The sequence below is a fragment of the Coffea arabica genome, chromosome 2c (assembly GCF_036785885.1).
Source record: "Coffea arabica cultivar ET-39 chromosome 2c, Coffea Arabica ET-39 HiFi, whole genome shotgun sequence".
NCBI lineage: Eukaryota > Viridiplantae > Streptophyta > Magnoliopsida > Gentianales > Rubiaceae > Coffea > Coffea arabica.
In genome coordinates, this window is record NC_092312.1 from 68,436,429 (window position 1) to 68,508,517 (window position 72,089).

General features: G+C 33.2%; 3 protein-coding genes and 1 non-coding gene across 7 annotated transcripts; all 4 read left to right on the forward strand.

Annotated features, from left to right (window-relative positions):
* The first annotated feature begins 5,221 nt into the window (after positions 1-5,221).
* LOC140035402 (uncharacterized) lies at positions 5,222-11,907 on the forward strand. Of its 3 annotated transcripts, XR_011839581.1 has the most exons (4): positions 5,222-7,455; positions 10,635-10,810; positions 10,895-11,204; positions 11,292-11,907. XR_011839581.1 is itself a non-coding variant. In XM_072076216.1 (3 exons), the coding sequence occupies exons 1-3, from the start codon at positions 5,688-5,690 to the stop codon at positions 11,117-11,119; spliced, it is 2,169 nt and encodes a 722-aa protein (XP_071932317.1). In that variant the 5' UTR covers positions 5,222-5,687; the 3' UTR covers positions 11,120-11,907. The 3 variants fall into 3 exon arrangements, 2 of the variants coding, with proteins under 2 accessions (XP_071932317.1, XP_071932318.1); XM_072076216.1 differs by having other exon boundaries at positions 10,895-11,907; XM_072076217.1 differs by lacking the exons at positions 10,635-10,810; positions 10,895-11,204; positions 11,292-11,907 and adding an exon at positions 8,349-8,590.
* A 13,773-nt stretch (positions 11,908-25,680) lies between these two features.
* On the forward strand, positions 25,681-33,735 carry LOC113727541 (bifunctional 3-dehydroquinate dehydratase/shikimate dehydrogenase, chloroplastic). The gene is made up of 10 exons (XM_027251764.2): positions 25,681-26,574; positions 28,068-28,173; positions 30,002-30,220; positions 30,690-31,030; positions 31,358-31,421; positions 31,935-32,043; positions 32,190-32,336; positions 32,611-32,762; positions 32,836-32,998; positions 33,369-33,735. The coding sequence occupies exons 1-10, from the start codon at positions 26,360-26,362 to the stop codon at positions 33,410-33,412; spliced, it is 1,560 nt and encodes a 519-aa protein (XP_027107565.1). The 5' UTR covers positions 25,681-26,359; the 3' UTR covers positions 33,413-33,735.
* An 8,516-nt stretch (positions 33,736-42,251) lies between these two features.
* On the forward strand, positions 42,252-42,358 carry LOC113728363 (small nucleolar RNA R71). The gene has a single exon (XR_003458086.1). It is a non-coding gene; the product is annotated as a small nucleolar RNA R71 (small nucleolar RNA).
* A 24,506-nt stretch (positions 42,359-66,864) lies between these two features.
* On the forward strand, positions 66,865-71,178 carry LOC113727542 (uncharacterized). 2 transcript variants are annotated; one of them, XM_027251766.2, is made up of 2 exons: positions 66,865-68,870; positions 70,682-71,178. In XM_027251766.2, exon 1 carries the CDS (start codon positions 67,139-67,141, stop codon positions 68,849-68,851), a length of 1,713 nt encoding a protein of 570 aa, XP_027107567.1. In that variant the 5' UTR covers positions 66,865-67,138; the 3' UTR covers positions 68,852-68,870; positions 70,682-71,178. The 2 variants fall into 2 exon arrangements, with proteins under 2 accessions (XP_027107567.1, XP_027107568.1); XM_027251767.2 differs by lacking the exon at positions 70,682-71,178 and adding an exon at positions 69,784-70,568.
* Positions 71,179-72,089: the final 911 nt, after the last annotated feature.

The following is a 72,089-nucleotide window of genomic DNA, read 5'->3' on the forward strand; positions in this document are numbered from 1 at the left end:
CCTACCTTGACTCCCTCATTCCTGCAACAACTCAACCTCTATAAGAGAGAATTCAAATTTCTGCTAGCATTAAGGAGCACCTAATGAAGGCTTAGCAGAGAATCAAATACTTTACTAACAAAAATATATTAGAAAGGATTTTTGAAGTAGGCGACTGGGTGTTCATCAAACTACTACCTTACAGACAACAAACTATAGCAGTGAGAAAGAATCTTAAGCTAGCAGCAAAGTTCTAGGGCCCCTTTGAAGTGGAAGGAAAAATAGGAGCTGTAGCTTATAAGCTCAAACTACCCCCTAATGCCAAAACACACCATGTATTCCATGTTTCCCTGCTCAAGAAAAGAATAGGATCATCTCAGTAGGTGACCTCAACTCTTCCTGAGATTGACTTACAAGATCGGTGTCCATTATTACCACAGATGATTCTGAAAAGGAGTGCTATTCTGAGCAAAGGGTTTCCAGTTGTTTAATATCTCATCAAATGGCAACATTTGACTTTTGATGAAGCTTCATGGGAAGACAAGGACTTTATTTTGTTGTTCCTTTAGAACTTGATATGACCGATCAACCTGCAAAACAAAAGTCAAAGAAAGAGAAGTAAAGTAATTTTGGCTAGGTGAGGCGCGGACTAGGTCGCTCTCTTAAGACGATTCGCGCCCCTCTCGGGATTATGCCCGGTGTAGAAGGTTGATGGCACGTCGCCTCTGGGATACAACAGCCCAGCCTATGTTGTTACTTCTACTAAATTTACACAATTTAGAGAAGTTAAAGCTCTTCTCAACACCTAACTAATGCCCAATAGAAGTGAGAGGAAGATAGTTTTTTTTTTTGAGATGGCAAGAAAAGTGTGTCAAACTTGGTTGATAGATGCCTCTATTTATAGGCTAAAATTTTAGGAGTATTAGAATACCACCATTAAATGGAATAAATGTGTCATATTTTTCAGTTACAAATTTTGAAAAGGTCTAGGTCATTGTATAATAGTCAAAATTTAATAAATCAATTCTTAAAACCTAATCATTACATAGGTTCCAAAAACAAGATATAAATCTCATAAGTTACATTTTTAATGGTGATCTTGTAACTGAAAATTCATTTCAAAATTTGTAACTCATTGCATTTGAATTCAAAATAAGCATGTGAATGAATTCAAAATAATAATGATATTTTTTATTAAAATATCCAACATATTTAACAGCAGTTTCCCGAGTTTAAAACTTGAGGACAAGTCTACTGTAAGAGGGAGGGGATGTCAAGAATCAATAGTCACGGATCAAAATGGCACAGTTTAGACTAGTTTAGACTAGTGTACAAGTTGAATGGAATGGTGTCGTTGTAGTTATAGAAAAACAGTTATTCTATTCGGATAATTTCAGAAACCTCCCTTCAGGTTTCGTGAAATATCACTAAGCTTCTCCCATGTTTCGAAATCACTCTTACCACCCTTCAAGTGATTGTGGTGTCACATGTCACTATCAAAATGGATGAATTGTTAACAATAACCTCATTTCTTCTAGTAATTATTCAGCATATGAAAAGCAAAAGACAAAAAAAAAGACAAAAAAAAGAAAGAAAGCATATAATAGCCTACAGCTAGGGAAAAAATTGGCCGACTTACAAAAAAAAATATTTTGATTTCTAGTTCAATTTTTTCCTTTAACATTGGACTTTATAATTTGACTTGAATTTGAGGCCAATACATAATAGTTTTGACTTTTCATGTGCACTTAGTATAAACCATTATTGATATTGTGCAAACGTCTTGATAATTTTTTAATATAACCAAATTTTTTTTTGAAAAAATAAAGTTCCCATGGCCACCTTTGTTTTTAGTTTCATTACCCTAGTTCACTAGTTATTTCTTAATCTATTATCCTTAGTTAGGGTAAAGAAATCAGCACCATGTCTTTTGACATCCAACACTGGTAGCCAATATAGAAACGAGAATAGGATTCTTATTATTACCCTTTCGATATCTTTTTTAATATGTTTTGGTTTATTTTTATTTTTCTTTCAATTTTCTTCCTTACACTGTTATAATCAAGACATGTGGCTATGATAATGTTCTCTGAAATATCAAAATTTTTTATGCACACGTCCAATAATAATACCCTTATAACAAGGATGACTTGAAAGGAATCTAACTTTGTGTATATTGAAAATAACTGGGGTGGTTTTGAATGGTTGTTCTTGGGAGTTTTTATAAAAAAAAATTATACATATATTTTTTTCTATTTACATTACTGATTACAAAGTTTTAAAGTTCCAAGAAGGTGTACAAATAATATAGCACAAACAAATAAACAAGAGTAAAATGTCATACTTTTTAATAGTTAGCCATTTTCTTCTACCAATTTCCTCTCAATCTGCTCATTTTCTAAAGCTATTTCTGCCTTTTAATACTGCTGCTAGGAAGCCAAAACTAGTCGCTACCTTCCTAACGGTCATTCACCTTTCTCACTTGCAGTCCAATTTCCATGCATTTCACACTTTGACCCCCTCACTTTCTACATAGATTTTTTTTGGTCAGCTTAAGGGTATTAAGGGAACTAAAACACTCTCTCTCCTCCAAAATGCATTTTCTATTAATACTTTTGGTTAAAGGGGCTGACATTGTTAACAAAACGTCAATTCAAAGGGTGTTAAGAGAGATTTTAAAAACGTGTAGAGAGCTTAGTGATATATTAGCAGAGATTGATTTAAATGTAATAAAAATAATTATTTTATTTTTTAAAAAATAAATAAAATAATATTTTTTCTTAATAAATAATAAATATTAATGATATATATGTAATTTTACTATTAAAATAAGAAAATAAATATATATATACACTTAAAATAAAAAATATATATACTTAAAAAAATAAAAAATATTATATATATATACTCGAGCTCTTGAGCCGGGGTTAATATTTTGAGCTCGATTTCGACTCGAACCAACTCGAGCTTGACGCAAGCGGCTCGATTCGTTTGCAGCCATCAACAGGAGAAAAAATTTCCCAGATAGAAGCTGAGAGCTCCGTCCTTGAAACGGTAACATGAGTAAATGACTCCTATGTGAAATTTAAGAAGCGGAGGAAAAAGAGGATTGGAACCCAGGACCTCTAATTCTTAAAGTTTCAACTTTAACCACTAGATAACTAAGATAATGCAAGCATGTTAGCATTGCTATTAAAACACAAATTTTGAGAGCCCGTTTTGATCTTCTCCACAAGAGTAATTCTAATGCATCAGTTATCAGCCAACAATTCTTGTCACCAGCTCCAAAATTTAGAAGTTGCAAGCTCTAGTTGTCGCTCTGTTTGTCCAGAATAATTATCTAGTGGACAGAAATCATGTAAAGTCGATGAAGGTTCCCCTATGTTGATGTTATCATATAAATGTTACTATCATTTAAATCAGCCTTCTTAATAGTTAATTATTATTATAGTATGATGTACAATGCTGTTATTAAGGGTTAAGTATGTCGATCAAGACAAGTATACATACATAGCATGAGGGATTATGGGGTTGGGCGGGCCATTTTGTGATCTCTCTGTTTTTAGTACTCTTATAATAAAATGGTCCAACTTTATTAAAAAAAACTTTTAGTTTTAGAATTTTAAATTAAGTTGATAACTACCCAAATGACTAATCATCTTTACATTTTAATTTTCAATTAATTCCCTAATAAATTAACTTCCATAGTCTTAAACCAATATCTATGAAAAAGTTTTTATAAATAAGTTCCCACTAACATTGCGAGAAGATTTTTCCAGCAAATTCATTTTGAGACGAGGTTCTAATCATTTTTTCATCTCACAAAAAATGCTTATCTAAGGAATGTTACATTTTCTCTAATCATAAATATGTACTGTTAGTTTACTTTACAAAATGAACTCAGTCTCATTTGCCTCACTTTCCTGCCAAGTTTCCAGTCAAAATGGATTTAAATGGACATCAAAACCTGAACGTACAAAAACTAAATTTACATTGATAATATCCTTCAAAAAAAAAAAAAAAAAGTGGACTAATGTAAATTGACCTCTAATGTGGCAAAGAATCTCAATCAATCCGTTTTACTTATTTTTTCTCTTTGATTAAGGATTGGAGACCCTAAACTTTGCAAGAGAACAATGGAGAGTTTAACAGTTGAAGGAGAGAGTTCGCAATCATCTAACTAATATTTTTCGTCATCAATACCCTCAATATAAAACATGCGGCATCTTTTATTTATGGTAAGCTTATGATGCAGGACCAAATTTTTTTTCATTAGCTTTAAGATAATTACATGGCTAAAATTATTTTCATTAGCTTTTACAACTAGTACATGATTTTTTAACAAATAAATCCTCCATTACAATTTGAAAAAGTCTTTAATGGGACTAACATAGACAAAGTTGAATATCTCTACAATAATAAAGCAGCAACAGAGCTGAATATCTCTATAATAATAAAGCGAGAAAATGTAATAATTCAAGGAGTGCAACAAATGTGAATGTGTGTATTTACATGACAATTAAGATGTAATTTAGGTGTCTTGACAAGTGTTCATTATGTAATTTTAGAAAAATCATATATATATATATATATTGGTGGATGAGGATATGAAAGTTGAACAAAAAGAAAAAAAAAAAGGTTTAATAGGTGCTCAATTACATTGATTAGTGATTTAGTGTCAATAATGGTTCAGGTCTTATAAGATGCGAGTTTAATCCAACTTTTTGTTAGTATTTATTCTTCTAAGTGTGCGCTTAAGTCATAATTCGAATGGATTGTAAATGTAATCCTACAAATAGAGAAAAATATAATTAATGTAGTCTTTCTTTTGTTAAAAGTTAAAGGCAAAAAGATTGATATACAAATACAAATTGAAATTCATCTTTTCTTTTTCCTTTTACTTTTTTAGGAAAAAAAAGGCATACAAGAAAATTACAAAGTGAAAATATATAAAATAATTAAATATTGTGGATGCTTATCACTTTTATCTCATTCTCTAGATGGTAACAAGTCTTTCATATTCTTCGAGTTGATAAAAGTTGTTACGATTTTTAAAGCGATACAGATGACACGACTTTCAATAAAACTATTACGACTTTTCAATAAAGCTGTAGGACTATCAATAAACTTCTCACGTTTTATAAGAAGATTGTATCGTCATCTTGAAGAAGTTCGTTGTTGTACTTTCTCCTATAAATAGAGGTTACCCTCTTGTATCAAAGTGATAAAACTGAAGTTTCATTTGAATGAATGAAAAAATAGTTCTTTTTTTACTTTTATCTTCTTCTCAACTCTTTAATTTTCCTATATTTTTTAACATATTATCCACCACACAAGTAACTCAAAACCTATGTCACATTAGAATTAGTTTTATAACAAAAAGGATAAATATGGCACCACCACATAAATAAATCAAAACCTGTACCACATTAGCATTAGTTTTAAAACAAAAAGGATAAACATGGCACAAAACAAAACGGTTATCTTTCAAGGTTTCCTTACACAATAATGCAAAGAATAATGGTGCCTAATCTAATAAGGAAAAGTAGTTTTTTATTTTTTTAAATTTTTTTATTTCCCCGCCCTTCGGAAACTGGCTTTTATGTATAGGGTTCGTCAAGTTATCTTTTTGTTTTTTTTTCCATCTTCTTCCAAATAGTAAAGTTCCGTTTTTTAGTAACGTAATCTGCAGTAAAATTCTTAGTTGCATGCGAAAATTTCATGCGAGTAAAGGGATGGGAGTGCTGGAAAAGATGTCTGAGAATCTTGAATCTACAGAGGCCAAGAGAGATAGCCTCAGGAAATCAATTATGATGGTTATGCTTGATTGCAGGGATTTTGAGAAGCATCTGGAGACATCCCAAAAGTGTTTGATAGAATGCCTGAGTGAACTTGAGTCCAGGGAGAAGCACTTGGACTCTGTTCGGGACTCGTTGAGCCAGAATTTTGAAGAGTTGGGGTTGAAAGTTAAGGAAGTTGAGGATAAAGAGAAGGATTTGATTTTGTTGCAACAGAAAGGGATGGAGGAGTTGGAGTTGAAAGAGAAGGAGTGGGCTTTGAAAAAGGAGGAGTTTGATGAGGAGTTCAGGAAGAAAGAAGTGAAATTGAGTGAGAAAGAGAAGGCCGCAGAAGGGCTTTTTGGGAAGTTGGAGAATGAGAAGAATGAGATAGTCGCGCTGGAGATATTGATGGAGGAGAGGCTTAGGGAGTTGTGGTTGAAAGAGGAGGGTCTTGAGCAGTGGAGCAAAGAAATTGAGAAGAGAGAGAGTGAGCTTGGTGAGAGGCAGAAAAATGTTATGGAATGCGAAAAAAGAGTTGGTTCCGAGGAGTTGGCTGCGATGAGGGTGGAGCGCAAAAGGGAAATTGAGATGAAGGAGAAAGAGGTGAGATTAATGAGAGAGGATCTTGAGTTTAAGGAGAAAGCGATTGAGTTTGAACGAGCGGTAAACGAAAAGCGACAAAAAGAACTAGATATACGGGAGAAGCAATTGGAAGAGAGAGAGAAACAATATGAGATTACACAAAAGTGTTTGCAGGAGGTTCATTTGAAAGAGAAGGAATGCCTATTGGAAAAGGAGCTGCTCCAAAAGAGAAGTAAAGAATTGGAAGTGAAAAGGAAAGAACTTGAGGATAGGATTAAGGGCATAAAAGAACTTGAAATGAGGGAGAAGCAATTGGAAAAGAAAGAAGAAGAAGTTGAAGTCAGGGAGAGGCAATTTAAAAGGAAAAGGGAAGAAGTTGAGGTGATGGAGAAGCAACTGGGAAAGAAAAAGAAAGAGGAATACCAGCTGGAAAAAGAGTTACTCGAAAAAGGAAATAGAGAATTGGAACTGAAAAAGAAGGAATTTGAGGATAGGATTAAGGACTATGATTTGAGGGAAAAAGAGCTTGAATTGAAAGAGGAAAAACTTGCTGATAAACTTCATGCTTGTCTGAAGACAAATCCAGTTGAAACGGTAGTTGATGAGAGAGCTATCAGCAACTCCACTTCTCCTCAATTGACATTTGCTGTGGAGTTGGATCAGCTGGATATCCGTATTTTTCTAAATGAGCGTGAAATGAACCTTGAGTCACCAGATGAAGTTTTTAAGGATCTTCAATCATCCGGAGACCCTGTATACTTTGCACTAACTGCAGTGGAGGCACTTTACCCTCCCTATTTGAGGAAGGTGGATATGGTGTTTGAGGGAAGGGTTGCCAGTTGTTGTATCCTTTTGTTAGAGCAGCTACTTAGACTTTCCCCACAGATTCAACCTTCTGCAAAAAGTGGAGCACTGAAACTTGCTAGTGAATGGAAGGCAATTATTGAAACTGGAAATGTGTTGGAGGTCTTGGGCTTCTTGTATCTTTTGGCGTCCTTTGACTTGGCTTCTGCATTTGACGTAAAGGAGGTGATGAACTTTGTAGAGATTGTTGCTCAGAATCAGAAGACACCTGAATTGTGTCGTCTTCTTGGTTTGACAGATAAAATCCCTGGTGATTTTCAGTGTTTTTTTCAATCAGTCCTGCCAAATTTTGACACATGACATTCACACTTACTTTCTTTGGTTATTTGCTTTGTCTTACAAACGATTTTACAAAATGAGCTGAAATGTATGCTTGATTTTATTTTTTATGTTAAGACTTGCTTTTTTGTTGTCTTGCTTCTGATTGCTCTTTAAGTTAATCATACTTGTCATTTAGGATTGCTTCGGAGAATTGCAAAGAAATATCATATTGGATTGACAAATCCAATTTAGTACTTTTAGTAGTTTTTTTTCGTGTTTGGACATTATAAATTGCCCTGCTCTCTTTTCCTCCAATTAACTAATTTTAAGATTTTTTTTGTTGTTTTGGGAATTGTACCTTCATTCAATTAATACCATTTGCACTTATTCAGTTGTATAGTTATGTAAAATTTATTTGTCCTTATACGAAATTATCTGTTGATAAAACCTGAAATTGTAGACCGCATTTGCAAGTGCTCTGTTTTTTACTACATGTAATTTTCCTTTTGTTAATATCAATATCTTATTTCAAGATTCTATTTCTTTTGGAATGGATGAGATAACTAGATGAGGGGCCTCTTTAGGATTTTGACATGCTATGGGGAGGTTGAGACTAATTTATTCTAATAGTTACTTGGCCATATTGGAATCTTACAAAGAGTACTGAAGTATTATGAAGGCACTACTGTTGAAGTTGTCTTAGTCTTGGTAGTCCTGCCATATCTAAAGGCCCTGTTCTTAAGCATGCCTGTGGAGGAGGAGTGATGATTAGATCTATGTTTACTGTACTTGCGCCACGTGCAGTCGCAATGAATTTCTGTTCCTGTAATTATGGCCATTTGAGCACATCCCATTAATGCTGCTGTTGCATGTTGATTTCAGTGCCAGTACGGCTGCCACTTTGATTGCCACTGCAATTACTTTCACTTGTGTAGTATCATTAACGTGCTAGTGCTGGCACTATGACGACAGTAGTTGTAAGTGTCTATTTTCAATTGGAATGTTAGTTTTTAGTGCTGATGTTATGATATTCATGGAATGAATTATCGCAATGAAGGGAATGGTGTGTGTGTTTGTAATATTTTCCAATTATATTTCAATAAAATATGGGATTATTAGAAGTTTTACAATGAACTATCTTTTTATTTTTATTTTATTCTTATTTCATTTTATTTATTTATTTATTTTGCTCTTGTGGAGTATTGAAAACCAATGAAACAGTTGGAATGATCAAGGGCTGGTTGAATCAGTTTTGTGAAGTGTATATGTCCCAGTAACTGCAAAGATGTTCTTAGGGTGAAAGAGAATACTAGGTTTCTTTTTGGTAGATTTTCCTTCTAGTTGTGTGCTAGTTCTTTCAGTCTCTCAAAAACAACTGATAGCTTTTTATTGTCCTCTTTGAAGTAAAATACTGGGGGACTGATCAGACACTTAGCGCATGCTTTTGGTTGCTGAAAATTAGTTGATTTTAGCTTCTAAAAGTTTATTGGCATTTAGAGCTTTCCTCTTGGTGTTTAGTTTTTTTTTTTTTTTTTCTACAAGCCTAGTTCAAGTGAAAATAATTGGACTGTGGGGAGCAGCCCTAGGTGCTTTTGTACACAAGTTTGGTTCCTTTCACTTATTATTATTATTATTATTTTGAGAAGTCATTTCCATGGACAGCTTAACAAAAGCTGAGGCAAACGAGAACTGGCCCTGAGAATGGGGTAATAGAATTTTCATTTCTTTTACAACTCAATGGTTGTACATCCTTGTTCAACTAATAGGCTGAGAATCTAGTCCTCTTTTGCCCCTTTGTGTTGATGCACTGAATGATTTACCGTAACAGTGGTATCCGAATATTGAGCTTCATCTCATATTGAAGTTTTCTCATCTCAAATATCTGTGAAGTTTGAGTCACTTTCCACTTCTTTTGGTTCTGCTGTCACATATTCCTTTTTGCAATTTTTCTCATTGACCATTTTCATCTCTCCCTTCGCTGACAGAGAGAATATGTATTGGGTTAATGCAACATTTCGAGGGAAAAATTCTATCGGTAGGAGGGAAGGGCCAGGGGGAAGGTCTGCTTAAGTGTGTTGGTGGTTGTCTTATTTCTCCAGGCTGGAGCTCAAATAATTTGGGAGGAGGTTAGAACTACTGCTTCCCAACATTCCTTGGCATTTTGGGGAGACTAGAACGTAGTGATAATATAGGATTTGTTTTGTGTTTTAAAAGTTAATATTATGAAATATATATGAGGTGAAAAAGGTAAAAATAAGCAATTGATTTGTAAACTCACATTATGTGGTTTTCCATTTCCACTCCTTCCATCTTCTCTGCTGCCACCCCTCTCAGCTCTTAAGAAAAGATATATAAATATATGTACCCTTAACATAGGTTGAAATGTTTCCACCCAAATTTTTTTTGTCTTGGGCAAACTCATGTAAGCTACTAGTTTAGACACACAGAACAATTTAATACAGGAAATTTGATCAAGAAATTAAAAATTTTAGAGGAAACAGGCATAATAACAAGTACTAAGTAGCTCTCTTGAGGATAGTGTGTTGAAATGACTTTCCTCCAGGGTGCAAGTCTGTTATGTGCTGAATCTAGGTTTACGCAGAGCTTGGATGGAGGAGATATTCGGCACATATGCCTATTAGAGTTGCTGCCATAGGAGGAATGAATGCTGAGGGTGTTCTTACTACTATTATCACCTTTGAAACTATAAGTGGATTGTCCAGTTACTGGAAAAGGTAGTTGGGAGTGGAAAACTAGATCTGGATCAAACAATGTATTCTGCATAAATGAGTTGAACAACATTTGAAGTTGATTACTGCAATTATTTGGGAGCATAGGAATGGTTATTAGTTATATGTACAATGCTGATAATTTCTTCTTATGCCTACAAATGCACTTTCAGTATGCTGGTCATTTGCTTTTAGGAATTTGGTTTGTAGAATGTCGAAGCTTTTGTGATTTCTGGTGCTGAATTATCTATGACCTCTAGCTGAATTATAGCTTGCTTATTGGGGATTTTTTGATGCACTTTCTTAGAACTATTTCTTAGTGTTTGCTTGGATACTTTGATTCAGGCAGGTTGTTTATGTTTCTCAATACTGTTCATTTTGACCGCTCACAGCTTCCTACTTTTTCTTCCTGAAAAAACTAATTCTCTGTACAACGCAGGCTTTATCATTGGTCTCACTAAAAAGAAGCGGTATCTTCTTGCATTTGAATATGTTTATGAGTTCAATCTGGTTGATAAAATTCCACCCATAGCTCTAGTGAAGAAGCATGTCTCACATTCAAAGCAGGTAGCTAAAACATTGTGTAATGACGGACAAAATACTCCTGAGGCACAAGTACGTGGTCCTTACTTGTGAACTGCCTTGTCTAATTTGATTTTAACTCCAGTACTGTGATCGGGTTTTCAAACTTGCTTACAGATTAAGGCTTTGGTGAATGAAATCTCCGCTCTTAAATCTGCTATCAAGTCCATCATAGATCGTGGTCTTGAACGTGAATACTCACCTAATCAACTCAGACAAAGAGTTATACAGCTGGAAAGCCGTAGGGCAAACTTGAAGACTTCATTGTCCGCACCAATTTCAGAGGAATTGCCAAACTGGACCCAAGCAAAGAACTGTCTTCTGCTCAAAAGGCTGAGGTGAAAGAAAAGGACAATGAGAAACCACCTCTTTCAGATGATGCCATCATCAATGAGGCTCGATTGCCTTCACAAAATAAGTCGCGAAGGTTGGCTCTTCCGGAAACAACCCATAATTTTCAACTTGCTAATGGTCAAAACTTCCACTCAGTCTAACCATCTTCTAAGCACTGCAGTGGGCTTGTATACTGGAAGTTATGGACGTCAGATAAGGCCATTGTAGCCTGGGAGGCTCAACTCATGTCAACTACTTGGATGGTTACTTAAAGGTTGCTGCAAGTAGGAATATTTTGCATCCTGGCTTTCTTCAAGTCACTTTGGGATGGTCTATAATGGCTTTTTACCATTGTGGAGTGCTGGAGAGAGCAGCCTTTTACTGAGTTGCAGTTTTCTAACAAATTCCGGTGTACGGAAAACCACTCCTATTCAGAAGATGGAATTTTCAGTAGTATAGGTCTACTAATGGCATCTACCTTCTAACCATTTTTTGAAGTTATGTTGGTACCAATGCCTAACAACTGCAACACCACCCTCCTGGATTTTAGATGGTAGCTAGCTTACTCCAGCATATTTGGAGATTGACCAGTTGTTAGGCTTTCCTGTGTAGTTTAATCATCATTTTGTGTAGGTCTTTCGGTATTCACTCGGATGAAATCCACAAGGGGATTCTTTTGTTCTGCTCACTGAAACATGCACCAGGCCAATGGCCTTTTGGACAGTTGAAACTTCATCGTTGGATCAAGGATTGAACACAGTTGTTTTTGAAAGAAAAGTGGTCATTTGTTTTGGGCATCCTTGGCGCAGTGTGGACGATTTTGTTTCCTTCTCTTTTCCTGGTTGTTCGTATTATCAGGTATTGTCTTTGGAATGCATGGACCTGGGCAGGCTGGCAGCTAAAAATATTGCTTGAGGACTGTTAAGAAACATCCTAATTAGTAACGAACGTCACCACTTAGCCTGGAATGTTGAGCGTTATTCAACAAGCTGTTGCATTTCTTAGTATTTTGGTTGCGGATTTGCCAAGGTGTTGCTCTCTGGTTTGAATCCGAGGACAGATTCAAGGAGTGAATTGCATCCAGTTCGTGGATCTGCATTGATCATTTGGCTTGAATCCACAAGAAGAATTTGTGGACGGATTCAAGGCTCGAATTGCATCCAAAATCGCGATCTGTTTATTGACTTGATTGCAACCAATAATAAAACTAACAATTCTAACCTAAAGATAAAAACACTAATAAAAAATAAGAAATCTACCCTAGTTTAGAAGCCTAAACGATTCTCAAGTGGCTTTATTAGATACAAAAACAATTCTCAGATAGCCTTCAAAGTATATTCTAATCATTTTGGTTCATATCTTTGATTTACTAGCCAACTTCATATTCTGTGGAACATTTTGAAAATGTGCGTCTATCTTGAGGTTCATGCTAAATTTTGTCTCGATTGTGAAAGTTCAGTTCTGTCAAAAACTTCCAGAAAGTGACTTATTTTTTGTACTTAATGCCGTGAAACTCTGGTGGAATGCCTCTCTATTAATAGCTTCTTGAGCGTGTACCACTTTTACACGATTTCTTATCTAACATGCTGAAAAGTAATCAATAGAACTGAAACCACAAGCTGTTTAATCAGCCTTGCGTTCTTGATTTGGCCAGCATTGAACGTTAGGTGGTGGCAAGGTTTGGTTTTCAAATTCTAATCAAGCCTTCCTCAACCTTGAATACCGTATAAGAGGATCAAACAAGAGTTTGCCAAATTTCTGCATTCAGACTTTTGCCAACGCTGGTCAATACTGAACCCCAAACAGACTTTAGCAGTAAATTGAGGCTTTTACATAATAATCTACGGAACTGAGTTAGATGTGCATGACACGTACCTAACGCTATCTCTTTGGCATGCACATGAAGTCGTATTTCTGAAAAGATACGTACGTAATGGCAAATGCTGCGATATAGCCATATAGGTATCTCTCAGGAGATTTTGAGGGTTAGTTTTGGCTTTCATTTCATTTCTTTTATCCAAATTGGTCAAGGGAGGAAGAAGAATATTTTGTATATAAATTAGGAAGTGGATATGGGGTGGTTATTATCTCTCTTTGCCTTAACAACATGTATAAAGCAAAATTAGGGGTTTTATTGTGCTAAATCTATGTTGCAGCAGGTTCGAGGATTGGATATTAGACATTGTAAAAAAGATTCTTTGTAGTATGAGAGACGTTACTTCGACAAACATGTATAAAACTTCACTTGCTACTTCTATCGTTTGAGACTGTCTAAAAAATAGGTTAAGAAGTAGAAATATCTAAGGTATAGGGATAAAGAAGTAGGATAATGATAGATTTTGGAAAATTAATGTCTTAAACTGGTCTGTAACTTTTAATATAACTTTCAAATTGAAGCATTCGTCACATTCTTGTTTTACTCATAAAAATTACCCATTAAAAGAGAGAGACAATACAAAAAAGAGATGCGTGAAAGAAAAATTGTGAGAAAAGGAGAGCTAATAAAAACAAGTAGATGGTGTATGAACATGAAATTATGAGTTTCAAAAGAACAGAGTAAAGAAAAGGTGATTATATACCTACGGTGTAGTTTCAGTCTAGGACTGTCAATGGGGTTGGGTCAGCCCGAACTCGGCTCGTTCGGCCCGATAAAAAGCCCGATGAGCTCGACCATTTAGTGAGCCAATCTGAGTTTGAACATAAAAATTATGCCCGAATTAAATATGAGCCGAGCTTGGGCCTTATTAGGCTCAAACCCGACATAGACCCGGCCCTTTAATTACCTATATATATAATATTTATATTTTGATATTATGTATAATTATATATCCAAATATATTATTACTAAATACTAAATATATATATATATATATATAAATTACAAAGCACAAAAATACATCTAAAGACTCTTCCATGAGCTTTCTTGAGAACCAATATTAGTAATACATAACTAAATTTCTAACTTTTCTTATTGGTTGAGTAAATTTTTGTATTGGCATAATATTGGTTGATTTCTTTTTGGTCTACAAACACAAATCATCAAGCATATTTGGATTTAAATCACAAGATTATAGAAAAAGTTTCAACTTTTAAAGATGTCTTGGCTTATGATCGCATGTTTTATTACTATTTTTCATGAATTTTGAACGAATTAAATATAAATATTGTTGAAAATTTTTTGGTTATATACCTTTTAAGAACTATCATTTTTTCATATTTAGTTTTAATATTATAGTCTTGTAAATGTTAAATTAGTTTTACAACTTAATAATTTTAGACTTTTAGTAATTATATTAAGAAAATTAAGGAGTAATAAGTGAGTTTGGATTAAACCCGATTAAAGCTCACAACCCGAATATTATGTGAGTTGAGCATGAGTTTCACATTTATAAACCCGAAACTCATAGTCCGAAACCCAAAAATATTTCAAATAAAATGAGTTGAACTTGAGCTTATCAAAACCCGGCTCATTAGGCCCGATTGATAGGCCTAAGTTTCACAAGCTTACGTTAGTTGTAAATATTTTCACCTACAACAACAATCCGTCCTATTTCTGTGCATTTGGTTTTTGAACTTTTCTTTCCTTTACTTCTCAAAGAATCTGTTCTTTTCTGCTCACTTTCGGAGTGAAATTTCAAGTTCCACTTTATTGGCTCGAAATCTTCCCACCGACAAAGTACGCATGCAACACGGAAAATCTAGAAGAGCGACGGGTGAGAGTTAATTGCATAGCAGTTTTGGACGTTATATAGGAAGATTCAAGAAATAGTTGCAAAATCCTCGAAGCAAAGAAATCCAATTTCCCTTTGATTTCCAATTAATAGAGATCCTACCAAACAATTGGTTTTAATCATTCAGACAGCAGACATAAGATGCACACCAACTTGTCCTGTTCAGGGTAGGTACCTTCAATTGAATAGGATCTCAGTTTTGGTGGGGGGGGGGGGGGGGGCACAGGAAAACACCTCCAAACCCCAAAGAAAAAAAAGGGAAAAAAAACTGACCTTTTTCCTCAAAAATGTTATGATCCATCTGCTTTTTAAATTTATTTTCGATTGATTTTTATAGTAGCTCTTCTGGTTATTAATTTATTAGTAGAAGATTAATTTCTTGATTTAACAATATGTAGCACTAATACTGCATAATTATTCTTCCATATGTACTATTGTACCACAGATGCTTATTTTGGCCCCTTCCCCCTCCCTTCAAGGTTTTGTTAACTCTCTGGCCTACTTAACCTGAATTTTTCCCCAAAAATGTTGTGATCCATCTTAGACCTAGCAATTATGCCCAAAACCCAATCCACCCACTAATTTGAGAGGTTGGGTTGGGTAAGTTGGATACTGGGTCAATTTTGGGTTGAGTAATGAAAACCCACATATATTTTGGGCAGTTTGGATATTTGTACTGGACACTCATTACCCAACTTATGCTAATTGAATCAAGTGAATAATCAATACAATCTTAAAAGGGTGAATAGTTACTCAAAAGCATCAACTGTAGATTTTTTTAAATTATTTTTTGCTATAAACATCTTTTGTGATTATAACACAATTCGCCAAGCAAGTTAAAAATTTTTTACTTGGCCTATTTTTAATTCCTTGGTTACATACTTAATAGGGTATTACCCTAGAGATGGAAAAGGCCAGATGTGTTAGAATAATTGTCAGATTCATCGTGACATTGAGTGCGAATGTGACTTTTTTTCATTTATATTATCGTCATCAAAATGTGCAGTATGAAGAATTTGAACATTATTAAATTCGAAATTAATTTTGAGACGTTAATGTCAACTTACAACTACTCGTGCCCTTGGTGCTTAATAACTACCACATAACTCATTCATGCTAAAAGATTTTTGTTTTTATAAACCGTATTCTCAATATGTAAAAACTCCATAAATCCAAAATTACCATACTTTCTTTGTGAATATATTAGCATAAAATCTTTTTTTGGGCGATTTGGGTATTTGTGTTGGGCATCCACTTAAAATTTTTTTTTTTGTACGTGAAAATATATTTGAGAGAATTTATGTATCAAAATCTATTAATTAATATATTTGATCATATTTGGGTCATGGGTTTGAGATGATCCAATGTGACCCAACCCAAAATTAACCCAATCTAAAGTTGGGCGGGTTGGGTGTAACCCATTTAAATGAAAACCCAATATTAACCCGCCCAAAATCCACCCAATTGCCAGGTATAATCCTTCTCTTCTTTTATAGTCCTTCCAGTTATTAATTTGTTAGCAGAAGATTAATTTCTTGATTTAACAATATGTAACACTAATACACTACTTATTATTATAACTTATATTCTTCCATATGTAGTATTGTACTCGAGGTGTAATATTTGTAATTTTTTCCTTTCGTATTTGAAAAAAAAAATTATCTATTTAATTCAATTTGGTTTATAGTCAAAAATCATCACTCGTCGAAATAAAAATTAAACTTTTACTTCTCATTTAACATTTTTAAGTACAATAAATCACAGGTTTTATATTTTAGAGTAACTTATAAGTGTTCTTTTATCTCCCAATTTCTTCCCTTCCCCCTCCCCCAATGCCAAATCCTGGCTCAACCATTGGAATAGGTGTTCCTTGGATGCCTTCTGGATAGGCATTTCTTTTCTTTTTTTCCTTGAAAGTTCTTCAATAAACATTTCTATATACATCTTTCTTTTAATTTTTTTTTTTTTTGGAGGTCTAAAGCCATAATGTGGCACTAATCTATCAGACCACTAATTAGTGCTTAGCTTTTGTTTGGGTGAATAGAAAATTGATGACAATGAAAAAAGGACAGTATTCACAAATGTAGTTACCATGTATCCTTGATGCACAAAATTCATTTAAAAACATTAAAGGTACTAGTGTTTGTGCGCAGGAACAATGTGGGAAAGTGATAGAAAATTAGTTATTCTTTCCTTCTTCTAAATTTGGTTGGACGAAATGTTAAACAATCTTCTTGTAACATTGGTCGGTAAGAATGTTGAAAACTAGACAACGTCAACTAATCATAAAGTCCTGAATCGTGTTTGAAAAGAATTTTTCAATGTCGAATAATCAGTTCTAATTTCCTGTCATTTAATTCACGTGAAGTCACTTGGCCATCATTTTGACTTGTCGTTTGAAACAAACACCCTTTTATAAGAAAAGGAAGGAAGAGAAACAAAATAAAAAATTCATTGCTGGTTTTCCCTTTTTCTCGTTACTTGAATAGTGCTTTTCTTCTTTAGTTCTTTTATCATTTTCTCGTCTGGATTTGGCTAGGTCAAATATATTAAGGGCTGTCTACAATAATGGGTGCCTTGAACACTCGCTAAAATATACTTCAGGTGTAAAAATTTCGAAAAGATAAGATTAATCAAAGAAAATATATAAATACAAAAAAAGATAATAATTGCTAGTACGCGCACGTTCATGGTAGGTTATATAGAATTTAGGTAAATCCCTTTAAACACCTGTTAAAAAAAAACCCACGTATTAATTGAAATAGTGTACCAAGCAAGACAACATTCAGCTGAATAATTACTGTAATACTTTTTGGATAGTGTATTATTTGGATAGTGTATTAATTGGATAGTGTATTATTTGAAATATTATTTGGAATAATTACTGTAGTACTTTTTGTGATATGATGTATGTGAGATAAAAAGGTGATTGGGAATATAAAAATGTAGGTTGGAAAATGTATTTGTGATGCAAGCGAAATATTATTTGGAATAATTTTGGTATCCAAACGCTCCTATAACTTGTCTACAAACACAGTTTAACGTGGTCCTAAATTAAAAAGGAGGGCAATTCAAATTTTCCAGCATAATTTAATTAATCAATTAAACTATTCGCCAACTATAAATAAATAGCTTGTTCCCGGTCAAGTCAAATTTATTTGCTCATTTGCAACCTCAACGGAGAACTCAGACTACTTCTATTTAAACCAACGCGTAAAGTGACTGTCAACAACTCATAAAAGCAATACTTGGAATCTGTAATGTCAACCATCACCACCAACAACAGCAGCAATTTAAAACAACAACTAAAAATATTTTAAAGCAGCTTGAATGCGGTATAATGAATTAACCCAATAGTGGATAAGATTACCTACCAAGTTACATTTTGTTCTTCTGTGGATAAGGTTGGGGGAGCCATTGGTCGGTAAGGTAATGCTAATGCCTAAATTCTGATGGTTGCTCTCTTTTTCAAAATTCTCAAGTTTACAATTAAAACTTTCAAAAACCCTTATTCATAGACAAGTTGGGTCAAAGAGTTGAAGCTCAACAACAACAACAACTTTTGTGGACCTTATTTTGACTTATGCATGAGGTGTTGCCTACTAGACATGGCCAATTTTCCCGCTTTCTTGAACCAAGAAAATGTTTTTGAGATGGTGACTTTGGGGTTGGTGGGAGGGGTTTGGTGGGCAGGTGATACAATGTCTCTATTTGTGGTCAAGTTTACTTGTCCAGCAGATGCAGTTCATGCCATTGTCTTCTGTTCTGTCCTCTTCCACTCAAATAAGACTAGTATGTATATATAAACACTCTTGGTGTAACCACCACCTTTTTTGCACCTACGTGACGCAAATACATTAACAATCTTAGCTTCCATTTAATAAATAAAGCTGAATCTGAATTCTGAAGTTTGAATTCTGAAATCTGAATTATGAATTAATTAATTTATTGAATTTTAAGCACTAAAACGAAAGGGAAAATGATGCGTTTCATCCTTCACATTTCACAAAAATATTCTTTTCGTCCCTCACTTTTAAAATGAAGTAATTTCGTCCTTGACATTTAAAAACTGAAATTATTACATCCCTGAACCCAAATTTCAATTTGAATCAAACTATCAATCAACCTGATTACAAATTTTGGAGATGTAATTGGTAGATCACTTGGTTAACTCAACTTGGTATTCATGTGAAATTTAATGAACTTAAAAAGAAAAAAGAAAAAATTATAACATAAAAAAGAAAAATTAATCTTTTCTACATTATCATTGTATACACTGACAGTTTAATGTACCGTCATATCATTTTAATTTAATTTAAACACCAAATTTTATATTTATGATACACATCTAGATTCGCAAGCGGATATACTAACGGTGCATGAAAAAATTTATCAAAAAAAAAAAACTCTACTATTCCAAGACAAACAATGGCCTTTTATGTTATAATTTTTATTTTTTTGGTTTAATAAATATCATGTGAATATGAAGAAATTGACCGAATGATCTATCAATTCTATTTTCAAATTTATTACTGGGTTATTGGATGCTTTGATTCAAATTGAAAATTAGGTTCAGGGATGTAATAACTTCAATTTTTAAATGTTAGGGATGAATTTGCTTCATTTTAAAAGTAAGGGACGAAAACAATATTTTTGCGAAATGTGAGAGATGAAACAAGTCATTTTTCCAAAAAGAAATATATGAATGTCTGAATTTTAATACTGAATCTATTTATACTGTTTGATAAACATTTATAACTAAATACTTAATAAGTTAAATTTAACAATTTTGCCCTTATATCTTTTCATCCAAAAAAGAAATAGAACCTATTATTTAATTAGCTTAAAATTTTTAGGTATGAAAATGACAATATTTATTTTTAAATCAAATTAATATAAAAGATGAAATATATTATATGATGAGTATGGAGAATATGTGAAAGTCATTAAAAAGGCAGAAAAGAGAAATAGAAAATCATTAGATAGAGAATATTAAGTTGTTTAATTAAATAAGAATTTTGAATATAATTAATAAACAATGGTAGATTTGGTAGATAAGATAAGATAAGATAGTTGAAGTAATTCTATTGATTCTTATTAAAATTAAGCATTCAGATAGGATTCTTATGCTGAAAAAAAATACACACAAGTTCAGCACTACTTAACAAATTCAGCAAATCGGTTTTCATTTATCAAACATTCAAAACATCCGAATGTCTGAAAAAGTTCAGATTCAGCACTTTTTTATGTTATCAAACAAACCCTTACTTTTTAATCATTTGAGATTCTCAGCGTCACTTTTCCAGTTGCAATTCTGTACTACTTCTATATTTATGCCAAGTATCCTACTTATTGAACTTGTTATGTGATATTTATTTAAGTTTTATCTATCTTCACGTGATAAGTGGAATTAGTACTGAATTTGATACCGAATAGTAATGGCATAGAGGATTCCAAGTGTATGTCAAGGATTGGGAAGATTTGATTTCTAACATCTCACAAGAGCACTAATCATACCAAACAAGAATTCAGAATGCCAAAACACCACGGGTAATATAATATGATGACATAATTTTATTTTTAGTCAATCGATAATATCTATTTTACTCCTAAGCTAAGTATAATTTAACCTTTCCATTCCGTTATTTTCCTATGATTGACCATTTAATAATTCTATTTTTGGAGCCTTGCGAAATCTTAAGTTGGATTATCTCACTGTTATTCTCCGGATGCCCACTAAGTTAAACATAGAGAGTGTTTTTGAAAAATTTTGCTATAGTAGAGTTTTTAGATTATATTTTGGAATATTTTCAGAAAATATTTTAGGATATTTAAGAGTAGAAGAGTTTCTAGAATATATTTTGAGATATTTTTTAAAATTTTAAAAAAATTTAAACTAATTTTTAGATTATCTTTTAGAGTACTTTTTAAAAATTAGAATTATATTTAAAAATTTAGTTTTTGAAAAATACTCTCATCCAAACAGAGAGATAGTATTTGGTTACTACACACATGGCGCATCTTAATTTCCTTTTTGTCCTACCATGTTCTTGCCTCATCTATTTTCTTTTTTCTTTCGTTTTTGTCTTCATATATTATAGACAAGTACCGTATGTTTCAGATCTCAAACCCAATCTAGAACGCAAGAAAGAAAGTACAATATTTCAAATTCGGTTAATTTCATTTTGGTCCTCCAATGTGATTCTAAAAGTAAATTTGGTCCCTCAAACTAAAAAATTCTCAATTTAATCCACCTAAATAGTATAACATCTCAATTCAGTCCCCCGTACTGAAAACATATTGATTCTCCAAACAGCCGAAAAATCTCAATTTGGTCCCTCAAACCAAAAATCTCAAATTGTCTCTTCAAACTAAAAAGCATGTTCCAAATTGATGCTCCAAGCCTATTATATCAAAGACATTAACTATTCCCTGATTACAGAAAAGATTAAACTACAAAAATAGCAAAGTTGCTTTTGTTTTGCTGGTCCAAGAAGCATTCGTTCCATATTGTACTGATCATAAAGGTGCAATCTTTTTGAAGTTACTTGCGATACGGATATAGAGCAATTCATAAGTTTCATCAAAGCGAAAAAAGAATTAAGTGTACAAAATTTTAACTTAGCTGAAGAAGGCATTTCTCATTGAAATCACTAAATTAGGAAAAAATTTTAGTAAGTGATGAATAAATTTTCCTTAGTTTTGTACTTGCAATTTGATTTTTTTTCCATAGTTATTGAACCATTAATACATGAAGCTTGGAGGAAAAGGTTGGAACAATTTTTCAATTTGGATTACCAGATTAAGATTTTTTTTGTTTGAAGAACAAATTGAGATTTTATTCCATTTTGGAGGACCAAAATGGAAGTGTTGTAGTTTGAGGGATCAAATTGAGACGTTTTGCAACTTTGTTTATTCAAATGAGCAAAGACTTGAGGTTACAACTTACAACTGGTCAGGAAATGATTGACAAAAAACTAAAAGTCTTTTTATTCATCTTTATTGTGAAAAAACGAACTAGCATATTTACAAACATTTATTTGGTTCCTTCCTGCTGCTTTCTTAATTTATCACAAAAATAAAAAAAGGTTTATATTTATTAGAAATTTTGAAGTTACACATTCACTTCACGGGGTCAAATTTTTTTACCATTTCAACCAAATTGACGTCAACAAAATTATTTCAAAAGTACCTTAATCATTTGACAATTATAAATACAAAATTTTGTCTTTCGAAAGAAAACAAAGAAAAAAAGGTACAAAAAATATACTTTTTGTAAAGAAAATTATAGGCATCTAAAAGATTTCGGTTACTAAGAAACATAGACATAAATTTTAAAATATACGAAGTTATATAGAGTTCAAATATATCTAAATCCTTGACTTAAACCCAAGTCCTACAAATTATGAATATATCTAGAGCTTAAACATATCTCAACCTCCAGAATTATAGTAACTTACACAGTATCAATTAAAACTTGTAAGATTGAGCTTTATAAATTCGGATGAATATATATATCATCACTCTTTTTGTAATGGAGAAAATAGTTAGATGCGTATGGCCCTCTATTTCGATTACATGCAAATTTATTTCTATATGGTGTAGCAAAGGATGCCAATTCTTTTCTTTTGATTTTTTTTTTTTTTTTTTTTTTTTTTTTTTTGCATGCGAAGAAAAGCGGCTGAGTGACCTTTGTTAACACGAATAGAGAAAGATATAGTTCTATTTTAAAAACTTTAAGGGTGTTAAGTGATATAATAAAAAATCTCAGGAATGATGTCTGAAATTATTCCTTCCTTCAAATAATCAAAGATTTAACCATCAGTAAAGTTACAGGGTCAATCAGTTTGCCTTCTGCTTTGGTTTTCATCATTTAGTTGGTTAATAGCCCTCAAATAATGTAGCCATAGCTGAGGCACATTGCTCTTAAACCTACAATTCATTTTTGGGACGAAATTGATGCATGTTCACAATATCAGAGTTGATTTTACATCCTTTTGAATTTGTCAATTTGAGAGATGAAATTGGTCAATTTCTCCTTTAATTTTGGAGGGGTAGAATTTTATGTTTTTAGTTTTCCCTAGGCGGGGAGATGCAATTTTCAGGCAGAAAGTTGGTCGGAATTGAAATCTATGATGAAAAATGGTGAACGAATGGGATCGTTCTCCTAGATCAAGATTTCAATTTTGAAAAAGGGTTTTGCATTTTGCACTATTGGGAAATATCTTTACACTGCATGAAGTAAAATCAATTTGAGTGATGCGTCAAATTTTTATCCGTTTGGATTAGTTGTTTTTGGGGGTATTTTTGAAAAATTTTGCTGTAGCAGAGTTTTTAGATTATATTTTGGAATATTTAAGAGTAGAAGAGTTTCTAAAATATATTTTGAGATATTTTTAAAAATTTTAAACTAATTTTTATATTACTTTTTAGAGTACTTTTAAAATTTTTTTATTGTATTTAAAAAACTAGTTTTTTGAAAAACACTTCCATCCAAACAGAAAAGAAAACAACAAAGAAGCAATGTACTTTTTGTAATAGAGATAAACATTTAGATACCTATGGCCCCATTTACAACTACGCTGGATTCTTTTATTTAGGTTTGGTGCATTTTGTTTCTACATCAAGTAGCCTTTGTAGGGACTTGGATCCTTGTCCTGCTTTTTCTTTCTGAAAATCTACCAAATCTTTTCATTTTCATTTCAATGTGGGGATTGGTGACCTTCGTTAACAACAAAATGTCACATCACCTCTTCGAAAATGATACATACATATATACGTACATATATATATATATATATATATATATACATGTGTGTGTTTGTTATAGATAGATAATTTTATTTCAAAAAATCTTTTCTGTGCTAAAAAATAAAACAAACGGTAAAACTTTTGATGGCAATTTTCCTTGAAATTCTAATGAATCCTACAGCCTCAAAAATATCCGTACATGTCTTCATAGCCAGACCTAGTATTTAACGATCACAACCAAAAACAAGAATTTTACATATGCTAAAACATTTCAAAAATAAAAAGCTAATGCGAAATGCAAAATTGGGAAAATTTGTGTATTGACAAACATAGCCCTAAAATTTATGCCAAAGGAGTATTACATACAAATTATTCTATTACCACTATTTCATGTTCAAATTCCACTTATATATTTTTTGATAATGACTTAAAGTAACGATTATTGTACATTTATATTAAAGGAAACAAATTATTAAAAATTTTCTAGCTGCAAACTTTTTTAAGTTGAGAAAATTAGAGTTACGACAAATACAAATAACACTGACAAACATAAATCAAGTATTCAACTTAAAAAAAAAAAAAGAGAACTTATTTATTTTCCTACACCATTTAGACTTACAAATAAAGAATTAAGAATGACACAATTGCATCGCTGTGTTATCAGGAAGGGAACTCATCATGTGGAAACGTTGCTCCTACTTATTGAACAATCGTATTTATAAGCATTCCAGGAGTGTTGAATAAAGCATTCTACTAATGTAGGATAAAAATATCAAATTTTAAATCTAAAACATTTGATTAACGTAAGAGTAATTCAAGAAGCGCCAAATTTTGGCTTTTCGGAGAAGTGTGATTGAAACCAAAAGCTAGGCTTCTTAAGTTACGGGAAATTAATTAACAAACAACTTAGAAGTACTTTTAGTACTTAAAAAATTTTTTTTTTTTTTTTTGTAAACGCACTACATAGACTTTTCCTCGCTAGTTTGCCTAGTCATTAGTTTAGATTCTCTTACTGTTCGGCTAAAGTTTTAGTGTTAAGATTTTAGTCAACATTCGCATATAATTGGTGTGTGTTTTCCAAATATTTTTAATTACGTTGTCATCTCACATAAACATTTCATAAAAATATCACGGCAAACAAAATAACTCTCATAATAACCATCCAAATGAAGGAGAAAAAAATTTATTATCTCTTTGTAAAATTACTATTCTTGCTCAATAATTTTCTTTTTTGTTTTTTAATATAACAAAAGAAAGGGTAGAACCAAGCAAAATAAGATAACAAGGCGGTGTGACAATGAACTCATATTTCAACCATTGGATGATAACCAACCAAGTTAGTTTAATTAGCCAGTGGAGGAGAACATTTAAGACGTTTAATGCAAATTTCCATCGTGTAAGTTAAATCAAGAAAACACAAAAGGTGCACCATTCTAGGTTTGAGGTAAAATTTGACTCTCTCTATTTTTTTGAATTAATTTTGTATAAATTGTCAGTGTATATAATATCATTGTTTAATGTTTGTCACTTAATTTGAATTTGAATTTAAGTTTTATTTTGCACATATGATATATATATATAATATAGAGTAAATCTTATATATACTGATAGTGTATACACGATTAGCGTTGGGTGAATGACAACTATTTAAAATTTAAATTTGAAATTTAATTTTTGCACACATGTCATGAATCAAACGTTGGATGAATGACAACTATTTAAAATTTGAATTTGAAGGTGATGGTGTATACACTGTCAGTGTAGGAAAGATTAATCCATATAATATATTTTTTTATATTTATATATAAGAGTGCTAATATAAAATTTGTTCGTTTCTTTCTATCCTTTTTTCCCCTAAGAGTCTGGCCGGATCCCTTCCAAAACAAAGTTAAGAATAAGACAATTGCGACAACTATTGAAATAAATAAACCACTGAGTTACATTATATTCTCTTGTTTTGTGTGTCTATGTATGTATGTATATATGTGTGTGTGTATATGTGTGTACACACACATACAAAAGAGAGTGACATTTCATAAACTGTAGGCTAACGTTATCATAATTAACACTAAATCCATTTCTTGCCATGCTTATCTCCAAGTTTCTGGCCTCAACGCCCTTAACTACCAACCCTTTCCGCTAATGAAAACCAAAATGGTGATTTCAAATGCTTTTCCCTTCAAAGCACAAGGGGTTGTTGAGTTGCTTGGATTTGGCAAATTTTCTTCATCTGGGGGAGGTGCTGGGAGTCACATGAAAGGAACCCACCCATAACCCCCACCCCATTTTCTCTCTTTTATCTGCTTCTCTTTCTTATTTAGAGCAGTACTCATGATATGTCTAGTCAATGCTTCATCATCCTTGATTCCTTTCCCATACTTAGCTTGGATCCTACATTTTTCCAAGGTAGTTGGCTTCAAGTTTTTTATTCATCTGAGGAAGTCTTTTCTTGAATTCAGTTCCAGACGAAAACTTGCATTCGTATTTCTTTCATCTCATTTCAACTTGTGGCCTCACCACAACCACCCCCACAAGTGCATGCATCTCTCTCTCTCTATATATATAGCATTTAATACTCCATCCTCATCAGCAATACATTTTTGAAATTGCTCTGTTTTCTTGGTGATGATATCCAAATAGGACTCCAATCCCACATTACTCTGTTCTAGCTTAAAACACACTCTTTTTGTATTTCTTGAATTCATTGTTTCTGGAGATATTGAATTGATTCCAAGATTCTTTCTGGTTCTTTGATTATTTTATCCAAATGGGTAGTCTTGGATACTTGAAAAATTCAACAATGGTTTGTGCTCCATTGATGGCTGAATCAGTGGAGCAAATGCTAAAGGATATGCGAAAGGCAAAGGCAGAAGGTGCTGATGTTGTTGAGATTAGGCTTGATTGCATAAAGGGTTTCCAGCCTCAGACAGACCTTCAAATCCTATTGAGAAACAAGCCTTTGCCAGTCATCACCGTTTTTAGGTAAGTTACCAAACTCCGTCCTTCCCTTTCTGACACGAGTTGCTTAGGTTAATAATAAGGAAAGGAAAATGATATTATTAGCACTCCTCAAAAACTAAACTCCAGACACTCCTTCGGTACTTTTGCATTATATGAAGTCTAAGAAGTGTTAATTTTCCCTAAGGAAAAATAAAGGACATTTCTTACAAAACATAGCAGTTAATTTTTACGAGTCCCACTCCAAATCTTGACATAAATGGTGGTGGAATTATTCTATTCTGGGGATTATTCTGTCTGGAAGAAGTTTTGATCTAGTAGATGTAAGATTTTGTGGACGGACTCAGTGGTAGAGTTGTATTTTGCTTGTTGCTGCAAATTGGTTCCAGCCTCTTGAAAATGAAAGTTCGAGTTTTGACAGACATAAAAGTGACGGCGATTGTTTGATTATTTCCCAAAAAGAGTTCTGCTTAAAAACGTATCCGTTCAAGGACGAGGGCTCTTTCTCAGTGGATGTGTATCCAATACCGAATTTGGTGGCACAGGTGACCTGACCTCCCATTTGCCGTGGACTCAAGCCAGGGGTCCCGCAGGTGGCTTTGGACACATCACGCTGACTGAGCAGACTATCATCCACAGCCGTAGGTGGTAGGTGGGAATATGCTGTAGATAGGGAAAAGTCTTGGCTGCACTTTAGGCCAAGGGCCAAGGACAATAGTTTACCCAACTTTAATGCTTAGGTGGCATAATGCCATTGGTACTTAATATCCACCTCATCTGTTTTGATTAGTAACAAGAATTTACTGCAAAATGAGATAAAAATAATTGAACATGTCCAAACTAATGTCTGGTGGCATTGCTAATTGGTGTACCTTGACCATGAAAGATCGATCAAAATTTCTTAGCTCGGTTGAATCGGTGGGAGTGGTATACCTTGACCATGTAAGATTGATCTAAATTTCTTAGTTCGATTAGTCCATTTGGTCCACCCCTCTCCTTTAGTATAGAATAGAAGTAATATAAATTAGAAACTATATGAGTCGATAGAAAAAAAAAAAAAAAAAAAGGAAGATTGAGTCGGTAGGAGGGGGTCAAGGGAGAAATAGGGTATGCATTTTGGTTAGATGTTATGAGTTCATTGTAAGATTAGATATGACTGTTGTTGTACAGGGTGACCTTGTCCACTTTTGATTCTACGAGGAATTTATTGGACTATATTAGCGTGCATTGAAAATTTTGGACACTAAAGAACATTAGAATGGAAATTTCTTGTTAATTATGATGAAATATGTGCAGGTATACATTGTAAAAGAATCTAAAAGTGAAAAAAGAATCATAATGCTAAAGAAATTACATAATCATGGACCTAGCTGACAGGATGAACAGAATCATGTTTTCAGTTGCACTAACTTTACCTAATCGGTTTATTCATAAATAATCAAGCATAAGCCTTTGCTGTTTCTAATGAAGATTATGATTTAACTTCCGTTGGCTTCTATTATCATTCATAACTGCAGAGCAACGTCTGAAGGTGGTCAGTGTGATGCTGAGTACAAAACACGGTTGGACACACTTCAACTAGCTAAAGAATTGGGAAGCAATTACATCGAGTATGAACTCAAGGTGATCATTTCACAAACATAACACCAGTATTGATTCCGAACTTCTTAGAGGTTACATTATGTGGCTTTGATTTCCAGGAAAGTCGCATCATCTGCAGATTTAAAATCATTGCATTCTTCAGACAATCCTAGATTTTAGAACTTCAGAAATGAAATGCATATTTTTCAAATAACTGCAGTAACAATTAGAGGTCGCAAATGACAATTGTCATCCATGCTACTTCGACTCTTCGTTTTACCCCTACCGTACCTGTGACACACTCTTCGTTTTGCACTGGAGTAGCTATGTCCACGGGACTCCTGTACCCTAGTCCGAGTAACATAGGCTATCACTATAGCTGAACATATCATCTATTCCTGTGGTGGATTTGACTATAAAGTTGAAATTTTGAATCATCCTAATTGCGTGGAAAATGCTTGGAAGTTGGAATGCGAATCCGAAATCAATCAGGTGTTTTTGTTTCTTATAGTACAATGGCTGACACTTCTACTCGGCCTGTGGCTACCTTGAACTAATAAGTTAGCTTTCAATTTGTCTGAGAAGCAATCTATCCACCTCCCTTTCGTAAACATTTGCACAGCATTGTGATCTGGGATAAGACACAAAACCCTCAGACGGTTCCAATAATTACTTAGAGAAAATTTAGGATTTCATGCCTTAATAAATTTTGAATTCTGTAGAAGGTTGTTGACTTGATGTCTAAAATGTAGTATTTGCTTCATTGATGCCCTTCTGTATCAAACTCTTGAAGTTCATATCTTCTGATTTTCAGCATCATGGTTCACTTAAAGACCCTGCACCCGTGTATCAAAAGTTTACGCAATTATTAGAATTTGCCAAAGAAACTAATTATAGGGTGCTGCAAATGAGGTACAAGAACTAGACATGAGTATCAGCATTTGCCTGTTAAAGACTAAAACAACTGCTGAAGTGATTGTCAGTACCTCTTGTCTACAGCTTGTATTGTTGTTTCTAAGGTCGTAGCTTGGTTTAACAAAGCAATGCCAACGAAATAAAATTTGTGGTTGAATTCCCTATGGTACTATCCTGTGGAAACTGAAACAAAAAAGGCAACTATGGTGCGATGGTCATTGGTTAGTCCCGTTATGAACCACTATCTATGAGTCATAAATGATTGATACAAGGTCATATTTTGATTGCCTAATCATATCTGCACAGGAGTTAAGCCTAAGCAATACAACTATGTAACTTGCTTAAATTATGTGGCTTGCAGATTTTGATGTTTTTGTAACTCATTAGCTGTTGTCTCAGGTAATGTTTAGTGGTGGCACTTAAAACCTGCAAGCATACAATCACCAAATACTCCTAAAATTCTTTATTTTACTACTAAAGGTTCCACAGGTACCATGACCGCAATTGGCAGACCACACTGATGGTTTTTTTTTTAATTTACCTCCAAGGCTCAATTCTTGCAGCTATACTCGTGCTATAGAATCCATTTGTCAGCCATGTGATGTTCAAAACCATGCTAAGTTGTCAACAGGAATTTCAGGATTAATGGGATTGTAACATGACGCAGGCTTCAATCTGGATGAACCTGAAGTTCTACCTTGGATGTCATTAATGATACTTTTTTCAGGAACATTAACCATTTTCACTTTCTTTTACTGTTCTTTTACTATTTCTCTTCAACAGACAGACTTTGAAGTCAACCTTTCCATCTCTTACACTTAATTTGAGTATTCACAATATTGTCCTGCAGTTCAGGAGTTTGATAGATATTCAGTGCTATATATTTTTTTTTGAATATATTTTTCTAATTCCATAAGCTATTAATGATTAACTTGACTTTTGTTCTTTTCTTCAGGTTGCCTCTGATCTCATAAGAGAAGGAAAATTCCATCAATCTAGTAGAAGTAAGACGATTGTATCTTCATATATTAATGCTGTGAACTCTTCAAAAGAAGAGCTCAGCGAGCTTGTTGCTAGACTTCAATCAACTGGGGCAGATATCATCAAACTCGTTCTTGATGCGGATACTATTACTGATACAGCTAAAATTTTTCATCTACTTCCCCACTGCCAGGTAATATAACGTCAGAAGAAGTTGAACTTATCCCGCCCTATCCACAGGAGATACTGTCTTCATGGGGAAAAATAGTGTTTGACCTCTGTCATTTACATGGGAGATATAATAGACATATTAGATCATTGTGATGGGCTGAATCCCAAAGTCAAATGTTGAACATGTAAGATGAAGAAAGGGCAAGTATGATGCCATCTGGTTTCCCTATTATACAGAATTTATTAGAAAATAACTTGGACCACTCTACTAGATGGTGAACACAAACTTGTTCTTTTGGTTTGGCACTTATGGTCTGTGCAGAAGTTGGCTATATGAATCAAGTCAAAAAATAGAGGTCCATAATATTAGACCATACGTAAAAAAGAAGACTTCATTTGTTTTAATCACTAACTATTAAGAATGAAATGTGATAACACAAATATGCAGATAATGATTTTACTTAACAAGGCTTATGACTCTTAAAATGCAGGTTCCACTCATTGCATACTCCACAGGAGAAAGAGGTCTTATAAGTCAGATACTGGGGCCAAAGTTTGGTGGGTGTTTAGTATATGGATCTATTGAAGGAAAGATGGTGCCTGGCCTTCCCACTCTGAGTAGTCTTAGAGAAGCATACGAAGTTGAGTGTATAGATGCAGATACTAAAGTTTTTGGGCTCGTTTCAAAACCAGTTAGTCATAGTAAAGGCCCCCTTTTACATAATCCTACATTCAGACATGTAGGTTACAATGGAGTTTATGTCCCAATGCTTGTGGATGATCTCAAGGAGTTTTTTTACATATACTCAGGTCCTGATTTTGCTGGTTTCAGGTATGTTGTACTTGAGGTTTCACCTTCTTAATGAAGTGGGATAAAGTTCAAACCTATTTTGTTGAATAGTAGTTTGTCCAAAACTCAAACATGCCAAAGATGACATGTTTTTTAAATCAGATGACTAGCTTAGAAGTTAGAACGGATTCTCCTCTCCCTTGATCCTCCTGTCAGTAAAACTTGGCTTTCTTGTGCAAACATGATCAGTACACCCACTAAATGATAACTGCCCACTTTATGCCTGAAACACACTTGCTGGTGTTAATTTTCCAATTCTACTATAAATGAATTCTTACATTTACTCTAAAAAATCATACTTTAATGTAGTGTTGGGATCCCGTACAAGGAGGCAGTGCTGGATTTTTGTGATGAAGTCCATCCACTTGCTCAGGTGGGCGCATATACTGCATGATGTGCTAACTTTTGCTGTTTTTAACACTTCAGTGAACATTCAGCACTACGTATGTTTTAGTATCTTGTTGCCATTAAGTGAAAGGGGAAAAAGAAGTAAATGCTGTACATAATCAAAAAAAGGTGTATATCTGAGACATTGTATACTTTGAATGGAATGGTATTATTGCTGAGTTCCAACCCAAAAATATCATCATATTCTTTTTCTGCCTGTAAGTACAGCTAGTAAAGGCACATCACTGATTTTTATTAAGGAAATGGTGAAGGATCAAAAGGAAATAACTTTGGGTCTTTTTCGTTATCGTATGTTGATCCTACATGTATTAGTACTAGAAGCAGTTATATGCTATCAGACTTATTTTAGCCAAGTTATCTCAGAGTATACTTTCACCACAGATGTTTCTTTATATGTGGAATTTTGTCCTGGCTGCATTTCCTAACATACGGCGTTTCTTGCTATTCTCCATGATTTAATTCATGCATTCTTCATCAGTCTATAGGTGCTGTTAATACCATTGTAAGGAGGCCTAAAGATGGGAAGCTGATAGGTTATAATACAGATTGCGAGGCTTCTATAACTGCAATTGAGGATGCTTTGGGCAGTATGACGCTTTATAACTCAAACTTTTCCATTAGCTGTGTAGTTTTTTATCCATTTAGCCATCATGTCACATTTTTTGTTAGCTAGCCTAAGCTTCAACTAGTTCATAAATATCTGATGAGTAATTAGATTGTGTCATCTTTGCAGTAAGGGGAATCATAAATGGTGAGGCACTCTCTTCACCACTCAATGGTAGATTATTCGTGCTGGTGGGTGCTGGAGGTGCAGGAAGAGCACTAGCATTTGGTGCTAAGAGCAGGGGAGCAAGGGTGGTTGTTTTTGATATCGATCTTGGTATGTAAATTTTGTTTCTCAATTTTAACATCTTTATGTTTCCGAGCTGATGTTTCTGGATTGATCGCCTGCAGCTCGTTGTGTTAACCAACATGACACATTTTGCATTGATACCATTGAGGAAAAAAAAAGCATCTAGGACTAAACTTCACTTAATTAGTTTCACACTTGTTACAGTTTTGGTCACCATGAATCACTCCACAAATTCTGATCATCTGACCTGCTATAATGCTGTACACTAACCTCACATGTCTGTACATGTACTCTTTAACAGGAAGAGCAAAATCATTAGCGAATGATGTGTCCGGTGAAGCATATCCATTTGAGGATTTAAGTAGTTTCCAGCCTGAGAACGGTGCAATCCTCGCAAATGCAACCCCTCTAGGAATGCATCCAAAAACAGCAGACAGAATCCCTGTTCCTGAGGTTTTTAGTCTACACCGAAGATTTCTTGTTTCATTTCATCAAATGGTAGCTAACGCTTTGTTTCTTTTTGTAGAGAACCTTGAAGGAATACAGGGTTGTCTTTGATGCTGTGTACAACCCTAGGAAAACCAGATTACTAAAGGATGCTGAGGCTGCAGGAGCCATAATTGTTAGTGGAGTTGAAATGTTCTTGCGACAAGCCATTGGCCAGTGCAATCTTTTCACTGGTGGCAAAGGTACAAATTTGTCTCCTTCACCTGGATGACATTCACAAAGTCTAGCAGCCTGATGAACCTCAACTTTGAAACATCTACCTTTTTAGTTTTGATTGAATCGCATATTTTTCTGGGCATCACGACATGGAATCCATCGCGAATTATTAGCATAAAACATCTTTTTGAAATTTGTGAGCATCGATTTAAGCAGGTTCAAGCTCTCTCTGCTAGATTTCATGAAACTTGAAAAGATAAATATGTGAAGTCCACTTAGCTAGAACAAATTATTCACTGAACCAAAATCTGTTCAACTGTTCTCCGTTACTTCTCTTGATCCCTTTTTCTTTTATATTATATGTGATGTTAACATTTTTGCACTACATTTTTGCAGCACCTGAAGATTTCATGCGCGAAATCATCATGGAGAAATTCTGATTTTTTGTCGTAGTAAGGTGTCACATATGATGTAGTCTGATAATTTGATTGAGAAGAACTAAAGTAGTTAGAATGGTGAATCATATTTCCCTCAAGGGAAGTATTTAGTCTCGCTGAAATTTATTTGGTTCTAGTTTAGAACTTGTTCAAGTTCCCTTGGATTTTTGAGCATCTTCAAATTGTAAGTACACAAATTGAGCTCTTCACCTTGATACACAGTGGACATGATCTATGTGATCAAAAGGAAAAAAAAAAAGAAGGAAAAAAAAAGTTAAATTCTAAATTTATTGTTGAAGGGAACAAATCTTTTCACTTTGTTTTCACTTGACATGGACAAGATTGAGAAATTAGATACCAAAACTTCTAATTTTTCTTAAATTGGATATATTTCTGATACGCATAATTACTAGTAAGAAAATTTTTATCTCCCTAATTTTGGTTCCTTGGTGAGGTACAAGCCATTGTTAGGCCAAATTATATCAATTTTATTCCTACTAATTTTACATCGTATCGTAAATTCATAAAAGTAACTTACAAATATTATGTTCAAGATAATCACAATTATAATGAATAGCTATTAGCAAAAGAAGTGATATCTTCTTATACTTCTGTAAATTATATCAAGTTAGTTTTTAGAATATTTTTATTTGCTCCAATATTTCTCCAACAATGTTAGAGCTCTGAAGTAAGCATAGTGTTTGATGACATCACCGTTATATTGTTGTTGGCTGTACTAGATTAGCAACAAGCAATAGGAGTTGCACCGATAGTTTTTAGTACTACTTTTTACCAATCAAAGGCGTGGAGTTTGACACCGAAGACAACCGCGACTAAATGACAATTATGAAAATGGGCCTTTTCAGTTTTCGAGCGACTTGCTCACAACCTCTAAGCATCTCCATTTGGCCCATTGCTAGCCACTGGCGGCGGGGAGCGCTTTAAAGTTTAAAACACGCTTAGTCGCATGGTTGCGTCTAGAATCTTGGTTACACAAACATATTTTTTCACAATCTTTTTATATTCTTAACTATTTTTTATCTCATATATATCATAGAAAAAGATATAAAATATATGACTAAATAAATTTAGTGATAAAGATAAAAAGGAAATTGTCCCACTTTATAATGGCTCCCTATTTTTCTTCTCTTTCACGGATAAAGTTAATCTTAGGATCCATACGATTCGCTACGGAATTAAGGGTTGATGTTTCGCTTAATATAGCAATACTATATATCATATTACAAAAAAGTGTCATAATAATTATTTTAAATAATAGTTCAAATTAAAAAATAAAATAATCTCCTATCCAAACACACTCAGATTAGTAAGATAAAAGAAACTCCTCAAGTAAGTTGGACAGAAAAAAGAGGGTGGTGAGTTTTTCAAAGAAGTTTAATACAAAACATATATTTTAACAAATAGCAACAAAAGTGGTAGCTGGAAGATACACTGTCATTCTTTTATTATTTCGCAAAAAGGGAGAAAATATGCAATTTGCAAAATGCCTAACAAAATAGGAACTGCAATTCATGAATTCTTCTCTTCAAATTTGTATAGTAGGAGTAATGTGCATCACATACATTCGTCTACATTCATGTAAGATTCTATGTTGGCCAAGAAAAAAACAAAACGATTCTATGTTATGTTCTTACTCTATACTTAATTTGCACTAACTTTTTTATGTTCTTAAACTATGCTTTGTTTGGATTGAAGATATTTCGAAAATTTTATTCCAATATTACTTAACGTCAGATTTTTTTAATGTAATATATGCGAGATAATAAGAAATAATGTTTGCAAGGTAATAAAATTGAAATGTTACCAAAATTATTAAGTTCCTACCTAAATATATATGTCGAATCCAAATTAGGATTCTAATAATAATTGAAGCATGTAGGGTTACATAATTGAAGGAATAAAATAATCACTCAAATTATTTATGTGGAAGAGAAGAAATAAATAACTTACAATATTTTTTATATTTCAAAACAATGGAAGAAAGTCATATCATAATATAACCTTACAGATGCTCTTAGACCCTCTTAAAAAAATATCACAACTAATCCTTTATTTATAACCTATTAGATTTGTTAGATAAGAAACCACTTACATCACCGTACACTTCTAAATAACACAACTACTAAATCCTAACTCTAATAGAACTAGTAAATAAATAAATAAATACTTCTAAGTTTAATTTATTTTGACAGTACTGCCTGTCTTAAACTAAACTCTTCATTAAGACGAGTTCAACTCCATCTTGAACAACCAACATTATTGAAAATTTTGTAGCTGTAGAAACGGTATGCAATACCTTAAAATTAAATTTCATATTTAATCATGGTAATGGACGACTTTATATTTTGCAAATAATTTCTCAGCAATTTCTTCGCAATCAAAATAGTCATTCATGCAGACCCATTTATCACCAGAGCCACAATATTTATCACCAAATATAAGTACCTAAAAATACAAAATTATAAATTTCTTTCTTGCTAAAATGATCACTATCAAATAATTTAGACACCCTACTATCATAATTGTTAAAAAAAATTCACACTATAGATCAATTCTTTATGAGCAAAACATTTTTCAACTTCGATAAAATCCATATCCATGAAATCAAACATCTTCCCATCACCTTGAAGAAAGTCCAAGCCAACAAATTCCAACAATAATTTCTTTTCCTTTATTTATCAAATCAAAATCTTCTTTTTCTTTTACTAAATAAAATTTCATTTTCTCTAAACAAGGTATGCAAATCGAATGCTTAACAAATTCAAAATTTTAAATTTATTCATATCGTCAACAAATCTATTATTCTCAAAATTTACAACCTAATACTAACAACTAAATTTCAATTTGAAAGTATATTTCTTCTCAATAGTCTACAAAACTTAATAAATAACCATCCAAAATCTCCAAGGGATTTTAGTACAATGAACAAAAGTTTTGTAAATACTTCTGCCATTGTTTTGTGCATCACTTGAATGAATAATCATGCCTTTACCTTTTTTGGCAACTCACTTGTAAAAATTCAACAAAGAAAATCATTCAAATTATATTGTTTTAGATATTTTCCACTTTTAAAACTTAATTAAAATATGCATATCTATTTGTACTTATAGAAGTTAATTTAGCAAAATTTTCACTATCAATCAAATTTCTATAAAACTCTATCATTATTTAACAATTCATATGCTTGAATAAATTTTCCTCTCCCTTCTGTCAAGTTTTCCTAGTTTCTCTTGGTAATTAACTAATCAAATCTTTCAATTGAACAACCCGTAACAATCAACAAATTTGATAGGATTCTTCTCTAATCTTTGTCATAACACCCGTAACAATCTGAAAATTTTCAAACCAATCTTATAGTCAAATTCTTCACCCAATACAAACTTCAAGATGAATTTCATGGTTTAACTCGATCAACTAAATACTTCCCGACAACTTTACATCCTAACTCTATGATAGCGGAAATGCAAGACTAACCTCCTTATGGTCTAGCTCTGATACCAATTGTAGAACCCAAATTTAGGGTTATAATAGTAACTGATATATGCAGGGTTATAGAATTTCAAGGAATAAAAAAATCATTCAAAACATTTATGTGGAAGGGAAGAAATAAATAACTCATAATATTATTGATATCTCAAAATAATGGAGGAAAGTCACACGACAACATAACCTTATAGATTAGACTATTTTAAGAAAAATATCACTACTAATCCTTTATTTATAACCTACCAGTTTTGTTGCCATCTCTCTCCCCTCTCTCCCCTCAACCTTCTCTCTACTCTTCTTCCTTCATAGGAGGGAGATCTTGATCTCAAGCCAAGGTCACCCTTCCTCTTCTTTCGTTCTTACTTTTATTTAATAAAGTGTCTACTAGGGTATCCCAGTAAGAGTTTTCTTCTCTCTCAGGCTATCCTAATGAGAGTTTTGTTTATTTTTTGTTATTTATTTTCTCAAATCCAAGCATTTCTTCATATTTATATGTTAGATCTAAAATTTTTGGGTCTTCTCATCAGATTTCAACATCAGTTTTGAGTTTGAACTAATTGGATAGTAGATTTGAGGGAATAGATATGCATAGATATCTAAGGAGCAGTTCATTCAATTGGTCAGATTTGATGATTTGTGATTCACAGTATAATCTTTTATATTTTAAAACTCTGTTGATTGACGAATTCCTGCCAGCGTACAAGTCGATCGTAGTAATAATTTACCTAGAGTATTCCAGGACCGAACCCACAAGGACGAGCTAATTTTCTATTTTAATTATTCTGACAAAATAATAAACTTTAAATTCAAGGAGTTGTATTTTCTAACTAAGTAATAAAAGAATAATCAATTCAAATAGAGTAGTGGTGAGAAAATATAGATGTGAGTTTAAGGTTTTAGGTTTTAATCCATAATTTGAGTCAATTATCTAGTTAATTTCTTAACAAACCATGAACGTATCACACAATTGTATTTTAAATTATCTCTCGATACATCTAAAGTGTGCCAAATTAAATCTTATGTCTCTCTCAAAATCACAAGTATTCAATTAAACCCTTTGAAAGCTTTGATGATATAAGTGCTCATATAAATCTTAACCTACTCTCGTAATTAGGCTAAGTATGTTTATCTATCTAGTACACAGTTGTATATCCCTTCTCAGTTCAATACAAACTCTAAAAGCATATATATGGTGGCCAAGTATAAACACGTAATTAAAATCAAGATAGATAAATCACAACAAAAGGCAAGAAATTAAACAAGAAAAATTAATCAAATTCCTTCATAAAAATTCTAACCCTAGAAATAATTTAGTTCAACATGATTTGAAAATTAAAACTACGAATTCAAAGAGTTGCTACAAAGATAAAAAAGAGTAAGAAAACTTCTCAATTGCTTACTCCAATTATTCGCCTCCGTTTGATCTTAATATCTCAAGAATAAACTATAACGACCTAGATAGCCCCTATTTATAGTTTCTTGAAAATATAACCCAAACAAGGTAGGAATAGGTTTTATTGGACTCGAAAAATTACTTTTTTGCACATTTTTCCTATGAAGACCGGCCTAATGACTGGCACAATGTCCAGCATTGGTCATTGGGCTGAGCTTAAAACACTAAAGAATTTGGAGATGTTTGGCACGAAATCCTTGGTGATATCCAGCATAGGTCATGGATCCATCCGCGGATCGGTACGGATCTGCATGTAGATCACTTTTAAGGCCCAAAAACACCATCAGCAAGGCTCAATCAGTTTTTGCTCAAAACATAACCCTTTAAATAAAATTTGCAACGCCGTAAGAATCAAGTCATTTTGAGATCTAGACGCTGAGATATACCCAAAATACTAAGACCTAGTCGTAAAAGCATCACAGCGCAAATGTACTTTAGTTACTTGGACTTTTGACTATGAAAAAGTGAGAACTGGACTTTGGTGTCTTCACAAAAGTTGTAGAGCATTCTCTTAACTTCAAATTGAATTAAGAATCATCTCAATCCAATTTGTATAGCTCAAATTATTACCAAAATACTAAAATATGTCAATGTTGTCAAACCTCTTTCTATTGATTTTTCCGTCTTCCCTTGCTTCCTCACGTCACGTTTTTTGTCCGCTTTGTCTCCAATTAAGCTTTTCACCTACTAGAATAATATAAAAGCAAAATTAAGTAGTTTCTACTTAAGATAAAGGTCAAATAACATAGTTAACTAACAACGTATACCTATGAATGCACTATAATTTGCACCCTATCAAACTCCCCCACACTTAGTCTTTGCTTGTTCTCAAGTACAAGAACAAAATCTATTAAATACAAACAATGGCTATATTCAAGGTTATGATTATCAAAACAACCATTCTAAGCAAGTGTCAAGTACTAATAGTGAAAATGAAAGAGATAATTTTTCGATTAAGTTTTAATACCATTGACCCTTTCAACTCCAGCTAACTAAATTAGCAGTATAAAATATTTGACAAGCATTTCTTCACAAATGGCCCAACTATTAAGTAAAATCTCAAACATATAACCACATGGATCCATAGGCAATTATTATAATCCGAGTTTTTTCTTTTTTTTTTTTCAAATTCCCCCACACTTAAGCTTTTTCACATTTTAACGAGGGGAATATACTTAATTCTTAGCCGTTCAAGTCTTTTGATGCGAACTCCAACATCTCCCAAGTGAAGAAATCCGGTTACTCAACTTTTCACTATTAAAGAATCACATACTCATAACTATCGTCACTTTTTGATGCAAAAGTCAACACTTTTAGGATAGGACCTTAGTTACTAGGCAATGACAACCAGTGGACTATAGTTCAATTAATACAATAAGCATATAAGCACAAATAAGAACACAAAAGCCTGCTTCATACCCTAATAGTATAGAGAACTAAGATTAATAACCAGGCCAAATTCACAAGAAAAATACTAGAAAAATATTTACAATATTGAGAAAAGTTAGCAAAAATTTGAAACAGTCTCAAAATACTAATATTCACCAAAAGAGCACTCCAAAGCAATATTAAATAGTTAACACATTCATAAAAATAAACTTTAATAATAATAATAATAATACTTGAAATATAAGCCATTGTGTACCACAAAATCAACAAAAATTTGAAAAATTTTAGCTCAAAAATTCAAAAATTTCACTTCACCCATTTATTCCTCCCTCACACTTAAGACAACATTATTCTCAATGTTGGGGGTAAATTAAAGAAAAACTAACAAGAAAAAAGATGAAAGTGAAACTCCCCTAATAACAAATGAATTCCATTGACCAAGTGGAGTGGAAGGGAAGTTGCAAATTATCATCCAATAGTCAAGTTCAGGATCCTATCCTATCGAGCTAAAAGAACAAGTGAACATAATAAATAGGGGTTAAACACACCACCAAATAATCCAAACTAGAAAGTAATAAAATTCTAAGAAAATAAATACCACCATTAATCCCAAAAACAAGAAAAATATTAAATAAAATTAAAAAGAAAGTCGGGTTGCCTTCCGATAAGTGTTAAGTTTTATGTATTCAACCGGGCAAGGCTAGACAAACTCAAAGAGGATAGAAAGTTTTAGCCCGTCTCATTGCTTCTACATTATACTTTGGAAGGTCACCGAGGTATGGTTGAGGAAGCAACTTAGCTCCTTTCTTTACAGCAATGCCGCACTTCTGTACCGCACAATAAGCATACTTGCGAAGATCCTGCAGGAGTGCAAGTACTAGATTTTGTTCCATGCTTAAAACATTTACGGTCTTCACTCTTCATCCTCACTTGAAGTAATGACATCTTATAATGGATCAAATAATGACTCATGAATATATACTCGATTAGAAACAATATTAATAACATCAAGATGACAACAAGACTCATCATATGAGGAACACTTCAAAGTTTCAAAAACTTTAAACTCTTGTGCATCTTTACCCACTCTTAACGTAAGTTTCCTTTCAGGAACATCAATAAGAGCCCCTCCCGTGATTAAGAATCCTCTACCTACAATTATAGGCATTCTAATATCTTCCTCAATATCTAAGACAAGAAAATCTGCAGGTAAATAAAATTTACCAACTTTTACAAATATGTCCTCTACAATATCAATAGAATATCGAATTGAACAATCTACCAATTATAGAGTCACCCTTGTACGTGCAAACTAAGCAAACTTTAATTTCCTAAAAAAGACAAAGGTATCAGATTAACACTAGAACCAAGGTCATACAAGCACCTTTCAATTAAAATATTCTCAAAATAACATGGCACAGTAAAATTCCCTGGATCCTTTATTTTGACAGGAAGATTATTTTAAAATACTGCACTACACTCCTCAATAAGTGAAACTCTTGGAAATGCCTCCAATTTCTTCTTCTTCCGTATAATTTCCTTCAAAAATTCAGCATAGGAGGGCATATTTGCAATATTTTTAGCAGTTGGAATATCCACGTGTAGCTTTTGTAATCTCTCTAAAAATCTTTGATAAGGACTCTTCAATCGCTGAGGGAAGGGAAGGGGTGGCACATAAGTTTTAATCTTGGGCACTTTAATGGATTGACTTTCAACTCGAAACTCTTTGCCCGAAGTATATATCTCGTCTCGAGTCTCGACTCTTTTGTCATCTATTACACCTTCCTCCTTGAGTATACTTTTCAGCTCGTCAATAGGATCATCCAACACCTTTCCCGAATAAAGGGATAACGCCATAGTGGACTCCATATGAGTCACCTCTGTATTACTGTGCAATCCCCTCTGCTTCTTTTGAGTCAATGTCATAGATAATTGGTCTACTTGCTTCTCAAGGCTATGAATAGATGCCTGCTGCAATTGAGCTAACTGATCTATTTTTTGCATATACTGCAGCATCATCTCCTCCATACTGGAATTTCTTTCTTGTGTAGGTAAAGGTTGACATTGAGGCCCTTGTTGGTAATTGAAACAATCTAGTGGTCTAGCAAATCCAACTCCTAAATCCTTTCACGAGAGATTAGGGTGATTGTTCCACCTAAAACTATATGCGCTAGAGTCATGCTCTTGTTGGACACCATAAACTCCATATGAATATAAGTCTTGTGGTTGGGTTATACAATGTGATAATATTTGCACTTGAAGTCTCAGCTCAGCAACTTGTGAGCCCAATTCCACTAATGTACTCATCTCATGAACAGCTACTTCTCTATGCTGAACTGGCTTTTGTTGTGAATTACTAGAGAGCAACTCATATATTGCAACCAATTCTTCTGGAGTTTTATCTCCAATATATCCTCTAGCTGCAATTTCCACCATATTTTGTGTTGTAAATGTCAAGCCATTATAAAGAATTGTACTTGAAATGCCAAAGGATATTGTTGATGAGGGCATTGAGCAAGAAATAGCTTGAACCGTTCCCAGGCTTCATGAATTGCATCCTCTTCCATTTGAGCAAAGGTACAAATCTTATTCCTCAAATCAAGTGTCTTTTGAGGTGAACAGTACTTTGACATGAAGATATTATAAACATCTTCCCATGTTCTCAAAAATCCTTCTGGCAAATTTAACAACCATGATTTCGCACGATCCTTGAGATAATAAGGGCAGCACCTCATTCGAAGATCATCCTTGGTAATTTCATGTAAAGGAAAAGTTTGTAACACCGAATAGAATTACGAATGAAGAAGAGAGAATCATCATTAGAAAGACTATGATAAGATGGAAGTATGGTGAGGTGAATGGTCCTCAACTCATAATTTTTGGCCTCTTCACTTAGCCGGATACAATGAAGAGATGCTACAATTATTGGGCGTTAGATGTCTCTCAAATGAAGTCCAACATCATTTCTATTATCAACCGCCATCTCGGACTTGTTTGAATTTCTTGATTTGTCGAACTCCAAGAAGATAGATGCCTACAAAATAACAAAGAAAATACAAACAAAATATTAATAATATATACAAATAATAACTAAAGTAAGAAAATTAAGTGTCATCTATGGCAATGATGTCAAAAACTTGATCGACAAATTCCTGTAAGTGCATAAGGTTGATCGTAGTAAATTAGTAATAATTTACTTGGTGTGTTTCAGGGTCAAACCTATAGGGATGAGTTAATTTTCTACTTTAATTGTTCTAACAAAATAACAAAATTTAAATTCAAGAAGTTGTATTTTCTGACTAAGCAATAAAAGAATAATCAATTCATATAGAGTAGTGGTGAGAAAATAATAGACGCGAGTCTAGGATTTCAGGTTTTAATCTGGAATTTGAATCAATAATCTAACTAATTTCTTAACAAACCATGAACGCATCGCACAATTGTATTTTAGATTATTTCTCGATGTATCTAAAGTGTGACTAATTAAATCCTATGTCTCTTTCGAGATCGCAAGTATTCAATTAAATCCTTTAAGAACTCTGGTGATATAAGTGTGTCATACAAATCCTAAACTACTCTCGTAATTAGGCCAAATATGTTTATCTATCTATTGCACAATTGTATATCGCTTCTTAGTTCAATTCAAACTCTAAGAGCATATCTATAGTGGCCAAATATAAACACGTAATTAAAAATCAAGATATATAAATCATAGCTAAAGGCAAAAATTAAACTAGAAAAATTAATCAAATTCCTTCATAAAAACCCTAACCCTAAAAACAACTTAGTTCAATATGATTTGAAAATTAAAACTATGAATTCAAAGAGTCGCTACAAAGATAATAAAAAGAGTAAGAAAAGTTATCAGTTACTTGCCCTAGTCTTCTCTTTGTGCGCTTCTTGATTCACCTCCATTTGATCTTGATATCTCAAGAATAAATTACAAAAAGATGTTAAAGTTAGGTTAGAATAATGTTTTCCGCCCTAAAAACGACCTAGATAGCCCCTATTTATAGTTTCTTGAAGATATATCCTAATCAGAGTAGTAACAGGCTTCATTGGACTCGAAAAATCACATATTCACACATTTTTCTAATGAAGACCGACCCAATGTCTGGCGCTGGTCATTGGGCTAAGGTTAAAACACCAAAGAATTTAAAGATGTTCGGCACAAAGTGTGATGACTAGAAAATTCGCTCATATTTTCTTAAAATTTTCTTTTATTTTGAATCAATTACTTTATGATAGTTTTACTACTCATTTACTCCCTCAATCGTTGCAATGAATAAGAGATTTAAGAGTTTTACTCTTAGTTTTATAGTTCGGATAAATTAAGGTTTTCGTGTATTTTGGCCGTGTGATCACTTGGTGAGGTGTGTGTACTAAATTTGGTAGTTAAGAGTGAGTTTTAGATAAGAAAAAGTGTGTGATTAGAAGTGATAATAATAAATTATTGAACCATAAGTAAAAACACGAGTACGTGCGAGTTAAGGAAAATAGGCTTGAACCGACGTGCACCGTTTGCTATCGAGTGAGTACACCACTTGAACATTACTTTATTACCTTAATCTTCTTTCTTTAATTGAGCTAATTAGCCCTTAATTAACCCATAAGTCGGCCACCATTATTGACTAAGGAAAAGGAAGAAAAGAAAACAAAAACAAAGAAAGATCTTGAGCGACAAGTATCGGCAATCCAATGGTTGTTTGACTAAGACAAGTTTCTTTCTTCTTATCTTTCTTCTTGGACAATTTTGCTTCATTTCTTACTAGCATGGCCGAAATTGAGGAGAGGAAAACAACAAGAGAGCAAAGTTCAACTTTCACCTTGAATCCATCATTGTTTAAGTGAAATCAATCGAACTAAACCGATTAAATTTCTTTTTTGGTGTTAGGGAAGCTTTGTGTGGTAAAAGTTTTGGAAAAAAGGAGTGTGGTTTTCACTTACAAGCAATTATTGGAAGGTATCATGATTTCCTTTCCTTTTCTCTTCCTTAATCTTGTTTAAATTTGGATAGAAGCTTATGTTCTTGGCTTATTATAGTTAATGATTCAATTTTGGATGATATAATGGAAGGGTTAACTAAGGTTTATATTTTCAGCCTTGATTATGGTTGTATACCTAGTAATTGATGGTTTTGATGATATAGGACTTGATAGTATTGAGTTAGGATATAAATTTTTAGAGTAGAAGTGAATTTCCTGCTTTGATGATGAATCTGTCCTGTTTCTGACCTGCATATTCGTCTATGATAGAGGCCGAATCAGGTCTTGCTCAAAACATAAAAGTTGTAGGGAATGGAATTAACTATATTCTTATAAAATTTCAACTCAATCGGAGCACTGTAACACATGAAATGACTAAAATACCCCTGACTGCCAAAAGCCCTATTTCACAGGCAGCTTTCTGTTTTCTCTGAGATGTCATATTTTGACCTCGAAAATGCATGAACTGGGAGGTGATGTCTTCATAAGAAATGTAGCTCTCTGTCTTATCTTCAAAACAGCATAAAATATACCCCAATACGATAAGTGTAGCTTTAGTTGTGATCAAAACTCTAGAAGGTGTCAAGTCTGCTACTTAGTTATTCTTCTTTAATACTAGTTTCCATCTTTGATTTTGATAGTTGCATTACTAGGATTGCCTTGTATTGGGATGACATTGAGCCTATTAAAGGGATATTGTATTAATATTGTTTATGTGTGAATTTGGGCTGAGTTGAGGAACATAATGAACCTATAAATGGCTGAAAAATAGCTAAATAGAAAGGGCATGCCGCCCAAATTTTCATTCGAGGGTTAGATGTGAGTACTCGTGAATTGAGCGAAAATTTGAGGTCGAATTGAACTTGAATTGTCTAGAGTATTCGAATCTTCTTTCGTAGCGGTATATAAGTTGGGATTTGACCGAAACTCGTACCCTTAGAAACATGAAAGTAGCGACCAATAGAAATACGTTTTCCTCGTCTTTTTGACTCAAATAAGAATTTCAAAGTTTTAATCGCTTCCTTACCAAAACTAAAAGAGCGAGCATGAGTTTTTTAGGGTGTGATAAGTAATATGAATATTACCCAAATGAGTTTCACTTACTTGATTTTCGTTAAACGAAACGCTTAACTTTTGAACCTTAGTTAATTTCAAAACTCTTAAACGATGTTTTATTGCAGATTTGGACTCTAACGAATGAGTTACACCTGAGCGTGATTTTGACAAGCACTAAATCTTTGGTTAGTACTTCCAAATACATGATTGAACTTGATATGTGATTTACCAACGTGATCGGATAACATTTGTTTCGTTTGGTTGGACAGGTGTGTACTTTATCGCACTTGACCTAACTCAACTAAATACTTAATATCTCATTCATGATTGTATAAATGATTTGATTTGCATTGACCTGTACTTGTATTTGTACTTGTGCTTGACTTGTAAGTACTGAGCGGCAGTATGTACCACACTCGATACGAGTGGGAGGTACCTCTCATTCCCGTCTTCATACTTTTCTCTTGACTAAGTTGATTGGTCATCGACTATAATAACTACTTGGAAACCCAAACCCCACTGGCTAGTTAATTGAGTTGAGCCTGCAAAGACTTGGTCGATTAGATAACGAACCATGGGTATCTAGTGTTATCAAATGGAGTGTTACCTCCTCGACTAATCGGTATATTCGAGTATTATCACCAGTGTTTAGTTGGTGTTTGGGCCCGTTAAGGGGGTTGAATGGTGGACGGATTGGTGTTAAGAGAAGCACTACTGGATTGGTTACTTTACTTGAAGGTTGACGGAGTGTCAACTAATACTTGATCAAACTCTAGTGAAACAACGGGAAATTGGCTCCTGAGAGCCATTTGTATCTTATACTTTGATTGTTATTCGTAATGTTATTGTTTCTTTTAAAAAAGAATTTTACACTTGCTCATTTTGAGATTTGTTACTTGAAATATTATTACTCATTTTTACGGACTGGTTATTCTCGCTACTTTGCTACTTTGATACGTGAACTTTTCAATAATTGTCAACTTGCTATTTGGAACCTCACTGAACTTTTAACTCATTCCACGCCATTTGTTTTCCTTACAGGGGTACGAGCGAGGCGTGAGACTAGTACAAGATAGCATAGTCTAGTTTTTAAAATTTTGCGATTATACTCGCACTAGTTTCTCACTTAGGGTTGAATGTATTGAGAATTTAAATCTTGTGATATATTTGGGATTATACGAATGCTTTGAATAGAAACGAATGTACATGTACGTTCCAAGTTTAGGAACTGTTATTTTCTTTACTCTTGAGGTTGTAACTTATTTTATTTGAAATGAGTGTATGAGTGAGTGAGTGAGTTCTGACGAGAGTTGGGCAGGCAGTCTGCTAAACTCTGGAGTACGCCCTAGGGGGAGGTAGGGTCGTCAGAGATGGTATAAGAGCTCTTATTGAACTCGTGCCGGGAGAGGGTTCTCGCACTGTAGTGGAACAAATATCTATTGTTAGGGACCTTAGATATGTATGTTGGGTAGGAATTTTAAAAGTGGCTGATTTTCTCTTTAGCCTAGCTAACTTGAGTGGTGAATTATCATATTTTCGGATTCCTGTACCCGAGTACCAAAGAGTGATACCTTTATGATAATTCAATATCCCGAATAATATTATGATAAACCTGGATGGCGAAAGTCAAGGCACGGGGAATGCGAATAGACTGGACTTAGGATATATTGAAAATATTAGTAAGATTTGGGACCCTCATTAATCACGTGTATGTACTTAGTTGTACTTCTTCAAGTTTTGTGTAGGGCTTGATCAATACCTAGGATTAATGTCTCATAGGATATGTGGATTGTTATGATATGTATATAACGAAAGTATGTCATTTTCAATGTGTTCTATTATTTTTCATTTTATGATTTGAAAATGTTTTATCGAATTTTATAACTATTTTATTTTGCTTATACTTATATAAGCTATTGTCCAAAAGAGGTATGGAGGGTAGGCGGAGTCAATGACGTGAAACTACCCGAGGACATGGTTCTAACCATAGCCGTAGGGCTAGACAGGCACAAGAACCAGTACGGGAACCGAGAGAGGAGAGAGGTGAAACGGTTGAGTCACAACCTGAACCCCGAGCTAAAGGGGAGGACCATGTAGCAACGACAATTCAGCAAATGACCAATATACTTGCTCGACTGGTAGAGCAGCAGGGTCAAACCCCTGTTAATCAATATAGGGACTCTGAAATGAGGCAACATAATGCTCTAGAGAGATTTCAAAAGTTTTCTCCTCCTAAATTTCTTGGAGGACCGGACCCTGAGATAACTGAGAGGTGGTTAGACACAATGATCAATATTTTCGATACCTTAAACTATACGGAGGATAGGCAGGTGAATTTTGTTGTATTTTAGTTTGAGGGACCATCGAGAACCTGGTGGAACGTAATTAGGGCTAAATGAGAAATAGAAGGGACTGCATGGACCTGGTTGAATTTCGTGCGGGAGTTTAACGAGAAATATCTTCCACCGATAGTACAGGAGAAGAGAGAGGATGATTTTATTAAATTCCATCAGGAAACCCTAAGTGTATCTGAGTATGAGACTCAGTTCACTAAACTATCTAAGTTTGCTCCTGAATTAATAGCTATGGAGCAAAGGAGATTAAGGAGATTTGTACAGGGACTCAATGAAGAAATACAAGAGGCCTTGGCGGCGACACAAATTAATACTTTTACGGAGGTACTGGAGAAAGCCCAGAAAATAGAAATTGTCAGGGCACAAGTAAGAATTTTTCATGCAAAAAGGAGAGGTGCGTCTGGTGGAAGTCAAGGGCAGGAACAAAGTGATTTAGATATGCCACCCTCTAAGGTGGGTCGAAGAGATGGTGATGAGTAAATATCGGGGACACCTAAAGAAGTTACTACAAGAGAAACCCCAGGTGAAGGGGGACAAGCAAGAGGTGCCTCGCAAGGAGGTCAGACCTCAGTTTCTTGAATAACTTGTGGGTACTGTGGGAAAACTAACCATACTAAGGATAATTGTTGGAGAAAAACTCGAAAGTGCCTAAGGTGTGGAAGTATTGAACATCAAATCGCCAATTGCCTCCTGATTAGTGATGCTCAGTCGGCTAGCAAATCAATCTCTAAACAACCGAATGTAGGAGGGGATAAACTCAGAGTGCCAGTCAGAGTGTAGCCTTAGACCACCAAGGTAAATTTCATGTTTTTCATTATCTGGCTAAAAGTTTAGCTAATGGTGAGACCTGAAAGTTAGAGAAGAACATGCAAGAAAAATACCTTGAGTTATTTACGAATAAATGTATGAATTTCGAGGACAAAATTTTTTTAAAGGGGAGAGAATGTGATGACCGAAAAATTTGCTCATATTTTCGTAAAATTCTCTTTTATTTTGACTCAATTACATTATGATACTTTACTACTCATTTACTCTCTCAATAGTTGTAATGAATAAGATATTTAACAATTTTACCCTTAATTTTATAGTTCGGGTAAATTAGGATTTTCATGTATTTTGGCCGTGTGATCACTTGGTGAGATGTGTGTACTAAATTTGGTGGTTAAGAGTGAGTTTTAGATAAAAAAAAGTGTATGATTAGAAGTGATAATAATAAGTTATTGAACCATAAGTAAAAACACAAGTACGTGCGAGTTAAGGAAAATAGACTTGAACTGACGTGCACCGTTTGCTACCGAGTGAGTACACCACTTGAACATTACTTTAGCACCTTAATCTTCTTGTTTTTAATTGAGTTAATTAGCTCTTAATCAACCCATAAGTCGGCCACCATTATTGACTAAAGAAAAGGAAGAAAAGAAAACAAAAACAAAGAAAGATCTTGAGCGACAAGTGTCGGCAATCCAATGGTTGTTTGACTAAGACAAGTTTCTTTCTTTTTATCTTTCTTCTTGGCCAATTTTGTTTCATTTCTTACTAGCATGGCCAAAATTGAGGAGAAGAAAACAACAAGAGAGCAAAGTTCAACTTTTACCTTGAATCCATCATTATTTGAGTGAAATCAACCGAACTAAACATTTATTTAAAAGTTTTGGAAGAAATGAGTGCGGTTTTCACTTACAAGCAATTATTGGAAGGTATCATGATTCCTTTCCTTTTCTCTTCCTTAATCTTGTTTAAATTTAGATAGAAACTTATGTTCTTGGCTGATTATGGTTAATGATTCAATTTTGGATGATATAATGGAAGGGTTAGCTAGGATTTACATTTTCAGCCTTGATTATGATTGTCTACCTAGTAATTGATAGTTTTGATGATATAGGACTTGATAGTATTGAGTTAGGATATAAATTTTTAGAGTAGAAGTGAATTTCCTGCTTTGATGATGAATCTGTCATGTTTCTGACTTGCATATTCGTCCATGATAGAGGCCGAATCAGGTCTTGCTCAAAACATAAAAGTTGTAGGGAATAGAATTAACTATATGCCTATAAAATTTCAACTCAATCGGAGTATTTTAGCATATGAAATGACTAAAATACCCCTGACTGCCAAAAGCCCTATTGCACAGGCAGCTTTCTATTTTCTCTGAGATGTCATATTTTGACCTCGAAAATGCATGAACTGGGAGGTGATGTCTTCATAAGAAATGTAGCTCTCTGTCTTATCTTCAAAACACCATAAAATATACCCCAATACGATAAGTGTAACTTCAGTTGTGATCAAAACTCTAGAAGGTGTCAAGTCTGCTACTTAGTTATTCTTCTTTAATACTAGTTTCCATCTTTGATTTTGATAGTTGCATTACTAGGATTGCCTTGTATTGGGATGACATTGAGCCTATTGAAGGGATATTGTGTTAAGATTGCTTATGTGTGAATTGGGTTGAATTGAGAAACATAATGAACCCATAAATGGCTGAAAAATAGCTAAATAGAAAGGGCATGCCGCCCAAATTTTCACTCGAGGGTTAGACGTCAGTACTTGCGAATTGAGCGAAGATTTGAAGTCGAATTGAATTTGAATTGTCTAGAGTATTCGAGTCTTCTTTCGTAGCGGTATATAAGTTGGGATTTGACCGAAACTCGTACCCTTGGAAACATGAAAGTAGCGACCAATAGAAATACGTTTTCCTCGTCTTTTTTACTCAAATAAGAATTTCAAAGTTTTAATCGCTTCCTTACCAAAACTAAAAGAGCGAGCATGAGTTTTTTAGGGTGTGATAAGTAATATGAATATTACCCAAATGAGTTTCACTTACTTGATTTTCGTTAAACGAAACGCTTAACTTTCGAACCTTTGTTAATTTCAAAACTCTTAAATGATGTTTTATCGCAGATTTGAACTCCAACGAATGAGTTACACCTGAGCGTGATTTTGACAAGCACTAAATTTTTGGTGAGTGCTTCCAAATACATTATTAAACTTGCTATTTGATTTACCAACGTGATCGGATAATATTTGTTTCGTCTGGTCGGGCAAGTGTGTATTTTATCACACTTGAGTTAACTTAACTAAATACTTGATATCTCATTCATGCTTGTTCAAGTGATTTGATTTGCATTGACCTGTACTTGTATTTGTACTTATGCTTGACTTGTAAGTACTGAACAACAGTATGTACCACACTCGATACGAGTGGGAGGTACCTCTCATTCCCGTCTCCATACTTTTCTCTTGACTAAGTCGATTGGTCGTTGACTATAGTGACTACTTAAGAACCCAAATCCCACTGGCTAGTTAATCGAGTCGAGTCGGCAAGGACTTGATCGGTTAGATAACGATCCATGGGTATCTAGTGTTGTCGAGTGGAGTGTTATCTTCTCGACTAATCGGTATATTTGAGTATTACCACTAGTGTTTAGTTGGTGTTCGGACCTGGTAAGGATGTTGAATGGTGGATGGATTGGTGTTAAGCGAAGCACTACTGGATTAGTTACTTTACTTGAAGGTTGACGGAGTGTCAACTAATACTTGATCAAGCTCTGGTAAAGCAACGGGAAATTGGCTCCTGAGAGTCATCTGTATCCTTATACTTTGATTGCTATTCGTAGTGTTATTGTTTCTTTTAGAAAAAAATTTTACACTCGCTCATTTTGAGATTTGTTATTTGAAGTGTTATTGCTCACTTTTATGGATTGGTTATGCTCACTACTTTGCTACTTTGATACATGAATTTTTCAATAATGGTCAACTTGCTATTTGGAACCTCACTGGGTTTTTAGCTCATTACACGCCATTTGTTTTCCTTACAGGGGTACGAGCGAGGTGTGAAACTTGTACAGGCTAGCATAGTCTAGTTTTTGAAATTTTGCGATTATACTCGTACTAGTCTCTCAATTAGGGTTGAATGTATTGAGAACTTAAATCTTGTGATATATTTGGGATTGTACGAATGTTTTGAATAGAAATGAATGTACATATACGTTCTAAATTTGGGAACTGTTATTTCCTTTACTCTTGAGGTTGTAACTTATTTTATTTGAAGCGAGTGAGTGAGTCCTAGCGAGAGGTGGGCAGGCGGTCCGCTAAATCCTGGGATATGCCCTAGGGGGAGGTGGAGTCCTCACACGAAGTCCTTGGTGATATCTGGCGCGAGTCATGGACCGTCCGTGGATTGGTACGGATCCACGCACATATCACTTTTCGGGCCCAAAAATGCTATAAACGAGGTCGAAGAAGTTCTTGCTCAAAGCACAAAAGTTGTATTCCTTTAAATAAGCTTTGCAACGCTGTAAGAATCAAGTCATTTGGAGTTCTGGACTTTAAGATATGCTTAAAATACTGAGACCTAGTCGTAAGAGTATCGTAGCGCAACTATATTTTAGTAACTTGGACTTTTGACTATGAAAAAGTGAGAACTCGACTTTGGTATCTCATAAAAGTTATAGAGCATTGTCTTAACTTCAAATTGAATCAATAATCATCTCAATCCAATTTCTATAGTTCAAGTTACCATCAAAATACTGAAACATGTCTATCTTGTCAAACCTCTTTCTCTTGATTTTTCCCTCTTCCCTTGCTTCTTCATGCCACGTTTTTCGTCCGTTTACTCTCCAATTGAGTTTTTACCTATTAGAACAATATAAGAGTAAAATTAAGTAGTTCTGCTCAAGATAAAGTTCAAATGACATAGTTAACTAGCAATGTATAGCTATAAATGCACTACAATTTACACCCTATCATTTGTTAAATCTAATGATTTTTCAGATCAAATATATATGTGACATGTTTAATGTATTTTCTGCCATTAGTGCAGATTCCTTTGTCAAGCAAATCGTATTAGATGATTTTCAGCTAGTTTATTAATAATATTGACTCATGTTTTATATATATAAAAAATAATCTAGTAGGGTAAGAAATCACTTACATCAACACATACTTATAAATAACACAACTATTAAAAATCTGACTCCAATAAAATTAGTAAATAAGTAAATAAATACTTTTAAATTTGGTTTATTTTGCCAACAACATAATTGTATACTTGACAACTTGAAAGAGCAAATCACCAATACCAGCACAAAAACAAAAAGAAAAAGTCACCACCGCATTTAGTATTTGCAAACCATAGTAAATGATTTTATTTTTAGAAAATATAGTATATTAACAATTTAAATGCCTGAATAAATTTTCCTCTCCCTTTTGTCAAGTTTTCCTAGTCTCTCTTGCTGATTAACTAATCAAATCTTTCAATTGGACAACCCATAACAATCAACAAATTTGATAGGATTCTTATCTAATTTTTGTCATAACATTCATAACAATCTGATAATTTTCAAACCAATCTTATAGTCAAATTCTTCACCCATTATAAACTTTAGGATGAACTTTGTGGTTTAACTTGATCAACTAAATACTTCTCAACAACTTTATGCTCTAACTCTATGATAGTGGAAATGCAGGACTAACCTCCTTGTAGTCTAGTTCTGATACCAATTGTAGAACCCAAATTTAGGCTTCTAATAATAATTGATATGTGTAGGGTTATAGAATTGAAGGAATAAAAAAAATCATTCAAAATATTTATGTGGAAGGAAAGAAATAAATTACTCATAATATTATTAATGTCTCAAAATAATGGTAGAAATGCACACCACAACATAACCTTATAGATGTTATTAGACTCTTTTAAGAACATATCACTACTAATCCTTTATTTATAATCTATCAGTGTTGTTGGGTAAGAAATCACTTACATCAACACATACTTCTAAATAACACAACTACTAAAACTCTGACTCCAATAAAATTAGTAAATAAATAAATAGATACTTCTAAACTTGATTTATTTTGCCAACAATATAATTGTATGCTTGACAACTTGAAGAAGCAAATCACCAACACCAGCAGAAAAAAGAAAAAGAAAAAAGTCACCACCCCTTTAGTATTGCAAACCATAGTAATTGTTTTTGTTTTTTAGAAAATAGAGTATATTAACCGTCTTCTTCATCAAGTGCGAAAAGCAATAGTTCCCATAATCTAGTCATGACATTCAAGTAGCTACTCTATCATTCTCATTCTATTTTACTCATATTTAAATGTTTCATCTGAAATCATAGCCATATTTCCTATGTTGTGCTAAAATTTCCTTCCACTGTACCCGAAATTATATAAAGTTCTAGAAATCAAGAATTACTTACTTTGCGAAAATAACTTTAGTCTCACAACAATCAAAAAATTAACAATTAAACAGTGAACTACTAAATCAATGTGGATTCCACTTTTTTAACATGTCATTGTGAATTGAATACTAGCATGTATAAATTTCCAAGTACGTTCCACTAGATCCTAGATTGACTTGATACGTGCACTTAACTCATTAATTCTCACTTCAACAAATATACTAATTCCTTATGCTTGTTGCACTGAAGCAACATATCAATTCTTTGTACTTTAGAGTTTAGACAAGTATACGAGATGATATAGCCTAAAACCCTACCTATTTTCTTAATTTCTCAAAGTTGTCCAAATAATTTATTGGCTCATTTCAATTTTAAGTAGTATCCCAGTTTGTTATATTCATTCACTTCAGCAAGACCAGTTATTTAAGGGGGACTTGGAGGGCCGCAAGAGTGGGTGAGGCTGGTATGAGTAGGAAAAAGGGGAAGGACTCCTAGGGTGGTGGTAGGAAAGAAGGGAGAGGAAGGGTTGCGTGGGTGAGACGGAAAGGATGAGGGAGCGGGGAAGTAGAGGGTGAGAAGGGAGGGAGACATGGGACAAGCACACCCAAATTAATAAAAAATTAAGTTACTTGTATTAAAATCAATAAAAGTTATTTTTTTTTGTAAAAAAAAAAAGAAGTTATGACTTTTTTTTCGACAAACAAATAAAAGTTATTGTGTGTGGAAGTTATTAGAAGTTACTAAATCAAATAGTTATCCTTAGTAAATGTTTACTTTTTATAGGGGTAAAATAAAAAAATAAAAAAATAACACATAATTTTAAAACCCAACGCCGTCCTCATGCTTTATACATAGAAAGACATATCCCTATCAAAACAAGCAATCTAACACAGCCATTTTTATTGAGAATTATTTCCTTGCACCACAAATATTTTTTTCAACACACTTTTTTATCCTTTCAATCATTTTTCTTAGCTTATATATATTATATCACGAAAAGTGCTATAATAATTATTTCAAATAATCTCATATTCAAATACATCTTTTAAATATGTTCCAACTTCACTTCATTTTGGGTACACTTTAAAAATTATTCCCTTCATCTCATGAAGATAAACTTACTTTCCTTTTGTATTTGTCTTAAATTATAGACATATTTCCTTTTTTCAAAAGGATAGTTAATAAACTGATCGCCTAAAACATGAGTCATCTAGTACTCTTTCTGTCCTATAAAGATAGGTTTACTTCTATTTTTACATAGATTAAGAAGTTCTAGTTAATATAGTTAAGGCAATTATATTTACTTTTGACTAAGGATGGCAATGGGGCCGGTACCCGCGGGGGACTAATGGGGTGGGGACGGGGGAAATTTTTCCCCCCACCTAGAAATGGGGTGGGGGTGGGGAAGTGTACCCCCGCCAACCGCTTTAAAAAATAAATATATAAAATATATATGTATATAATTATATATAATATATAATTTAATTAGTTATAAACTTATGATAATGATATTATTAGTTACACGTATTATATAATATATATTAGAATATGTAATATAATTGATATTATCAATTATATTAATAATTATATATGTGTAGTAATACAAATTATTAATTGGTTAAACTAAATTTACTAATACATTTATACTAAATCCCTAATTACATTTAATACAATAACATTTTTTTTCTAAAAAAAAAAAAAGCACAAGCACAATAATGAATTAGTGATTGTATTTGTGCCAAAAGTGAAAACTTGATTACTTTAATTGTATTTATTTTATTATGTTGGATTGTATTCAAATAACTTTAGTTTGATTGTTTTTATAAGTTTCAATTGTGAAATTACAATGAATAATAATTTGATGATGTGTTAATATTTTAATACTTGATTATTTGTTAAAAATTAACTATAATAAAATTATATAACAAATTTTTACCAACCCCGTTGGGGAAGCGGGGACGGGGACAGGGGACGGGGCGGGGGTAGGGGGAATTTGTAGGCAGCGGGGTGGGGAATGGGGGAGGGATCCCCCGCCCCAACACCGCCCCGTTGCCTTCCTTACTTCTGACTAGAGGTGTGAATGAGTTTAATCAAGTTGAACATCCTAGTATTTGATAATTTTATCGAGTTTAAAATTTTATTCAAACTTGACTTGTTTATTTATTGAACTAAGTTTGAATGATCTTTTTATTGAGTTTGAATGTTATTGAACATAAAATGTTGTTCAAATTTGGCTTGACTAGTTGGCAAACCAAACTCAAACGAACTCTTACCAATCCAAACTCGATTCGAATATCGAATAGTTTAGTTCATTTTTCCGGTCCTACTTCTAACTTTGCTCACATACCCCTTCTTTGATACTAGATAACTCATTCAAATTAAATGACTCATATTACTCGATCATTCTCAAAACTTATTGTTTTAGTTTTTCAATGGTAGACGCAACCCAATCAAAGTTGCAAAGGCGACTAGGATAAATAAAAAAGTAAAAGTACTGACAACAATATACATCAAACATGGATATGTTAGTAAATGGACAAGGAAATAAGTCTATAATGTGGGACAAATAAAAAAGAAAAATGAGCTATTTTTATGGGACTGGGAGAACATTAAAGAGTGATAAATTCAAGTATGATTTAATAACAACAGCCAATTGTTTAAATGGAATAATATGAGTCATGTTGCATTAACGGAGGAGTATGCGAGGAAAGCACTAAGTAAAAGTAAACGCTTGCTTTAACTATCTTAACTGACACTACAGGACGTAGGTTTATCTTTATGAGAGTTAGGAAAGTAGGCTTACCATGTAACGATCGAAGTAGATTATCTTTGAACTTCTTCATCTATGTAAGAATGGAAGCATGGAAGTGGGCCTACCTTTATTAGACTTAAGGAGTAATATAACTATTTTACTAAAAACACCTATAGAAAATAACTCCATAATCAATGCCTAAGTTTCTTAACTTCTTGCTAAATGCAATAGATACAAAGATAAAAAGGGGTTATTTTCTAAAAATATGTCTAAAGTGGGTTTTTTTGTATTTTTTTTCTCTTGAAATATTGGAATGTGACATACACGGCTTATTACGCTATGTATGAGCCTATAAAAGAGGCAACTTCAAAAACTTGCATTTTTTTTTTGGGAAAATCGTCCAAAACGTCCCTCACATTTTGTAAAATAACTTTTTTCGTCCCTCACTTTTAAAAGTGTAATTTTATATCCCTTACATATTCACATCGGACAAATTTAGTTCCTAACTAGGTGTCCGATCATTTTTTGGCCGGAATCCATTATGTGCAAGGCACATGATCATTTTTTAAGGGTAAATTTATCAAATTATATTTTGCATAATCTGATCTATAGTCATCCACATTTTATAAAATAAATTTTTTCGTCCCTCACATTTTATAAAATGATTTTTTTCATCCCTCACATTTCACAAAATGAATTTCTCCATCCCTCACATTTCAAAAAATGAATTTTTAATTTCTCACTAATTATGTGTGTGAATACATTTTTTTAAACACATGTATATGTTTATTTGATTTTGTTTAATAATAATAGCATAAACATATGTATGTAATTGGGCCCAACTTGTGGGCTATCTTCTCTTTTTGTATGATTATGACTAATACTTACCAATAGAACCTTAATTTGCATATTTTTATTGTATTTTGACCGAAAAAAGCTTTATTGGCCAACTTGACAATGAATGCAAGATTATTTACTAACTAATATCAGATGAAATCAAATGGTCACGTATAATATATGGTATTCGTATTGTTAAATGAAATCAAATAGACACATACATATATTTATACTATTCGTATTATTAAGTAAAATCAAATAGACATATATATATATATATATATATATATGTTTAAACAAAATGTATTCACACACATTTTTTTTAGGGTTTCCCTCACATACATAATTAGTGAGGGATGGAAATATTCATTTTTTGAAATGTGAGGGATGAAAAAATTCATTTTGTGAAATGTGAGGGATGAAAAAATCATTTTATAAAATGTGAGGAACGAAAAATTTTGTTTTATAAAATATAGAGGACTATAGATCAGATTATGTAAATATAATTTGACAAATTTACCCTTAAAAAATGATCACGTGCCTTGCATGTGATGGATTCTGGCAAAAAAATGATCGGAAACCTAGTTAGGGACTAAATTTGACCGATGTGAATATGTAAGGGACATAAAATTACACTTTTAAAAGTGAGGGACGAAAAAAGTCATTTTACAAAATGTGAGGGACATTTTGGATGATTTTCCCTTCTTTTTTTTTTACAACAAGTACATTTGCTTTGTATAACTTGTGCTGCGCCAAGTAATTTCTCATAGAAATTGTTTCTTATCCATAAACATGTAGGGCCATTTAGTAATGTTTATGTTTTGGGTTCTTAATTTTTGTTTGTAAAATTTAACAAAACAAAAAACAATAACAATGCTTAGTAAAATTTTCTGTGATTTATCAGAGAGAGAGAGAGAGAGACATTTATGTGAATGGACTTGTTTCCGAAGCAACAAAAGTATTGTTTTCAACTATTTACAAATCAAGTATAAAAAAATAATAATAAATCAAGAGTTTATGTTATTTATTGCTATTTACACACTTCCGTTATTTTGTATCCCACATTATCACATTGCACCTATGCGACTCAGCCACACCCAATCTAGACTAGCCGGGCTTGCACCCTAGCTCAGGCATATTGTTTGGGCTTAATTAGTTGGGTTTTGACAAGTTCAAGCCCAACCTAATGAATTAATCTTAGGCTGCAGACCAAGATTGAGCTAGCTTGACTTAGCCACTTAACGATGCAATCGAGTCGAGTTAAACTTGAATAGTGCAGTACTCAAACTCGATTCAAGTTAAAAACCTTGGCCCCGAACTTGAGTTAAATTTTGTTTTGCCTTACTCGAGTTCTATCTCATACAAATCGAGTTCAATCGGATTTGATCGAGCCTAATCGAGTTTAAGAAATATAAATATAAATTTATATAAATTTAAATAAGAGACAAAATAGATATTTCATATATATATTTATATATGTATATATATAGGTGAAGCTCGATTGGGAATGATTAAACTCGATGAACTTTCAAATTGCACATATTAGACTCAAGCAGCGTGAGGTGCTCGAACTCGATCAACGTGAGTTCGAGTTTTGAGTGAGCATGTTTATGAGTTATTCAATTGAATTCGACTCATTTGCACCCCTAGTTTAAATTCTTTTATAAACATATTTTTAGGTTTTTAAATGTTTTTCACAGTTATGTATATTGAAGAAAAATATAAATATTTTATAGTTATCATGATTAAAAAATGTAATGCACTAAAGTTCATTTATTGTTAACAAACACTTCACTATTTCATAAAAATTCCATTAATGTTAAAATTGAGAAGTACAACCACACAAAAATTATTCATGTTTGATGTTGATAACTCTGTCAGACCTTATTTAAGTTAAGCCTAGGGTTGAAAGACAAACCAAACTGCTTGATATTTGAATTGAGCTAGTTTGATAAGAGTTTGTTTTGCCAACCAATCAAACTAAGCCCAAATAGCAATTTGTGTTTGATAAATTTTCAAATTCGACCCAACCTTGGTTCGATCAGTATATAAGTGAAATTTATGTATAAAAAGTTCAAACTACTCAAACTCGACTTGAGTTCAACTCAATAAAAGTTCGATTGACCTCAGTCAAGAAGTAAACAAGCTAAATTTGAATAAAATTTCAAACTCATCAAAATAATGAAACAATCTTGAATACTAATGTATTCAGTGTTATAAAACTAATAAAATAAACTACTATAATAAGAATTGAAATATTAGAAAAAGAAATAGACAAATAGAAAATGATATTCTTACTATTCCAACTAATCAAAAAGTTATCCCAAGAGGTGTCCAGGTACTTTTATATATAGGTACTACAAAATTAAAGGTACATCAATTCTATTAGACACTCGTTACTACAAGAACATAAATAGTCTATGAAACGGTTCTTTCAATACATGAATGTATTTATGGATTGAAACTGTTTGTCCATTATAATGCCTTTACATAATGTAGTAATGAATTATGAATTAATTCCCTTGGGATCAATGAATTATGAATTTGTCCTCTTGATAATGAAAATGGACATCCATACTTATAATTGTTTCATAACATTCCCCCTTAGATGTCCATTACACAAAAAATATGTCTCGTTAAAACCTTACTAAGGAAAAATCCATCCGGACAAAAACTCTAGTGAAAGAAAAAGAGTACACTATTCCTATATATTAATTTCTCCCCCTGATGCAAATATTATTTGAGATCTTTTAATCGTCGCATTCCAATATTCTTCACCAATTTCTCAAATATTACAGTCGACAATAGCTTGGTAAATAAATCTGTCAAATTATTATTTGATCGAATTTGTTGCACATCAATTTCACCAATCTTTTGCAAATCATGAGTAAAAAGGAATTTTGGTGAAATATTTTTTGTCCTATCTCCTCTAATATATGTTCCTTTCAATTGAGCTGTACAAGCTGCATTATCTTTATATAATATAGTTGTAGGATTTTCTTTTTCGAAAGATAACCCACAACTCTTCCGAATATAGTGGATCATTGATCTTAACCAAACACATTCTAGACTGGCCTCATGAATTGCTATTATTTCAGCATAATTCGATGAAGTGGCGGCTAATGACCGCTTAGTAGATCGCCAAAAAATGGTTGTACCTCCTTATGTAAATAGGTAACCAGTCTGAGATCTTGCTTTATACGGGTCAGATAAATATTTAGAATCAGCATAACCAAGTAATTCAGATTTAGATTTATTTGAATAAAATAAGCCAAGATCAATTATTCTTTGGAGATAACGAAAAATATGTTTAATACCATTCCAATATCGTTTTGTGGGCGAGGAACTAAATCTTGTTAATAAATTCACTGCAAATGATATATCTGGTCTTATACAATTAACAAGATATATTAGTGCACTAATTGCAATGAGATATGGTATTTCATGACCAAGTATCTCTTTATCTTCCTCTAACGGTTCAAAAGGATCCTTATTAGGATAGGATCTAATGACCTGACGACCATTGTGGTACTTAATGTATGTGCCTTATCCATATAAAATCGCTTTAATGCATTCCGAGTATAAGCAGTTTGATGGACAAAAATTTCATTTTTCAAATGCTCAATTTGTAAACCAAAGCAAAATTTTGTTTTTCCAAAAACTTTGATCTCAAATTCTTTCTTCAAATATTCAACACTATTTTGAATCTCTTCAGGAGTTCTAGTCATATTTAGATCATCAACATATACAGCAATTATCACAAAATTTGATCTATTTTTCTTGATAAAAATACATTGACATATTGGATCATTTGTATAACCTTCTTTAGTTAAATATTCATTGATGTGGTTATACCACATACGTCCAAATTGTTTGATCCCATACAAAAACTTTTGTAATTTAATAGAATAAATATCTTTAAAATTTGATTTGCATGCTTCAGGAATGTTGAATCCTTGGAGAATTTTTATATAAATATCATTTTCAAGATTTCCATATAAATATGCAGTGTTGACGTCCATTAGATGCATATCTAATTTTTCAGGTATTGCAAAACTCACAAGATATCTAAATGTGATATCATCCATTACAGGTGAATACGTTTCATCATAATCAAATTCAGGCCTTTGTGAAATTCCTTGGACTACAAGTCTTGCTTTATACCTCACAATTTCATTTTTCTCATTTTTTTCTCTCAAATACCCATTTATATCCTACTGGATTTATATTTCAGGTGTTTGGACTATAGGTCCAAAAGCTTTTCTTTTAACCAGTAAATCTAATTCAGATTGGATCGCATTTTCTCATTTTAGCCAATCATTTCTATATCAACATTTATCAACCGATCTGGATTCATGATTCTCATCAACTTTTATAATATCAAGTGTTACATTTCATTATGCTCCAATTAAATTGTCTATGATTTCATTCTCTTCAGGAGTTGGCTCTTTAAGAGCGACCTCTTCATGAGTTTGAATTTTGTCATGACATTTATTTAATCTCTAGAGATATTTGAAATCAATTTATACTTTATTTAGGTAGGCCGGTCTTAAATTTATTTGTAGCACTTATACATGTACTTCAGGGATGTTAATTTTAACCAGAGTATTTCCTGCAGGAATAGTCGATTTAATGACTCTTCTCGAGTCAATAATATATCTGACAATTGATTTGCAACTTTTTACAAATGAATAATTTTTTGAACTTCCAGTTCATATTATTTTATATGAGGATCGAGAAAATCCAATTTTTCAAAAGATTTCCTTTTCTATTGATCTTTTGCTCCCCCTAATATCAGGAATCGGAACTCATCAGAATAAATAAGTCATTAAATAAATCACCCATCAATATTTTACAATATTTAATCGTAAAAGGTGATTCATACCTGACATAAATTTTAAATTTCTTTTGGAGCCATATATAATTTAAAAATGGTATGTATAAAGACTTGTCAACTTTCAAATGTTCTCACTTTTGCCAAATCATGTATTCATTGGGATCAGTAAACTTCTGATTTACTATAGGTGATGATTATAAATCAAATGGGAATGAAGACAAATATATTGATAACAATTTCTCTTTCGAATCTCGAATGGTTATTATGACATAATTAACATTTATCTCACTTGATTTCTAAACATGATCTTTATTATTGTCTCATTTAGTGTCTCAATTTGATATCCATTTCGACGGATATTCAAATTCAATAAATTTTTCGAGACATGGTAAAAAGTAGTGCTTTGTTTATGATAAACATTTCTTCTATAGTGCTTAAGTGACTAAAAGCTCCAGAAGAGCCACTACTACATTTCTTCTACGGGAAGAAGTGTAGTAGTGGCTCTTCTGGAGCTTTTAGTCACTTAAGCACTACCACTGATTGTGTTTGTCTCTCTTATTGGAATATAGTGTATATAGTAGTACTTATTAATGAGACGCATGTCATTGTCACCATAATTCTTACGGGACAAATATCATTACCACAATCCATTGATACCAAATATTTAACATCCATTTCTTCTTCAGAAAGAAAAGCCAATTACTATCATAAATTAAATCAATCATTATACACCTTCAGAGCGTTTAAAGAAATTGGTCATGTGAAGATGCTATTATAATTTTGATTTGTCAAATGTATTTTGGAACATTTATCTTCAGGATCCTTACTTTCTTGTCGTTATCATTATTATCCCACTTCAAGTGATAACTTTTTCTCTTGTTATAGTAAAATACATATTTATCAAAATCATAGTCATGGCAGCAACTGTAACTAATCAATTGAAATTTAATCGCATTCACTTCTGAGAATGGACTAGAACTAGCATGCAATAAGTACAGAATACTTTTCAAATTTTTCTCAATATTAATACTATAAGAGCATATTTGAGAAATATGTAGAGAATATTTATTTTCAACTAAAAAATAATTCTAAATATAGCAGAATTGTGTACTTGTAGCCATAAGTAAATTTATCATACCAAATTTTGAAATAATGACCATCTTCTGGTGGCCAAATCTTTTCGTTATAGAACGATCATTTTCAGGTGGTCGAATTTTTTTCTTTAAATATTCAAAGGACAAGTGGATCCTTAAACATAATTGATTTTCTATAATAGTATCTTCAAAACTCATTGCATCAGAATATAAGTATCTGTAACAAATAATTCTAAAAATAAGTAGAATTAAAAGCAGAAATATTACTTCAAAGATGTCAAACATTATATGTTTGTGTTTAATGGTTGCTCAGCAGTAGGCACTTGTATTTTGCGATCATTCAAATATTAGCCATATGAAATTGAAATAAGTTTGTGGGTCAAAGGTTTACCTCAATAGGTAGTCAATGGCTGCTCGAAAAAATATCCAATAGTTTATTTGATACTAGCAGAATCTCGACAGATTCTCGTGTTTCACCTTTACTCAGAAGTAGAAACTCATGCTGACAACGTGTTATAAAACTAATAAAATAAATTACTATAATAGGAATTGAAATATTAGAGAAAGAAATAGAGAAATAGAGAAATAGAGAATAGTATTCTTATTATTCCAACTAATCAAAAAGTAATTCCAAAAGGTGTCAAGGTACCTCTATATATACGTATTACAAAATTAAAGGTAAATCAATTCTATTAAACACTCATTACTACAAGAACATGAATAGTATATGAAACGGTTCTTCCAATACATGAATGGATTTATGGATTGAAACCGTTTATCCATTATAATTCCTTTACATAATGTAGTAATGAATTATGAATTAATTCCATTGGGATCAATGAATTATGAATTAGTTCTTTTGAGAATACAAATGGACATCCACACTTTTAATTGTTTCATAATATTCGATTTGTTTATACTTATTTATATCCCTAGTTAAGCCTAATTTGGCCCAAAACATAGCCTATTGTTAATTGTGCTCCATCTTTGAACCCACTTACAATCCAGTCCTAATTCAAGTAAAAGCATAGTTATTAAACACAACTCGGGAGGGAACCCGGCGACCGAGGTGGGTCAACGGGTTATTGGTTCAACTAATAGGTGAGTGGTTGAACCGATGGGTCATTACATATATTTAAATATTATATTTCATAATTTTAAATATAAGATATATGATATAAATTGTAATAAATAATGTCATAACAAATGCTCATATAATTTAATTTGCTATAAAATAATTAATTCATATAAGAATCAATAAAATATAAAGTTATTTAGTAATTCACCAAACTTCAAGTATAAAATTTTATCTATGTTTAGTGTAATTATCTAACTTATTTATAAATTTTAAGTGCAAAAATTTATTAAAAATAATATTTATTTTTAAAATGAATTATATAATATGTTATTTTTGAAGTCCATTTTATAACTTATAGAGTTTGGGGGTCATAAATTTTTATTAAAAGATTATAAATAAATTTGTTTTAGAGAAATAAAAAACAAAGATAAAATGTTTATATATTATAAGTAAGTAACCTTATCACCATATCGTGACGTAGCTTGGTGGTGTCCTCGTTGTTGCAATGGTCAGATGACCAAGGTTCAACTTCCAGCAAAGGCATACAATTTTTCTACGGGTTTAAGACAAAATCGGCCAGGTTTCAGGTTTAATTTGGTCAAACCGCCAATTCGTTGACTAGTCAACGATTTGATTGTTTAAACGATCTAATTTAAAACCCAGCCTGGTCTAATGTTTGGTTGATCGGTTCGATTGTCGGGTCGAACTGGATTTAATAACTATGAGTAAAAGACTAAAATCTAGTCCTATTTTGGAGAAGTCGAAATGGCGAACTTGTGCTAGTACCGGCCCCATTGACAATTCTATGCAATCTACTTCAATCCGACACCGAAATCAGTGTTTTGAAAATCGGATCGAACCAGTCGGTTTGATCGGTTGAACCGCGAACCGATCATGGCACCAGTCTCGTTCTATGTTAGAGTTGACTTTGTCAGAAAATCGGTCAAACCCGTGAAAACCGTTGAACCGGTGGTTGGTTTTCAAATTTCCCCTCTTTTTTTCTTAAAATTTGCAAAATGCAACTATCAAGACCTTTGTAATAGAAGACCAATGTAGTAACCATTGCACCATCACATTTTATTAGGCTTTTTTGATAACTTATTTATATAAAACAAACACCCATATTTCTTTTCTTTTTTATTTTTCTTACAAAATTTCATCATTTCATGACTCTTTTTGTCTAATTTTCAACACTCTCTCTCACTTTCTCTTTCTCTCCTCTTTTCTTTTGTTACTCTCTTTTTAATCAAAGCTTTTTAGTTTTAATTTATTGATGTTTTGTTCCATCTTTTAATTTTGTTTTTGTCCATTAAATTGAAAAAAGTTAAAAAAGAATTATTTTTCTTTAACCCAAATTATTTAATGCCACAACCACTCACTTTTATCTCATTTTTTTTGTTTTTTTATCAAGTTTACATCTCTATTTTCGATGCTCCTGACTTCCTTCAAATTTCAAACTTTCTTTTTTAAGTTGCAATCTCTAAATTTCAAAAATGTAAATTAAAATTTAAGTTCACAATGTCTAAATTCTCATAGACGTGAATTTTGTATAATTTCAAAATATTGTGATATTTTTGGGTTGGATTTAAGATTTTTTTGGTAGATATAATTGAAATTGAAATTGAGATGAAATTTATTTGTTTCAACTTATAATGTAAAAATTTATTTTTGAAAATCCAAGTTATTTAAAAATAGTAAACTTTCCATCATATAAAGTTTTAAATTAGTCCGTTATATATTTTATTTTGTGCACATATATATTTATATAAATTATTTTTTTAAAATTTTATTGAATCAGAGTTGAATCGGTCCGATCGATTGAACCTTGATCCGAACAGTTTACCGATTCAATTAGCAGTCCAAGTTTTAAAACATTGACCGAAATACAATTGAAACGTAAAGGTAAAAGCCGAAATACCGCAAAAAGAAACGTAAAGAAATACAATTGAGGAATGGCCGCGAACCGAAATACCGAACTATTTTCAAAATGTGTTGACCGGTCGGTCGGAAATGGGCCATAAACCCTACCTCTCGCCATTTCAGCCCTAGCACAGCTCACTAAAACTCGACATAGTCGCCGAACTACATCCATATTCCTTCAATTGCTGCCGGATTACCAGCACAGGTACTAGTTTTTTTTGGAGATAAAAGCTTTATTTTCTAAGCTTTTGTTATCGCGGTTATTATAAACCACACTCATTTATGGGTGTTCTGGAGGAGATATCTGGGAAATTTGAACAAAATTTGGACTTGATACGGAATTGTTTCGGAGAGGCTTTGACTGGATTGGAAGCTAGAGAAAATCATCTGAATGGAGTACAAGGATCTCTTTCTGAAAGTTCTAGAGAACTTGCTCTGATGCTAGAGGCCATTGAAGCTCGGGCGAAGGAATTTGAGGAGAAGGAGAGAGAGTTTCGTTTGATTTTGGAACAAGGGTGGAAAGAATTGGATGTAAAAAAGAATGAATTGAGTTTGATTAGAGATGATATTAGAGTTAGGGAAGAGAAATTGAGTGAGCAAGAGAAGTTGATAGGAGGGCTTTTTGAGAGGATAGAGTTGGAGGGGAAACATATTGGGGATCTTAGATGTTCTGTCGATGAGGGTTTTAGAGAAATATGTTTGAAAGAAAGGCAGGTAGCGGATCGTTGGAGGGAGCTCGAGTTGGTTAAGAAACAGATTGGGAGTAGAGAAAATGAGCTTGATAAGAAAAAGGAAAAGTTGGAGAGTTTAGAGAAGGAGATTGAGTTGAGGGAAAAGGTTTTGGGTTCAAAACAGGGGATGCTTGAAGCTAGAGAAAGTGAGCTTGAGGCTAGGGAAAAGGTTTTGGAGTTACAGAAGGAGCTTGTCATGAAACAGAGAGAGCTTGACTCTGCTCTGAAAAGCAAGGAATGTTGTTCTAATAAACCGGGTTCAATAAATCCAACACCATCCCCAGAAAGGACAAAGAAAAGAAGGAAAAGTGAAGACAAGGGCGCATCTGAGAATGAATCTGAACAACGTGCTCTCATTGATCTGGTTGGATCAGACTCTGGTGATTCAGGTCATTCAGGTTTGGGATGTGATCTAAAGGAGTCCCATTCAGTGTCGGAATCCGATTCAGCTTATTCAGGTTCAGCATGTGATCTTGGTCAGGCAGGTTTAGGCTTGGCCAATTCAAACTCAAGTCCTACTTATCATTCGAACAAATTGTTTAATAACTTCAGAAGAGCGTACACCTTAAGCAGCTTTCGTGTTGGTCAAATTTGGGCTCGTTCCTATCATAGTAGTAATGATAAGATACAAAAATTATATGCAAGGATCCTGAAGGTACGTGATCCTATTGTTCTTGTTGCATGGCTCCAGCCTGTGGCACATTATCAACTTACAATGCCGTATAAGAGGTCCAAAAGTGTGAAGTTACCTGATACATCGCAGGGTTGGAACGAGTGGATAGATACTGGCTTACCAGTTGGTTGTGGTGGATTTATATGTGGTAAAGAAGAGGCCTTGTCATTGTCTAGTTGTAACTTTTCGTATCAAGTTTGCTACAAAGAGACTCTTACTTCTTGGCATCTTATTACTCATTACTTAATTCATCCTCAAGAGGGAGAGACTTGGGCCCTCTATAAGGACTGGAATACTAATTGCTGGGCTTCGAAACCTGATAATCATTTACGCTGCCAGTATGAGATAGTTGAGATTGTCCAGAGAAATTCTTTTGACACTAAAGTTGCTTACCTGGATAAATTGGAAGGATATGCAAGCTTATATCACAGAAGAAGCCATGATAAGGAGGATATTTTTGTGATACACGATGAAGAATTCTTTAGGTTCTCCCATGCAGTACCTTCTTTTAGGATGAGCAGCTATAAAAGGGAAGGTGTACCAGAGGGATCTTTTGAACTTGATCCCAAGTCGCTGCCTGCTGTTTTTTGATGAAATTTGTAACATTCAGGTATAAAAGTTATGAAGTCCATTTCAGTGTGTTTATGTAAATTTTTCCAATTTGCAATTTTCAGTTACTCCATTTGAGCTGCAATGTGGAGAGGCTTTTTTCACTGGATTGCAAAGGTTAATCTGTGAATTCATTGCTAATTTATTTGGCAAAAATAAAGAATTCTCTGTAATATGGCATGCAGCTTGACACCAGTACCAGCCAGTCAAATGTAGTATTTACAAGTAATAATTTTCATCATTAAATAAAACTTGTCAAGCTTGAATTTGATGAGTATCATCTACCCTGCACTAAGAATTAAAATGGGTGTAGGTATAGAACTGTTGTGTAATGTTCGTAAAGGGGCATTGATAAGAATTCTGGATAATTTTTGTACTTCTTTCTGTCCTTCTAACAGATTGCATCATAGTGTTTTGGTATAGAATAAAATATTTTCGAGCCCCAAGGGACTGGAAATTGAAAGAAATTCTTGCAGTATCACAACACTGCTGGTTGTAATTGCTGTACAATCTTTCACTAAAAAAATAGAAGGATGGAACAAAACAATGATTTTCCATTTTCTGAAACATCCAAAGCAAGGCTTAGCAAGGATTTTTGTTATGGTCTTCACCTCTCAATTACTGTTTAGTTTGCTCTCTCTCTTTCTCTCTCTCTCTCACACACACACATGTGAACAATCAAATGATCATTGAAGCTACTCTGTCCTTGTTTCGTGGAAATGCTTGTTGAGAATTATATTAGCTGATAAATTGGATGTTTTCCTATTTTGCAATTGAATTGAATGATGTAGGTTAGTTGCTGGATGAATTGTGAACCATGTGAAGTTCCAGCTCTATTGCAGTTACTCTTAAGTTTCTTTTGTTTTTATTTTAACAATTCACTGCATCGATTTTGTAATTTTCTACTCTGTTAGGTTTTTCTAAAGCAAATACTTGATTGATGGTCTTCCCATGCTGGATTAGAAGTTCTTATGCAGTCCAATTATTGAAAACAATGCCAGTTTCTAGCCTACTGTCTGTGCAACCTGAATGGAGCTACATTACATTTGTGTCAAAGTTCAATTTCACTAGTGATTGCTTCAAGTTCTTTCTCCTTTTGTCTCTTCTTGTCAAAGTTTATAGTCCTCCTGTCGCCAAAACTTTCTCTGGACTACATTGTCTCTAACCGCTAAATGCAGAATCAAGATTGCTTCCGACAATGGGCAAATTTAATTCTGTTCTCCTTGTCAATGTCCACTCTTGTTGCTCTTTTGGTACTAATTTAGATCCATTCATACTTGTCCTTTGCCATTCCAAGTTCCACTTAGCTCTTGCTGGAATGCTTTGATGGCCTTGCTTAGCATGAGGAAAATTTCTCAAAGATATGACTCAGGTCCACCATTTCTTGATCTTATCAATACTCACAAGTGGCATTTTATTATCTTTGATAGGTGGAAGTTGTACAAGTATGCTTTTTGTATCCGTTTTGTTGGAATTACTAAATTTATTAGTTTGTTGACACGTTGGATACACCCATTCCATAAATTTGTTTACTGATGCTTAATTCTTTACCGCTTCTAGCTTGACATATTTTACAGAGAATAAGTTTTTGAAACTTTTGCCACTCTTCTGATTGTATCTGTCATGAAACATACTATAAAAATCTCACCATGCATGGCGTTGCCAACTCTTATCATGTTGCCGCCGCGCTCTTTAGAAAGGAGAATTAAGAAATTTATATTTAGCACTACTAAGTAATCTTTTGTGGATTCAAAGTGTTTCTGAGCTAAGAATGATGGATTCATATGGCTATTTTTGGTATTTCGTGTGTAGATCTGGAAGCCAGATGTTGACTGTAGTCATGATTAATCTGTGAGAAACTTTTCAATGTTCAAGCACCTGCTATCATCCAGGTCAAGGGCGTGGACAAATTTGCTGGTGCCTAATAGAATTATACAGATAATTCTGGTACTTGGATATGTTTACATTGCCGGGTGTGTCAAGTTAGATATCCCTGTTAGCTAGCCTTTGCGGCTATTTCTATGCCTGTTTAGCATAACATGAAGGTGCATGGTCTTCTGCATCCACATGAGATAAAGCTAAGCCTAAATGGGACAAAGTCTGCCCAAGGCGCAACTCTCATCATGAGTGGCGATGTGTATTTTTTTTTTTCCGGTGCAATGGTGTGTGTCTAAAGTTTTTCTTTTTATAATTTTCTAGTAGCTAAAGAAAGCTATCTACTTCAAAACAATCGAGTTATCAGCATTTTCCACCTTTTAAGGTTGTAGATGTTTCCACATATAATGTTTTGCTTGTTCGGTTGATGTGAATTATGGCTTTTATGCTCTGACATCCATCATCAGTTGGCTTACTTCTTGAAGTTCAACTTGTCTGACTCGAGCCAACCTGATGTATAAATGCGTCAGTTTCTTTGGTTAGATCTGTCAGTTTCCAAGACTAATATTCTGTGTCTATATCTCAAGTTTACTTCTCAAACAATATGACATTCAGTTCATGATTACCCTCTTAGGTAATTGGTATTCTAATAGAAATTTGTTAGAATACTGTAATGTACTGGTTCAACAGGAGAAAAAATTTCCCAATAGGAGCTGAGAGCTCCCCCTTGAAACAGTAACATGAGTAAATGACTCGTATGTGTACTGCTGATCTAATGCAAACATGCCCCCCGGGCCCTACCCCATAAAAAAAAAAAAAAAAAAAGGAAGGATGAAATTTAAGAAGCGAAGAGAGGAAAGATGCATTAGAACCCGGACTTCTTATTTCTAAAGTTTCAACTTTAGTCACTAGATAATGCAAGCATGTTAGCGTTGCTATCAAAACGCAAATTTTGAGAGCCCGTTTTGATCTTCGCTACAAGAGTTATTCTAGTACATCAGTCATCAGCCAACAGTTCCTGTCACCAGCTCCAAAATTTAGAAGTTGCAAGCTCTAGTTGTAGCTCTGTGTGCCCAGAATAATTATCTAGTGGACGGCAAAATCATGTAAACCTGATGAAGGTTCTCCTATGTTGATGTTATCATTTAAATCAGCCTTCTTAATAGTTAATTATCATTATAGTATGATGTACAATGCTGTTATTAAGGGTTAAGTATGTCGATCAAGACAAGTATACGTACATAGCATGAGGGATTATGGGGTTGGGCGGGCCATTTTGTGATCTCTCTGTTTTTAGTACTCTTATAATAAAATGGTCCAACTTTATTAAAAAAAACTTTTAGTT

Excerpts from the sequence above, each read along its gene's own strand:
- LOC113727542 (XM_027251766.2), top strand. The coding sequence starts at position 67,139 with ATGGGTGTTCTGGAGGAGATATCTGGGAAATTTGAACAAAATTTGGAC.
- LOC140035402 (XM_072076216.1), top strand. The coding sequence starts at position 5,688 with ATGCGAAAATTTCATGCGAGTAAAGGGATGGGAGTGCTGGAAAAGATG. Across the intron at positions 7,456-10,634 it reads TTTGACAGATAAAATCCCTG|GCTTTATCATTGGTCTCACT; the intron begins GTGATTTTCAGT and ends TGTACAACGCAG. Across the intron at positions 10,811-10,894 it reads AAAATACTCCTGAGGCACAA|ATTAAGGCTTTGGTGAATGA; the intron begins GTACGTGGTCCT and ends ACTTGCTTACAG.
- LOC113727541 (XM_027251764.2), top strand. The coding sequence starts at position 26,360 with ATGGGTAGTCTTGGATACTTGAAAAATTCAACAATGGTTTGTGCTCCA. Across the intron at positions 31,031-31,357 it reads CCTGATTTTGCTGGTTTCAG|TGTTGGGATCCCGTACAAGG; the intron begins GTATGTTGTACT and ends ACTTTAATGTAG. Across the intron at positions 32,763-32,835 it reads ACAGAATCCCTGTTCCTGAG|AGAACCTTGAAGGAATACAG; the intron begins GTTTTTAGTCTA and ends TTCTTTTTGTAG.